Source organism: Protopterus annectens, chromosome 4.part1 (genome assembly GCF_019279795.1).
Source record: "Protopterus annectens isolate FY-2018-M chromosome 4.part1, PAN1.0, whole genome shotgun sequence".
Lineage (NCBI taxonomy): Eukaryota > Metazoa > Chordata > Ceratodontiformes > Protopteridae > Protopterus > Protopterus annectens.
The window spans coordinates 327,307,628-327,379,716 of NC_056734.1; positions in this window are offsets into that span (position 1 = coordinate 327,307,628).

Genomic DNA, 72,089 nt, shown 5'->3' on the forward strand with positions numbered 1-72,089 from the left:
ATATATATACATACACACACGCACACACACACACACACACACACACACACACACACACACACACACATGTGTGTATGTGTACATATGTGTTTGTTTTGTGTATAGCCATATATGTCTCACACACATACACACATATTTATCTAAATCTATACATTTGCATCTATATCCATATTTATATCTATTAATACCTCTCTCTCTCTCTCCGTATATATATATATATATATATATATATATATATATATAGCTATATAGATATATAGATATATAGACACACGTGTGTGTCTTTATATTGATTTTCTTTGAGATTGGTGAGTTGGTGCTGACTTTATGTAAGTCAATTTAATGATCATCAGATCAACTTACATTTTCCTGTATTAAATATATATACATGTATGTATGTGTGTGTGTGTGTGTGTGTGTGTGTGTGTGTGTGTGTGTGTGTGTGTGTGTGTGTGCTTGCTTGCATGTGTGTATGTGTGTGTGTGTGTTTGTCTTGTTTGTGTGTGTGTGTGTGTGTGTGTGTGTGTGTGTGTGTGTGTGTACACAAAAGGGGCATTGTACTCTATAATAGGTCTAATGAGTGATGAGTAGAGGGGAACAATGACCTCTTTTTGGCCTGGATGAGAAACCTTTTGTGATGAGGTGTGCCATGTAGAAGGATTTCTTGACTACTGTGGTAATGTGATCATCAAAGGAGAGACTACTGTCCACCTGTGTCCCAAGGTCTCTTATCACATTTTTGGTGTTAAGTAGACTACCGCCTATGTGGTAGTTCATGGGTATTGAGTTTTTATCAAAAGGGATGACAATGCACTTTTTGGCATTGAGCTTGAGGCTATGGCTTTGAAACCAGGCATCTGTCTCAGTGAGGCCCTTTTGTAGGATGTCCACATCATTACAAGTTTCGATTATGGCTCCTAGTTTGCAGTCATCTGCGAACTTCATTAGTCAAAGACCTTCTGTGTTAGCCTGTACTTCTGAGAAGTAGGTACCAAACAGGAGAGGACCCAGGACTGAACCCTGTGGTACTCCACCTGTCACTGGTCTGAAGTCGGATTTGGAGTCTACTACTTTCACAGTGTGGGTTCTGTCAGTGAGCCAGTTGGCAACCCATCTTGTGACATAGAGATTTATACTTAGTTTAATGAGTTTATCTATAATTCCAGCATGGGGGATGGTGTTGAAAACCTTGGCGAGATCTAGATAGGCTGTGTGAACCACCTTACCCTCATCTACGGCTTTGGTGACTGCTTCAACGAAGTCTATCAGGTTTAGGAGACATGATCTGCTTTTTACAAACCCTTACTGGGTGGGGTCCAGAGTTTGGAGATTACCAAAGTGATTATTTATAAGTTCCACGATGATACGTTCAATAGCCTTGCAGACCAGGGTCATCAGGCTAATGGGGCAGTAGTTCCTGGGGTCCATGGTGGCTCCCCCTTTGTGGAGTGGTATAATCATCGCTGTGCATCATTCAGTGGGCACAAAGCCTGAGGTGAGGCTATGATTCAACATGGTACTTAGGTGGGGTGCCAGTTCATTCTGTAGTTCATGTAGAATGCAGACTGAGATGTTGTCAGGTCCCATGGATGCTGTATTCTTGGCTTTGGAGAGTGTGGTTTTTACCTGTGCAGCCGTGATTACAGGAACGCTGTATTCTTCCGGTACAGAGATGGGCTCTTTAGGGGGTGAGAGTGGGGTAAAGTTAGCAATGAACCTATTTTCCAGGATGTTGGCAATATCAGTTGGTTCTGTATATTTAGTGCCATTGTGCTGTAACTCAGAGCTGATCTGAGTGTTGCCATTGAGATTCTTGACATAGCTATAGAATGCTTTGTGGTTGTCTTTAGAATCAGTGGTGATTTTGTTTTCGTAACTAGCTTTGGAGGATTTTATGAGGTATCTCAGCTTTTTACTGAGGCTGACCAGGGAGTTCCTCCAGTCATAGGATTTTACTCTTTTTTGCAACAGTTTCTTTCTTCTGTTATAGAGTTTGTTTATGGCAGGGGGCAAGCAGATTGGCTTCCTTGTTTTTTGAGGATAGCATCTTGGTTCTGTTAGGGATTGCACGATCCATGCACTCGTGTAAGTGCTTATAAAGTGCATTTGTGTAGGGTTTAGCAGTTGTACCTCTATTGTCCATCTGCATGGGTGTCGTGAAGTTTGCCACTTCTGTCTTAAGAAGCATGAAGTTGGCTTTGGAGAAATTTTTTCCGGTGGTTTCCCTAATGGAAGGGTGGGGGTGGGATGTGGATGTCCAGTGTGATTAGCTTGTGGTTGGATCTAAACAACGAGGAAATGACATCTGATGTGGAACACTGGTTGCCTTTGTTGGTAATGACCAGGTCTAGGATATTGCTGCCCCTGGTGGGGATGTGGATAAGTTGATCCAAGGCATTGGAATTTATGAATTCCAGAAACCGTTGAGTAAAAGAGTTGGTACATGAGTAGTTTTCCCAGTTAATGGTGGAGTAGTTGAAATCGCCCATTATTAGGTTGTTAAGTTGTACCCTAATATTTTCTAGTATATCAAGAAAGGAGGAGTGGGATTCCTGGGGCATGGTGGGAGATCTGTAGCAAGCTACAATTTGGATTGTGGTCTTGCCCAAAGTTAGTTGCACTTGGATAATCTCAGATGAATTATGCTGAGCAACTAGCCTGCAGGTGTGGATATCCTTAATGAATATGGACATGCCTCTGCCTCAGTCCAGGTTAGGTGGCCGAAAGGTGTGGCATGAATTATAGCCTGGTAATGCAGGGGTGCTCTCTGGAGCCTTGAACTCGGTCTCTGTCACTGCACAGATGTCGATGTTCTCCATTTTAAGGAGTGCCTCAAGTGATTGCATTTTGAGGTTTAGACTTCTAGCATTGAGTAACATCACCCTCAGATTTTGCTTGTACTTGCTACAGTGGTGAGTTTGTCACTTGAACCTTGCCTAAAAAATGCACTATAGGGGTGGCAAGAGCCTTAGCCAGTATCCGGAATCCCAAAGGCGACAGGTGCAGGCCATCTCTAGCAAAGCATCGTGGTCTATCGATCATGTCATCTCAGGCAGGCAGATACTGGATCCCTTTAGAATGACACCAGTAGCTTAGCCAATTGTTGAAGTCAATCATTTTGTCCTTATACTGTGGTATCATTCTGGGTGATGGCAGGATGCTACTCAGGGCTAGGGACATACCTGACTGGGCTACAAGATCAGCCAGCTCCTCCATGTCTCTTTTCAAGTAGTCCAGGGAGGTATGTCTCAGGTTATTCACACCGACGTGGACAATGACAGAGTCATATTTGTACTTGTTGTGGAGTGGCCTGAGTGCGTGTGTTATGTGGTGGATCCTGGCACCCAACAGGCAGCTGACAGTAACTTTCTCCTTGTTTAGCCTGATGAGTGGAACATCAGTGTGCCTGACTATACAGCCACCTATGACTAGAGTGTTGGGTACATTGTTATGCCTTATGGGCTGTGGTTGAGTGGCACACTGAGTTTGTGGGCTATGTGTCATTTGGACTGTGTGGGTGGAGGTTGCTTGCGTTTCTGCTTTGGATGTCCCTGTTGCTTGGGCAGATTTTTGTTGAGAGCCTCCGTGAATGTAGGTGTGTGTTTTGTGTAGCTTGCAATGGATTTCCATTTCATCTGTCACTGGTCCTTCCATATGCTTGTTATTTACTGGGGGTAGCTTTTAATACAGAAGGTGCAATACTTGAAAGAGAACAGCAATCCCCATCTGAAATGTGTTTACAGCCATTAACAGGAGCATTTAAAGAAAATCGGGTATGAAATAATTTTAGTACCTCATTCTCTTAATCTGTACAGTTTTGAAAACATTAGTACATTGTATTCTTTATCATATTTCTTTAGCTTTTAGAGCTATGTGAATAGTGTTCTAGTCTCTATTACATTTTGCTTCAGACTTTCCATAAAGAGCCATATTTGATTGAAATGTGACTGTCTCACTATTCATTACAGTTGCACTAGAAAAATGGCACTTAATATGAGAGTTATTGTCTGTTAATGATATCATTACCTATTATATTAGAAGCTGTTATGATTTCTGAAGAATACCAGGCTTTCAACGAATGACAAATCATATTGTTTGTCTGACAGAAAGATGACAAGAACTAAATTTAAATGTATCAGTGTGGTATTTATTTTATGAAATTAATATGATCTGACTATTAACTCAACACACACACACATTCAAAAGGCTTATTTATGCAAATATTGTATTGTCTTACATCCCTCATTTCTAATGGAAATGTTTTCCAGTTCTGAACTATAGCAGTTAATTAATGCCTGTCAAATGTTCGTCTGTTAACAACTTACTGACAAAACAGCCAGCTAATTTGTGGCTATATGAAGTGTGTGTGTGTGTGTGTGTGTGTGTGTGTGTGTGTGTGTGTGTGTGTGTGGATGTGTGTGCGTGTGTGTGTGTGTGTGTGTGTGTGTGTGTGTGTGTGTGTGTGTGTGTGTGTGTGTGTGTGTGTGTAGGAGGTGTGACTGCATATTTTTCACTACCTTTTAGACTATATCAGGCATTGTTTAATGTCCCTTTTAGAATAAACTAAGCACATTGCCAGTTTTCCATGAACAGCTTCTCCATTCCTGGTGCTGCATCTTGTCAGGCAGTTTAATTACTATAACTTATTTTTCATAAGTGCTTCCAGTGCCTAAGTAACATGGCAGTTGCTGTGTGACACAATTAAGTCACAGAAACTGGGGTATCATTTCCTTCAGTGCACTTCCATTTGAGTGAGTACTACTGTGGTGTACTGCTTAGAGAAAAAAGGGAATTGCATCCTTCTCACCACACTGTGTCATCAGGGTAATTACTATCTGAAAGCAATGGAATGTACAACTTAATGACAAGTTTTTATTCTGCAGCAACATTAATTAAGGAGAGGAAGGACTGATGAAGATTATACATATGGAAAATCCTTTAAAGAAAAGCACACACACACACACACACACACACACATAGTTACATACATACACTCCTGATATGTTTACTGTAAGTCTAATATCACTAATGTCCTCTGATGTGTGTGCAGGCTGAGAAGTATACAGAAGGGAAAATGTTAGTGCTTGCATGTCATTTCTAATGTGCATTCATAAGCAGAATGTTCTCTAGTATGTATCTGTTGATTTGCTTCCTGTCTAATACAAAGTACTGAAGGATTAGAAAAGTATAACATTTGTTCCGAGCAGAAAGATCTATCATTGAATTTGGGACTAATATGGAATATAATAAACAAGTAGTCAGGAGATCTTAGCTAACAAAATGAATGCTGTAGTGGTCATTTCTAATTGGTCAGTGGCTACTCTATGATTGATGCAATAATGTCGTTTTTAATGAAAAAGGGCATAAAGAATAATGATTTCTGCAGTTCAAGGAGACAATATCCTGATTTCGTAGTCTCACAGGCATGTGTTTCTCTGTGCAATAAAAAAGATTGTTATTCCTTGCTGAATTGTCTTTTGTGAAAGTTGTTTGGTACCTTAACAAGTGTAAGGAAGATCTGAATGTTAATTAAAATAGTGCATGTCTTACAAAGTTACTTAATAAGACAAAGTAACCTGATTACTTCATAAAAAAGAAAGTCTGACCTTAAACATATTTTCCTTACAAGACAAGCACATGGTTAAAAGATCTGATATATGTAACCACATCTCCATTCTACTGCTGTTAAATATGGGGTTTGCTTGCAGACCTGTTTGTCCAAGAGACACTTGTGAAACTGGAGGGGGCATTGTAGGGGGGGGTCAGTGGTTTGAGTGTTGAGTAAAGGTAGTGGAGGGGAAGCAGTTTTGGTAAGTGATTAAGTAAGGGTTAATGATTAGTTAGATGTAGGGTATGGGCAGGAAATGAGATAAGGATAGGAAGGATTTTTGTAGTCTTTATGTTGTTAGAATGTAATATAGTTAGTCTTCTTTTGGGGTGGTTTTAGTTCAGAGAAGCAATTTTAGCCATGTCCGAGCCACGAGGAATGCCACTGTAGACCTGGTAGTAGGTACCACCCTGCAGGATAACAGTTTTTTTTTCTTGCTTTGGGTTTTATGAGGTGATGCAGATCAGTTGTTTTTTTTTTTTTTTTTCACTCAGCCTAAGTGGAGAAAAGGTGGCAGGCTTAGCTCTGGGGACGTATCAGTACCAGACATGACAATAGTGCAGTTTTAGCAGTTGAACCATTTCTGGGGTGTAGACAGCATGGCATGAAGTGGGTTAGAGTTGCTGCAAGCATAATTATTGTTTAAGTGTCTAGTCCAGTATATTAGTTACTGGAGGGTCAAGATGATGAATTGGTTTCCGGTGGTTGGTTGTTCTAAGGAGGTTATTGGCTGCTATGTGTGAGTTGGGGAGGTGATGTTTCAGTGTAGCAACTTGGGGGGGGGGTGTCTTTGGTGGCCTGGGGATTCCTCTGTGTGTGGGTTGGCAGCTTTTCAGCAGGATGAGGGCAATCTTGGTTGTTGTTGTTACTAGATGGCTAGCATATCTTTCTTTCTTTGTATCCAATTTTCAAGTGGAAGTGGGCTCATTTTAGTTAAATAATATTGTGCTTGGACAGGAGATTTGTGATAGCTGTCTGGTTTTGGTAGTTCTTTGCTATAGCTGTGTGCCTGTGCATGTGTGCTGCAGGCTGTGAGTTACCATAAGAATGAATGGCTGCATAGAGAAAGATAAGTTAAAAAAAGCAAAAGGGTGATGATGGATTTGTGAAGGGGTGTACTTTGCAACTGTTGGCTGGTGTATTAGATATGCTAGTTAATTTTGTGTGGCTTCCATTGTTTCAGGGCTTGCATGGCTTGTGAACAATTTGCAATTTTCTACCTCTGAATTAGAGAGATGTATAGGTAGTGAGAGAAAGAGACAGAGAGAATGCATGCTGCCGACAAAATGTTACCATTAATAAGGAAGTGTACAGGAGGTGAAAATGTGCTACTTTTCAGTCCTATAACATTATATGGTCCTCACAGTGTGTTATGCTTGGTGCGGAGGGGGTTAGGAGGCATGGAAGGTGCAGTGATGTTTGCAGGATGTTCAATCGTTGGCATAGTAAGGAGAAATGTCTTGCATCATATCCCTCAACTGTCCAGATTTTTGCAAAATGCCCAAATTTTGCCTCAAGATTGGTCTGTTCTCGAAGGGTTGTGGTTTCTGGCAAATCACTGAAGTCACTACACAGTAGATTGCCGGAGTTTATATCCTTTACAAAAGGCATGCTGAGGTGATACTTGTTATGCTAGCAATTTTCTAAGTTTGTAAGAGCAATATTTAAAATCACTCCCTACCTTAGGCCTCTATCCCCCCATTCTTTTAGGCTCTGCCCAGATATTTTCTGCTATGAGGTTTGAGTGGTATGTTTGCCATCAGTAGCTGTACTGTGGCATGGTGTATTGGTGTTGGAGTGTGGTGCACGCCTGGTTAAGAGGATCTTAGCTGCTGGTGGCAGTGGCTCAACAGGAGGTGCATGTTTGTTGTACTCGAATTGACAGTGGGTTCTATCACCAACTCTAGGTGGGTGGATTCATGAGGGAGTTATCGAGACTCTATGAAATGGTTTAGTAAGGTTATAAAAAAAAGATAACTATATGTCAGCTGATTCTGGTTTTGCTGTGTGCTGCAAGGGGTGGGAGTGAGTTAGGTTTAGTAATGCAGATGAGTGGGTGGGGAAGTCTGTTGTGTGGCCTAGTATTTAATTTTCATAGGTAAAAGGGATGGGAAGGCAGGTAGTTAGGGCCAGAAGTAGGTAGGTAAGTGGTTAGGTAGGATGGGTGTGGGTCAAGTTAAATAATGAACTTGACATTATTATGTATAAAAAGAGTATATTGTGTTTTGGAGGAATGTTCATGATGTGCTTTGTACAGCAGATGGTTGAGATTCAATTCTTGAAGGAATTTTGGGCTGACATTGTGTCACAGGTGGAAGTTTTTCAAGGAGCAGAAGTTCTGGTGCAGTCTCAGGTGGAACCAGTGACAGTGAGGCATACAAAAAGCAACAGGAAATGCAAAGCACCACAGAAACATGCAATGTAAGGAAGAGATCAGGCAAGTTGACGATGGCCACAAACAGAAAGGCCAGCAGTGTATAAGTGGTGGTGCCTGAGACAACTACCAGTAATAGTTTAAGCATTGAGGTTATGGGTGACTGCCAAGGAGACATATCCGGGGAGGAAAGGGTGGAAGATTTAGTATGAGAGTTGGATGAATCTTAGTAGGCAAGCCTTTAAGAGTTGTTAAGGTTTGAGGAACAGGTGTAGGACCTCAGGAGACAGGTGGGAGCTATGGATAATGGGAGCTACAGATAATTGGAGTGGGGCAGCAATAGAGGGTGGGGAGGCAGCAGATGAGCAGGTGAGTCAGGAGATGCAGCAGGTTGTGCAGCATACTAGCGTGGGCTTTACAAAGCTGCCAAGGGATTGGTTAGTGACTCAGACATTTTTGACAGATGGGTTAGGGCTATTTATTACCATTTACATTATGGTAGCTGTAAAAGAAAAGATATGAAAGGGTGGTGATGTGTATTGTTTTGATTTACAGAGGCTAGCTGAGTCAGAGAATATGGAAATCAAGGATTTGGTCATTACATTGACAGCATTAGGTAGGAAAAGGCCAGATAAGCTTAGGGATTATACATGGGAGAATTGGGATCTTGGTTTTGTGTTTTATATGGGTGTTATTCTTGAGAGGGATGGGGCACAGACCTTGCCATTACCGGTTTATTTTCTTACTATTTTAGAGACAGAAAAGCTATGAGCAGGTAGCACTTGTTTATGTTATGATCAGTGCTTTTGGAAATGAAAAGTGGTGGACAAGTCTTTGCATTGGGATGTGATACATGCAGATATATGGTTGGTACCTATGCTGGATAGTGCAGGAGGGCAAGGCAGGCTGGTTAGGGAGTCAGGAATAGGTTAGGCACATGTTGGGCATTTAACACAGGTAGTTTGTGCATTGTTAGAGTGTAGATTCAGTCATACGTGTTCAGTTTGCTGGAGGATTTTTGCAGCAGTAAAATGTTGGTGTAATGAACTGGGGTGTGGGCATGCCTCACAACTGGCTCAGGACAAAAGTAAGCAACACAGTGTTGGGGAGTTCAGTTGTAGAAGATGAGGTAATTTTCATATTTGGAGAAGAGTGTTGTCATTCTGAGGGCAGCAGGGGAAGCGGGTTTTCCCATTCACCCATTAATGTACTTGGGCTGGCCTCCCAATTAGCTGATTTTTCCTGATCAAGAGTTAGCTAGAGAAATAATTGAAGGTTTTATGACTGGGTTTTTAGTGAAGTCAACTGCAGGTTTGGGAGGAGATGTATATAGGAATTAGAAATCAGTGACAGGGAGGAAAGCTTTGGTCTTGAATTTATTGGACAAAAGGGTTGAGACTGAGAGGACGTTAGATCCTTTTTAAGTGTTGCCTTATAGTAGTTATCAGATTTTTCCTTTCTGTAAGAAGCTGGGTGATTTTAGGTTGATTCATCATTTGTTGTGTCCCAAAGAGGGTTTGTTGAATTATTTGTTTGGTAGATCTGATAATTACAGTATGTATCCATGAATTATGCTATGAGGATTTTCAGGGAATTTCAGGACCCCTGGTTGGTGAAGTTAAATTTTGAAGTCATTTTTAGGCTTCTGCCAATCACAGGGGATGATTGGCCCTTGCTTGGTATGTGGTCAGATGGGAGGTATGATTTTGACAAGATGATGCTGATAGGGTATGCCATTGCTTGTGCTACATTTGAAAAATTTCAGCATGGCTTTGCAATGGCTATGGCAGAAGAGGCTCTCTACTCAGAAGATGTTCCATTATTTGGATGATTTCATATTAACTGGTGACGGTTGAGAAGGAGCAGAGGAAGACAGGTTGCTTTTTTATAGGCATGTTTATTGAATTGTGGGTACCATTGGCACAGGACAAGCTAGAATGACTGAGCAAATGCTGGAATTTTTAGGGTTGCAAGCCAACAGCAGTAGGAGTCTTTTTTGTTTAGTGAGGGTGAAGGTGTAGAAGCTGTGGGACACAATTGAGTTGAGAAGGACAAAGGATAAAGTTAGGGTAAAAGAAACAATGGGGTTGGTTGTGTTCTTGAATTTTGCATGTAGGACAATAGGCCTGGGCAGGACTTTCTGTAGGGCAGTTGCTACTCTGTTGAAAGGTAAAAGGAGAAAGCACCTTTGGGTTAGGGTGACCTGATTGGTGAAGGAGAACTTGAATATGTGGTCAGTGTTTTTAGACAGTTTCAATGGTATTTCTTTTTTGCAGGAGCACTGGATGTTGGATGTGACTTTATGGTAGTTTGCAGATGGTTTAGGGGTGCATGGGATAGGGGTTTACTTTGATGGTGAATGGTTTGAGGTAGGTTGGCCTGAAGAGTGACTGTTAGAATGGACAAAGGATGTAGTGCTCTAGGAACTTATGCTGATATTGGCTGCATCTGCGGTTTGACAGGACAGGTTATGGAATATGAGGGTGATATTTCTTTCTAGAAACAGTATTATTGTTTGGGTATTGTCTAGGAAAACAGCTAGGTTGTTTTTGGCATGTGCCTGGATGCTTTAATGAAACAGCTGACAGCCTTTCCTGATTTCAGCTTTCTAGGTTCCATTCTCACGTTAAGTAAAGGTAGTGAAGGGGAAACAGTTTTGGCAAGTGGTTAAGTAAGGGTTAGTGGTTAGTTAGGTGCAGGGAATGGACAAAATGTGAGGTAAGGGTGGGAGCAATTTTTGAAGCCTTTATAGTATTAGGTTGTAGTATGGTTCATTTTTGGTGTGGTTTTAGTGCAATTCTGCCCCTCCCCCCGCCCCGACCCCAGAAACAAACCCACATGGTTGAATCATAATATCCACAAGTTTTATAATAAAAGGAAAAGAATTTTATCAAAAGTAAGAAGAGTAATTCCCAGAATATTAGAGCCCTTGTCACTAAAATAAACAAAGAACTCAAAAGCTTAACGGAATCCATCAAAGCCAAGTTTGTGACCAAAAAGTAACTACCGAAGCCAAAGACAATCACAAGGCATTTTTTAGTTACATTTGTAATTTCCAAAGCACAACGCAACAATGTGCTGAGCAGATTGCGAACAATGTTACCTACACTGAGGGTGAAGATATAGCTAACCTACTGGCCAATAAATTTAGCTCTAACTTTACCCATCTCTGCCTTCTGTCTGTCCCTCTAGATATACCTGAAACTGGCCCACCTCCAGTTATCACACAAGACAAAGTCTTAAAAGTGCTATCAAAAGCTGAAATACTATATCATTTGGTCCTGACAATATCCCTGGATGCATCTTAAATAGCATGAAGCATAATTTAGTCACACCCCTGACAACACTGTTCTGTCTCAGCCTCCATACAGGTTTTGTACCAAGCAAATGGAGAACAGCTACAGTCATTCCATTGCATAAGCGAGGACCTTCCACAGACACAGGGAATTATAGATTCATACATCTGACCAGCCTCATATGCAAAGTCATAGTAAGACTTAACATGAACGTAATGAATTTGAACATAGGGAACCTCAAAACACTGGACCCCTCTCATTTTGGATTCAGCAAGAAGAGGTCATGCTTATGCAACCTGGTAGACTTTTTGAAAAGGTCAGCAAAGCAGTGGCGGCTGGTGACTTCAAATCAAAGGGGGGCTGCAGGAGACAGCTGAATGGGTGGGGTCAATGGGAAGGGGTGCGGCCAACTAGAAAGGGGAAGAGCTATGCTCAAAAGCACAAAAACTAACTTTAATTAAATACGCTGCCCTGGGTGCCAAACCGTCATTATGAGAGTCCGATCAAGACAAAATAAAGTGTAGAAGAATAAAATTATTTCACTGCATTGGCTGCATGACCGCTTACTTAATATCTAGATGGAAACAAAAAGGTTGTGAGGCATGAAAAATAAAATTACTTTTTAAATACATTACTGGAATGCCAGTCAAAATCAAGTATAAGAAAAACAAGCAGCACTCAACTCAAACCACTTCTCCTTGCACTGTAGTTCTAATTATAATTTATATTCAGCTTTATTAAAGTACCAAGTAACACACTGAAAGTAGAAATCTCTGTGATGCCCCCACTTGTAAAAATGTTTCTTATCCAAAAAAGACCTGCTGCCTGACAACTATCTACTTGTTTCATGGGGAAAACATGATCAAAGTAAAAAATGAAAAGCAAACAAAAAACAAGCTCAAGATACATTGCTTAAAGGGTTACTGTACAGGTTATGGACCACACATGATTGGCATTCTATTTAGTTTATAGGTAAAGCCTGCAGAGATGACTGGAAGTCTCCAACAAGTGTAATGAGCTTCTTAAAATAATGTAATCCTGTCCTTTATTACAAATACTGTCATATGCATTTCAATACCCAAGGCTTATACATTATCTAGTTAAGTATTCTCTGCATGGCAACAACAGAAAGGCTTTCAGTGTTGGTAATTCTTTAACAGTATGCTTACTAAAGCTTACTTGCATCTTATGATCTCGGACAAGCTTACCTGATGGTCATTAAAGCATTGCTACTTAAACACAGAGCAACAGGCACTTTGAGTAATAAGCATAAATCAACAGTACAAAAATATGACAAACCAGAGAGTTCTGCAAAATCAAGGACAGATGAAAAGCCACTGTAGTACTTGTGTCTACCTTGGATGGGGGGATACTCTGCACATTTACACTGCATAACTACTCATTGTCTTGCTTGGACACATCCAGAGTCACTACATGGGGGAGTGGGGTGCAACAAGTATGTCACAATTTGAAATGTCTCTGGCTGACTGTGATGGCCCTGACACATTTGTCATACCTCTCAACCTCAGAGCAAGAAATCTGGACAAAGCCATACATAGAAGTGGAACAAAGACCCAAAAATAAGGGCAATTTTTAAATATTGCTCTTATAAACTTAGAAAGATAATGGAATAGGTCTTGCATTATATGAATTTTCTGAAGGGTATGAAATCTGAAACTCAAATGTCTGTCATTATTTTCTAACTTCAGTCTGTAATGATTTGTCACTAATTTGTCAACCCCCCCCCCCACAATTTTATGAAAAATGGACCAAATGTGATGCAAAAATATAAAATAGCCACACAATACAGTTGGGAACCTATCAAAAAAGGGACACTTTAATATTAGTACTGCTAACTTGAGCAGCTGACAAAAAAGAATCTACATGTATTTCTGAAATAAAAGTAATCTGTAACTCTGATTATTACAGTTATTTCTTAATTGTAAACCCTCCATGTTTTCTTCCAAAATTGCTATTTTGCAGAGGGATTATTAGGGGGAAGAGCAACATTTTGAGCCAAAATCGGGGACAGTTGAGAGGTTTGGCTATGCCTAATTCTATAAAGCAATTTATTTGCATGTACCTCTCAACCTGTTAATGCAATAAAACTAACAAGGCCAAATATATTGGGGGAAACATATAAACAGTACTAAAAATTGCTCTTGTATAAACTGAGACAGTTGATAGAATAGCATGTCTTACTTTAGCATGCATTTTTCTTTAGGTTATGAAGTCTGAAACTCAGTGTGTCATTATTTAGTGACTTAATTCCTAAATGATTTGCCAGAAAACCACAAATTTTATGAGGAACAAACCAAAAATAAGAAGCAAAAATCTATAATTCTTTGAAAATCTGGACAGTTGGGAGGTATAGTTCAGCTGGGGCTGTCTGAGTTTGCCGCCCTTCCCCCTCACAAAATCATGGTCGAATGGAGCCTCCCCCTGCAGCCACTCCAATGATCCATTACTTGGCTAGTTCACTCCATTTACCATAAACACTAATGTGCATACTGATTTACTTCTATGATGATTTGGACTTCATTTGAAAGTTTTATTTTGCATTTTACAGCACAAAACAATACAATGCTTTACAGAAAATTAAAGGTTTTTGAGGAAGAAATGTTTTAATTTAGGATTTAAACATGAGACTGTCAGTAAATAAGGGCCACATGTTCTACCTGGTATGCTCTTATAAGATACCAACGAGCCCTTCAGGGTTGAGTAGTGTTTTGGTGAAATGGGACTTGATTGCCATGTTTAATCAAAACCTACCAAACAAAGAGAAGATCGTATAACACTGGAGAACAGAAGTTTCTCCTTTTCCCCAGTCTTCCATGATCTTGGAGTTAGTGCATTTAAAGACATTGGGTGTGGGGTGAAAAGAAGCTGATCCCTTAAAAAATGCTACTTTTTATCTTTTTTTAAATTCAAATCAATGATGTGCAATGCCAACCACTTTTTGTCAGAAGTTGTTCTGATGGAAAATTACTCAGTATTTAGCCATAGACCCCAGATACCCTGATGGTCAAACTCAGTTGACATTTTATTACCACTCCCAAGTCATTGTAAGGATGGTGCTATAGTTGCTCCTTGCATTTTATAAGTTAGTCAATATGTTTTTAACCTCCCTGTGTTTTCATGAAGATTGTTTAATCCATTACCACCTTTATGGTATAATAATAATTCCTAATATCACTCCTAAACTGTCATCTCTATGTCTCCAGACTGTGACCTTGTCCTCAGTCATCTGTTTTATTGAAAGACAGTGCTCACTTGCACTCTGTTGATTCATTTCATATACTTGAAGCATCTGTCATGTTCCTTCTTTGTCTCATTTCATTATAACATTAAACCTCTATATGGGATTTTCATGTTATATCTGTATCTGTGTGGATTTTTGAAAGTCCCCTGGTTTATTCCCACTACAAGAACATGATAGCTGATTGGCTCCACTAAATTGTTGGTTATATATATTGCATTTATCCTTGCCCTTATGGCCCTGAGAATGGCCATTTTATTTATCCAGTCAACAAATACACATGTGCATTATTTAAATTTCTTTTTGTGTGTTTTTTATGCAAGCCTCTTGCCGTTTTTGTTCCTGTCCTCAGAATTGTTTCCCTGGCCATCAACAGAAATGGGTGTAGCTTAGCAGATAACCCAGGAACAACAGTATAAATAAATGAAATAAATAAATGAAAAATATTGCCTCTGTAGCCTTTAAATAGTGAGGTCTCCAGAAATGCATTCAGTACTCTGGAATTAGCTTTACACACTGCTGATGGAGAATGGTAATTTCTTGTTTCCTGTTGCTGATGCCTCTTGTTGTGCATTGCATTATTCCATTTGCATCATTGCTGCTTGCTCACACTGCTTGCTTATCTTTAAGTCATTTGCTGTGACTACCTCCAGGTTACTTTCTGTTTTGTTGTTGATATCCAGCTCTGTATTTCTTTTCTGGAATTTTCTTTTAACATTAAATTTAAGTTACATTGTTTTAGACTATTCTTCAAATTTTGCTAAGCTTCATCTCATTTCTTTACCATCTTTTGTATGAACCATATTACAAGATGTTATATTATCATTAAAAAGGGAAAGCTTTCTATCCAGGCATTCTGCAAGGTCATTTACAGATAATGGAAATGACTAGATGCGTTACTGACTTCTGCTGTAACCCACTGATTATCACATGTACATCTCAGTGAACTCCATTTATCATGACTTTCTGTGTCCTATTGTCTAGCCAATTTCGTGCTGTCCTACCACCCCAGGACCTGCTCCACATCTGATCTGTACACTAGAGGTTCTGTACTACAGCAGCAAGTGCCTTGCATAAGTTGAAATAGGTCACATCCACTGTTTCTCAGAGATTGCAACTACTCAAGCTTTTCCACACACACACACACACACACACACACACACACACACACACACACACACACACACACACACACACACACACACCTTACCTGTAAATGGGTCCGGAAAGCACTCCATTCTCTCAGCAAACCCTCGACATAATCCACCTCCATTCTCACTGCAAAGCAAACGCGGAAAGCACTCCATTCTCTCAGCAAACCCTCGATGTAATCCACCTCCATTCTCACAGCAAAGCAAACCCGCACTCGACGTAACGCTTCCCTGCAAGAGAATTTACCTCACTCCTGACTGGTCCTGTGCTCAAATCCCTGCTTACCTCTCTCCCGATTGGTCCTGTCTGCGGCTCAAGCAGTCTGGAGCTCCTCTCTTCTGTGCGGTCGTCTACTGCATGACATCTTGGGCATCTGCGGGGCAGAAAATGCCTTCTCTGCATCTGGACTACCTGAGTGGCAGTCAGAGTTCGTAGAGATTCCTGGGCATCTGCGGGGCAGGGCAGTGTGCCAGCGCATGCGCGGCAGTTCTGGTACTCCGTGAAAATAGAAAAATATATATTTTTTTAAGTTTATATTTAATGTTTTTTATTTCTTTTATTTCTAGGTGGGAGGGCTGCAGTCCTGCAGACCAATAGCACGAGCTGACCCTGCAGCAAAGCAATAAATGAAGGCCAAACTGTACACACCACATACTTTGACCTGGCCAAAGCATTTGACACAATTCCCAACTCAGGCAAAGTAGAAAAGCTAAATAAACTGTGAATAAATCCCTAATAAACCACTCATTGGATTGCCATCTGGATCACAGATAGGACGCAGATAATCAAAATAGGGGAAGTTACCTTCCCAGAGAGACCAGTCGCTAGTTGAGTCCTTCAAGGTTCTGTGTTGGGACCTTTCCTGTTTGGCACCTACTTTTCTGAAGTAACAGACAATAACAAAGGGCTCTGGCTGACTAAGTTTGCAGATGACTGCAAGCTAGGAGCAGTCATTGAATCCCCAAATGACTTAGCCATCCTGCAGGAAGGTTTGTCTCAAATAAATAACTGGTGTCAAAATTGTGGTCTGAAACTAAATGCTAAAATGTGCATTATTGTAGCCATTGGGAAATCATCTTCCCCAGAGAACTACCACATCAGCAATAGGCCTCTAAATGTTGGTCTAGTTGTTTGGGATTTAGGAACTTATGTGGACAGTGACTTAACCTTTGACCAGCATGTGCCTATTGTTGTCAGAAAGTCCTTCTATACTGCACAGCTTATAAACAAAGGGATTGTGTCTAGATCTAGGATATCATTGCCCCCTCTACTAGGGCTGCCACCTTTTCAAATGCCCAAAGTGGGACATTTTTGGTACAAACGGCAGATTTTGCAGGCCGAAACATACTCACGGCCAGTACACAAGACAGAACTTCACTTCTTTGCCTAAATAAAAGCTTATTCTTGTAGTATTTTAGTTGCTTATTCTGTTTCTTATAACATTTAGGTGTTTCTGATATAGAATAACTGTTTCATGCAACTATACATAAAATATAGGCAATAATTTTGTCCTAAAATCTCAGGACATTTGCCATTTTTACAATTTTTTTGCAGGACACAACTGACCAAAGAGGGACTGTCCCTCTCAAAGTGGGACAGGTGGTAACCCTACCCTCTACTCAGCTTTTATTAGGCCAACCATTGAATATAATGCCCCTTTGTCATGTATATGTCCAGCATGCAACAACTGGAGACTGGAGAGCCCAGAGATACCTTACTAAAAGTAAACAACTACATGGACTGACTCAAAGCCCTGTCACTATACTCAGTACCTACAGACTGCTAAGAGGTGACCTGTGTTTGGCATACAAGACATCCTCTGACCCATTATTGATGGATTTACTGTATATCATCAAATCAGATAGCATCAGAAATACTTGGTCTAGGGACCTATACCTCTTCTGAAATATCAACAGAATGGTTTGGAGGGACAGGTATATTTAGCAGAGGATAGCACTGCTGTGGAACAGACTCCCCATCCACATAAAACAAAGTTCATCCCTGTCCATTTTCAAGCACAACTCAGTTTTATGGGCAGGAAACAAAAATTTACCCGAGGACTACCCCTGTACTAGTAATGGACACAGGCAGCTCCAAAATGCTTTATCCCATACATGGGTCCCCTCAAAACATCTATGGTATGATCCCAGTCATTTTCATTAGGAGTAATATATGATTAACGACCATGGGATGGTAAGACCAGTCTATAACCAAATGGGAAAGGTTATATTGAGCACAACAATGGAAACAGGCTAGGATTAAAATGGTCTGTAAGGGCAGCTAGCGTAGTACTTACCTATAACCTCTGTAAAACAGGCATAGCCATTAGTATACCTGAACTCAATGACTGGATCTTTAAAAAGGTTGGCCTTGACTCCCAGTACCAAAACCTGTAAAACTCTCATTTCATTCTATATTCTGTATCAAATTCCATATTATTTTTACTTTTTATTTATGATTTATTCTACAGAGATATACCATAAAAACATCATAGGTCTGACCATTGTAGCAATTATCTTCACTGCAATGAGATTTTTGCTTACTGATGTGTGATAACAAATTGAGTAATACAGTTCATCTTGAAATGTTAATATTATTATGACTGTTAGAAAAATACAGAACAATGCAGGGATGCTGAAAGCTACTCATATGTCACTGAAGACTGGATTCAAACATGCAAGCTTAATGACCAATGTTTAGGAAAATATTTGGGCTGCATGAATTTTTTCTAAGGTTGGTAAGATTGCATGAATTTCCTTCCTGAGCAATGGCTTTGCATAAGCAACCCTTCAGTAATGATTTTAATTTCATGCTTGTTGGTCTCTGGTTTGATTAGAAAAGGAAAAAGTGACAGAGAATATTAATGTTATGCTTTCTGGAATTAGATAGGTTAGGGAAAATAGAGGAGGCATATGCCCGAATAGCTTTGCTCAAGTTATACTGAAATTCCAGTAGCCACATACTTTCTATATTGTCTAACAAGATATCTAACAACAGTTCCACTTCATATCATCGAATTACCATTTCATCGAATTGCAAATCATTGAGACCAAATCGTCGAAAACTCATTTCATCGAAAACTCATTTCATCGAATCTCAAATCATTGAAAACTATGAAACAACTACAAATAACATCCCAGACACTTTGTACTATGTTTATGCAGGGGGGCAAGCCATCCTGCACCCCCATGTGGGGGGCTCCGCCCCCCCACACCCCCGTAATTAAATATATCAACTCCAAGGTCGCACTACAGTGGGGAAAAAAGGTAATTTCGTAACCCCACTGTAGTGCGACCTTGGAGTTGGTATATTTAATTACGGGGGGTGTGGGGGGTGCAGGGGGGCTTGCCCCCCTGCATAAACGTAGTAAAAACATTGTGGAATGTTATTTGTAGTTGCTTCATAGTTTTCAATGATTTGAGATTCCATGAAATGAGTTTTCGATGAAATGAGTTTTCGACAATTTGGTCTCGATGATTTGCAATTCGATGAAATGGTAATTCGATGATATGAAGTGGAACCCTAACACCTGCATGACTACTTTTTTTAAAGGAGGGTGAAGTCCGTGGCCAACAGCATAACAGTGATGCCTCAGTGAGCAAACAAATTTGCAAGGTAGTTAGATACTACAGAGGAGTAGAAAAAAATGTTTATCCACTGCTGAGCAAGACAGAAGTCATTTAAAGTGTATACAGAATATTAAAGTAAGAAAAAATAGGAATGATGACATCCCCGTACTTCAGTTTGTATGCTGAATGCTTTTGTGTTTGCACCATTATTGAGAATGTCAGCATGCATTTTATAATTTGAAACTTCAAGACCTTTATGAATATAATATGCAACCAATTCTCACAAGACTATTACTGATGAATGTGAACTCTTTGTGAATCAAATAAAACCAGCAAGTGAGATCTGATGCTGTTGTCTCAAATAGTTGTGTTAATGAAGACCATAACTGTTATGTTATGAGATGGTTTGAATCCTCACTCAGATTCTGGGTTCCACTAAAAATCACCAAATTACATCTAGACAAAAACTATAGCCAAATGAACTCAAATTGTTGTTATTGTTTGGATACAAAGCAATAAAAAGCTGTCTTGCCAGAGGAAAAAGCCTCCATACCCTTCTATGTGGTGGACTTCACTCCCTTAGAGTTAGTGTATATAGACTATTGCCAAGGCCACACAACTAAGTAGAAAAGTAAAATCTATGAAAATGTTTGAATTATTGCAATATTTTCTATTCAAAATCACAAATAATGAGCTACAACTCTTCCACCTGTGATCAATGAGCCGCAATCTGACCCACTTTACACCTTACCTCTAGTGGGGAAAGTAAAATTCTGGAAGGACTTCATAGATGAAAAAGAGATTGTTAAGAAGAACACAGATGAGGGTTTTACTTACAGTGTGGAGTGAAGCAAAGCCTCAGGAATTTCCTCACACTGAGTTATCTCCCTTCTTGGAATGAAATATTATCATTATTCAAATTATTATGAGTCGGTCAATGCTCCAGAGCTGTGGAATGAGTTTGTGGCTTTTCACTGCCAGGTTCTGATCAGCTTTAAAGATTTCAGTCAGCAAACCATCTTGTCTAAAAGTTTGTTGTACTTGTAGTCATTTATGGAGCATTTTATTTCTTCACTGACTGGTCGGTTAGCAAGAAAATATTATTTTACAAAGTGTTAAGATACATATTTAACTGTGAATTCAGCCACAGAGGACTGTGTATTCAGCATTACTTCAGAGATTTTTTTCATCTAAATATATGGCTGCCTTCTTGTGTGTGAGTTTTAGGTGATTTTAAGGTCAGAAGGATCTAGAACCATGAGAGCTTGGATCAATCTCAAGGCATAAATATGCATGTAGACACCAGCTGCCTCATGATGAGCTTGTACTAGTAATGAGGCAAACCTTGCATTTTTGATCACTAACAAGCCATTTTAGTATTATATCTGCTTACTCTCCGCAGCAAATGGAGAAGAAAAGAGATCCTAAACTGAGACTGTTTCACTTGTTCCTCACAAGATGACCATATGCAGCAGGATTACTGTCGATGCAAATGAAACAAGAAGCAGATGATATTTTTTGTAGCATTTAATATTTGCTTACTGATAGAAAGTTAGTAGAAAAATACCAGAATGAAGAGCTGCAATCATCAACAGAGGACATAAAAAACACAGTAGTGACATTGATGCCCTAAGAAACACAAATTGCCAGATGAAATTGAACAATGATTGCGGAAGTTTCATAGTTTCCTGGAAATGGAAGCTGGTTGAAAACATTAAGTATACAGAGAACTCTGCCATCAAAAATAAACTCATCCAGCGGCTTACAGAACTACAGGCATGATGGGCGTGAAAACACAAACAACTAAATTTTAATAGTGAACAAATTAGTACAGCATGACCTGGGCATGATGAATGTTATCTTCAGAGTAACAAAAAATATACATCTTCCAAGCATTGCCATCTATCACTGCTAGAGCTTGCAACTGAAAACATGGCTGCATTACAAAGAGTTGATGGCTAGAGAGAAAATCACCTTATTGCATTATAGCATGCCCTAGCCCACATAGCTGCATTTGTCATGCACTGGTTGCAGATTAATAATGCCATGGATATTGTATGGGATGCATTTAAGGCCCTTACTACTAGTGGTTGTCCTAATCTGTATGCCTTAATTTTTGGGCATAGGACTGCATTCATTGCTGTTATGGGATGTCTACATTACTTGTTTGTGTGGCTGATTTTGTAGCTCACTGAATTCACTTTAATACTGTTATTACATGCTCTCCATTGATAGAAGAAGAGCACACTACTACCATTAGTACAAGAATGTGGTATAATATGGTTGTGCATCTGATGACCTGATTTATGTTGTTGAACAACACTGATTTCAGAGCTAAAACACAACTATGCAGCAGTATAAAACTATCCATATAAAATGTCTGACACATAAATGTACATAGCTCTGTAGATGAACTGTACTCCACTTACTGTAGTATATGGACATGCACAGTGTAGGCTCTGTGACTGATGTTGTAGTGATTTACATTCAAACTCAAAGAATAAAAATGAGGGCCTAGGTGCACTTCCAGCTGGCTCATCACAACAGTGTAGCTATCCAAGAAAAATAAAACACTCAAGACCAGAATGGAACCTCCAGAACAATGTGCCTTTAATTAAACTATCTCAAACAGTAAGTGCTTGCATCTATAAACATATTGCATCATGCTGTGAGGCAATACAGAACAGTATAAAACTGAATAGCTAAAGGAATGCATAGGCTATGAGAGCCAATAAAATACATGCATTAACTATTATATCTTAGAAGAGCAAATACCATAAAAAGCAAATCTTCAAACTTTTAGATAACAGAGCAGGTTTAAAATGCATCACTTCATTTATGACTAGAAGCAAATCAATAGAATTTTCTCTTCTAGCATCCCAAACCTCAGCTGTGAAAACAGAAAAAGGAATGTTGAAATTTCTGGCAAACTTTGACATGCCTGCATAAAACACTGCTCAAATTTTGTGACTAAACTAGATGAATATGGTCCGTAATTCTTTATTGTATTCTTCCTGAGGATCTGTCTAACTCAATGGCTGAACAATTGCAGCAACAGCCAACATAAAATCATATTTTTAATAAAATAATCAAAGCTGGACATTCTGAATGACCTTCCTTTGGTATAAAAATTTTTTGTCACATAGAACGCTGACTACAAGAGCCACATCTGTACATAACCTGCTTCACATACCTAGCTCTACCTGAATTATCTGTACTCTATAATTTCCTCTTGAAATCCCTTTCCCTCAGTTATTGCTACAATGTAAACTGGCTACATACAATATGCCAATTATTATTCAAAATATTCTTAACAGTTGTAGAATCAATGGTAAATGGAAACCCTCTGTCTCCAGATGGAACTCTTTCCCTATTTGGGGCAACTCTCTCACAAAGCTGATATTTGGTAGCAGTATTATATGAGACCTTAGATAAGTGGGCTGTCATCACTCGAATCTGGTGTCCTTTAACAACAAGCTTTATGCAATGAATACTTGTTTATTTGGCAAATGCACTCTTAACCCCTGTTAATCTACAAATTCTAATATCTGACTTATGACAATGTTGTATTTAAGCCAGGGAGGATGCATATTACTGTTGTCAAGATAACTATTACTTAACACTTCTGGTGTCATGAGAATGATGGCTTTCACTCCCACACTTACAACTCCCCATGAGATCCCTTGCCTCCAAGGTAAAAAAAAAGGCTTAACCACACGTCACAAGGCATACTCTTCTTGAAGAGTCAGAGGGCCTACCTTGTGAAGGGTCACATCTAAGAACACCCAGCAAGGAACATGGGGGGAATTGGAGGCTGGTCAAGTTCAATGACTGTGGAGACAGATGGAGGCTGTGTGAGAGTGGGGAGAGAATAAAATAATCAGACTGAGACCATGCTTGCATTTTTTTGTAAAAGTCTACATACATTTTGACAAGATATTCAGAATTTTACAGAGACTTTGAGTCTAATAATTACAAGTTATCACATTTTGTGGGTGTTTATTTCCCTGTTGTTAAGTATGTGGAGAAAATATAAATACTCTTAATATGGTGTTTTTGACAGTATTCAGGAAAACCATAATGAAAGATCTTAAGAAATTAGAACCTCTCAGTTTTCAAGAATTCTTTTAACTCATTACTGTTTTTCATGAAAAAGAGATCTTCATAATAAAAATACATACCAAAAGATGATAAAATTAGCTAAAAATTTAACTAGAAAATTTGTCCAGAATGAGACCACTCATTAATAAATACAATTGTCTTATCCTGAGGAAGATTTTAATATTATCGTAGGTCTTAATTTATGACTCTGTTAATGAAACACATAGTAAGGTTTCATCCATCCATTGTTATAAGGCATATCTGGCTAAAAACAACAACAGATTGAACAGAATTACATGAATACATTTTATTAAAAACTAATACATTCATGACTGATATCATTTTTATGTATACAACTTTTTTATTGTGCTTTCTGTCTTTTTAGCTTTACCTTTTTTCCACTAAGTAGTTTTTTTCTTTTTTTATATTTATATAGCGATTATTGATTATCATTTAGAAGCACAGAGTTAACACAGATATTAAACTTGTTAATACATTATATTTTTTATTCAAGCTACTATCATGACTACAGAGTCTGGTTGTCAAATAGATGAGGTTTGAATCACATCACTGCCAACCAATGTGACACTAAATATGTGAGGGGAAAGGGACTATGGTCCCTGTATCTACTCCACTTCCAACATGCATATCTGATGGCCACCAGAATAATTGTGTCTCAAGTCAAGTCATTGGCACCAAAAAGACTAAAATAGAAAATGTGCACACAAATTTGATTGATTAAATAATTCAACAAATCTAACTTGGCCTCAAGAGAATACAGGAAATATGCACTGCTGCCCTGGGTGTTGGTTTCCAATATCTATACACAAACTAGGATTCCACACTTACAACTTGCTAAGTCTTTGGATTTCTAGCCCAGGCCTCTTTTTCACCATTGTCTCTGTAAACGTCAGTGTCCTCCAGTGCCTCTTACCCATGGTAACTACCTTCCAAACAAATTACTTTCACGCAAAATTCCTAGGTATGACTGACAGAACTATCTGATTCTTCATAGCCTTTGTCCTAGAAAGAGGGATCTGTCACCACCCTAGATTGGATTAGGGACCTACCAGCTGCCAATTTGCTTTTGATCAATAGCCGAATAATAATGGACACAAATGGCAATGTGAAGAAAAGTTTGGACAATAAGAGAGGGAGACTAGTAGTTTTTTCAATCTACAGTGCTAAACAATATCCTCTTTTCAGATGACAAGTGAAAAAGGTCTTAAAGTGAAATAAAACTTTGCTTAGAAAATAAAGAAGTCAGATAATGTTATTACAAGTTAATTGTGCATGTATATAAGGTTACAGTTCATTAGATCAAATGCTTAACAGAACAAACATTCTATTGTCTTGGTTTTGACAGCTGACAGCTGCTGTATGTGCACGATCATCGTACAGTGGAACACGGCAGCTTGGCCTTTCCTTGCTGTTGTGCAAGCTTGTAGCAAGTAGATATTATTAGCAGGAGATGTGGAGGGTGCAGGGAGTCTTGATGCCTGCCTAAAATATTGCTTTCTTTTATGCTTTTGTGATTTGATCTAAAAAGATAATTTTTTTTGTTTACTCTTATGAGTATTTGCTTTTTTGTTAGGTAATCATATATAAGTATGCCTATTGGTTTTGCCGTTCTGCATCACCTTACCCATGTGTGCTAACTCTAACCCTGCTCTTAACTTAAGCCTACATATTACCTTAAGAAACCCTTTCCCTAACATTATCACTACACAGCACACACAGACACTGTAGTGCATAACACTAAAAGTATTCCCTTATCTAGCCCTTACTCAAATCTTAACCATCAAACATCTGCATGCATGCTTCCCCAACCCCCCCTTACTGCTGCTAATTTAACAAGCAACGTTCAACATTCAAATGTTTGATCACCTCAGCACTCGACAAGGAGGGCTGACAATAAAATAACACAAAAAAGCACTTTGTTGTCAAAGGCAGCAGTCAAAAAAAGTCATCTCCTACCATATATGTATGCAATTTTTCATATGTGGCCAAATGATTTCTCTTGTCTGGAGCAATCAGGCGGGACTGAATGCAAAGTTAGAAAGTTGATAAATCAGATATAGAGATTCTTTTATACATCTGAAATAAGTTTTAATTTCCTATAGAAAGAAAAGATTTACTTGAGAAAATTACAGAGTTTGAGATAGACTGCTAGGACCAAGTTTCAGTGTTGTACGTAAAGATGTTTGTTTCTTATGTAGAGCTTGAAAAAAGATGCTTACATTTTTTCCACTGGTTTCAGTCTTGATTTGTATTGGGATAGATCAACTTCAGGTACTTGCATATTCACAGGAGTGTAAAGTACACAGAAGGATGGAGGAAGTGCAATCTGAGACCAATCAAAGTCCGTGGTATTACAGACCATGCACAGGAATGACACTATGGATAAGTGTTCGTTTTCCAGAAACATGTGATGCTCACTTGTGTGACTGTCACATTTTCTAATCACTTCTCATAGTTTAAAAGAAGTTTCTCTTCACTTTCTGTACTTAGGTAGAGGAACTAAAAAAATCAGCTTAACTATTTTCAGTGTCCTCACACAAATTGAACTTAAAAAGATTGTTGAAAATACTGACATATATTAATTCCTACCACATGGTGGAGATATAGCACAAATATTGGGTCATTGCATAAAGCTTTCAGATTAGTGGGACACAATGTACTTCAGCATATTCCATTTGTGTCACTATCTGGAATTATGCTTTTGTATTCATCTTACTTTAAATTCCATCAGACATTTATGTCAGATACAGAAATATCCACAACTTTTGAATGAGAGACAAAAGCTATTTAAAAGTTAAACAATGTAAAAAACACAATGTTCAATTAATAAAACATACTTTGTGATTGGGACTCCTGCATTTCATTAAAGTGGTTTTCACTGTTATATGTTTCATAAAAAAATGTACCAAACTGTCTCTTATCAAATTTAATGCTAAAAATAGTACTGCCTCACAACTAAGCAACCCTTTTATATAAATAATTCTTTCCTTACTTAAGGGCAAATCACCACCTCCACTAATTATCCCTACAACTACACAATACCATGCGAACAACTTCACCTTTCACCCATAACAGACCTCTATAATTAAGAAATATCTTCATAAACTAAAACCATCTACTTTAGCCAAAGATAATATGCCAGATGAATTTAATTGACTTGGTGTTGATACACTAGCTTACCCAGTTTCTATCTTGATCAACATCTCTATCAGAGAAAATTGTGTCCTCTCTGAAAAAAACAAAAAAACAAAACATTCATTATCCTGCTACACAAAGGAGGAAACTGTAAAGATTTCTGTAACTATAGGCCTACAGCTATCCTACCCCTCTATCTAAAATTCTCAAAAGGTGCATTCACTGTCAGCTTATTAGACATCTGACTGATAACAATTTCCTCTACAAATCTCAGCATGGTTTTCGCCTATACCACAGTACAACAACAACAGACTTCCTTAACTTTACCAATACAACTTACACAGAAATGCAGACAAGCTAGTGTCATCCTCTTTCCTCAATCTCTCTAAAGAATTTGATGTTGTCTTTCATTAAAAACTTCAATCACAACTTTTTTTCTTGGCATCAAACACTTCTCTCTTTCCTGGTTTCACAGTTAATTTCCAGTAAGAAACAGACTGTTAAATAGGAACAAGACCTCTTTCCCTTTCTGCCAGTATGAACTAGAGTTAATGAAAATCCCATATTAATCCCCATACTTTTTAACATTTTTATAAATGATTTCCACACAGCAGCCAAACAGGTAAGTATAGTACAGTGTGCAGATGCTTCCATTACTATTTGGTCTGTTTCAACCCTGTCTACACCATAAAAAATAACTCAAGACTCCTTTGCATCCATACCTCTCAATTGTCCAGATTTTCATAGCATGTCCAGATTTTTGCCTCATAGTTTGGGTCTGTTCCTCAAAAAAATATGATTTTTAGGTAAATTATTGAGGATAGAAGTTACTAAATAATGAGAAACAATTGAGATACAGACTTCACACCCTTCAGAAAGTCCATGCTGATGAAAAGGCTGCTTAAGTTAAAAAGAGTGATATTTAAAAATTGTTCCTATTTTAGGGTGTTTGTCCTCCCATTATTTTAGGCTTTGCCCAGATTTCTTATGCTAAGAAGTTGTGAAGTATGTTTACCTCTCTGAAATTATGGCTACCTAAGACTTACTTCCTGCTAAACTCAAAGAAAACAAAATGAATGCTTTTCTTATTCAAACAGCTCTTAGTGCTAAAACAAAATGTTCACATCTCTCTACTGATATCATCACAATTGTAATAGTATCACACACTAAATTATTTGGTGTTACCCTAGATGAGAACCTTATATTTGACCAACACAAGTTTTTAAGAAACCCTACCAGATACTTGGTAGTCTCAACTGAGAGTATCCCTATCCTACAGATTTTACCAGAAGAAATATTGCCTTTTCTGACTTTTTCCCCACAGTCCTTTATGCATCTCCAGTTCTCACTTACAAACTATTTGTAAGTTGAAACTTGATGTATGCTATAATAGCCAAATTTGCTGCCAATCTTCTGTATAAAACACACAACTGTATAGCTCTTAAACAAATAATGTTGTATCTTTTGGCTTTTCCCGGTTAGGGGTCGCCACAGCGGAACTCCGGTCCGCTAATGATTGACAGTAGATTTTTACGTACCTAGTTGCCAGCTCTGACGCACACCCTTCAACGAAGGTACGCCCATCCACGCATGTCTCCACACAGAAGATGCTTTAGCTGAGAATCGAACAGGACAACGTCTTTCTGTGTGGCGACAACGCTACCACAGCACCATCACCGCAGTTCAGCTCTTAAATAAATAATATGGATCAAAATATCATACTATTTGACCTACACACAACTCCTTACAACCCATAGTGTCATCCACCAACAAGAACGCTATCTGTCCTTACACAAAATCTTACAGTACAACACACTAACTAGGAATCTACACTCTAGAATGCAATCAGTTATGATTACTATCACATTTAATGATTTTGCAGATGATTTTCTGTACTGAAATTATGCCTCAAGTTTTGGAATTCCATGCCACTTCAACTAAAACAAACAGATAAACTAATTACTTTTAAATTACAACTTAAACATTATATAAGCAGCTCCTGGATTTCTTCTTGCTCTATGCCAGGCTAATTTGACATCCTTCACTTCTCCACATTCCCAAATTATTATAATATAGAAAATGTAAGTGTAGCTACCTAGCTCAGCAATAACACATACCTCTAACAATGTCTATAGGTTCATCTTCTTTTTCTACCTTTATATCTAATGTTATACATTTTGTGGTCTCCATACTAGTCATATACTATAGCAAACTTGGAATATTTTTCTATAACAAACAGAATATAACAGAATTGCAAACATTTTTCTGCAAAAAAAAAATAAAATAAATAACTGCTATAACTGAATGTAAATATCTGCTACTGATGAACTCTATTTGATTTATATATTTAAATCTTCAAATCTGTTCACTTTTTGTGGAGCTTTTTTCCCTGGACATCCACAGAAAAAGGGTAGTTCTTACCCAGCTGGACTGTCCCAGTAAAAATACCAGTAAATAAATAAATAAATAAATAAATAAATAAATAAAGGAGAAAATAGCAAAGTAAGTCAGCATGAATGGGGTGTTTATACCACTCCCCTTACACTGACAGTGAATGTCAATGAAGATGGATTTGCTGAGATTGGGGTCACAGTGAGGTACAGGAATTTGTCCTTTTTCACCACTGTTGTGATAGTATTTTTATAGTTGTGGGAGTGTGAGAGGTACAAAAATATTTGTGTGCGTTTGTTTTTTCAACATTGCATGTTCAATGGAATACTTGTTATATTTGTTTTCCTTTAGTTTTTTATCATCAAATATTCGGTTGCTTATTAAATAAACAAAGTTTCAAAATGTCAAACGCCCCTTTATCGACACCTAAATGTCGAAACACCCAAATCCCGAACAAATGGAACAGAGATTTTTTTCCCTAGGGAAAAAAAATCGCTGGTCCACAAAAGAAAAACAAAACAAAAAACACAAAAGAAAGTGGGGGGAGTGGGTTGTGCCCCCCACACCCCCCCTACTTAAATATACCAACTCTGAGATTGCACCACAGTGGAGGAAACAGCAATGTCTCGAAAATGGCCAAGTGATTTTTTTTCCCTAGAAAAAAAATCGCTGTTCCGTGTCTTCCGGATTTGGCCTTTTCGACAATCAGCTGTCGATAAAGCGGCTTTCAACATTTCGGACATTCACTCAACTAATAGGGAACCAAATATTCAGTGGCTTGTGTCTGATGTATCGAATCTCAATTTAACATAACATCAGTGATTTATTATAGACCCTTTTTATTTTTCTTTGTAGCTGCAAACCTCAAGAGTATGCTAATCAGATTTCTTAACTAGCTATGACCTCATTCTCTCTCTCTCTCTTGTCACTGTTTCCTTACCAAGGCATTCCATGCAGAACACAGATCTTATTAAATAAATTACCCTTGGCTGTTAACTAGCAGTTAGTTATGGTTTATGATAACACCTCTCTACTTTGTGATAGTAGGGAAGTAGAAATACTATGAGGACAAGCTTAGTAACATAGATTGATGAAGCACTGATTCTGAATCAGGAAATCTGGGTTTGAACACTAGACCCAGTTAGTGGGGGGATTGAGTATCTTATACCAGCTCTCCTTGCATGAGGGCACAGGGGATTGGTTCATTCCTATCCAATATTCACAGTTCCTGCATAAAGAAAATGTGTATAGCCTGACTGATATTCTAAAAGGGTGCAATTATCTTGCAATGAAAATGGAATAGTTAATTCCTCGCCTTCATCTAAACCCAGGTGGCTACAGGCTCAAGATTGTGGCATCACTCAGTCCATCCAGGTGGGAGACTTGTAATTCAAGGAGGAGACACAGTTAACAGTTGCCTGTTACATGAACCAAAAATTTTAACAACAATAGTAATAATAATAATAATAATAATAATAATATTAATGGAATGGGAGAACGAACACTTATTTGGTTGTCAATATTTCCAATATGTCTCATATTATACAAGATATTTGGATGATATGTTTTTGTTATGGAACGGACCCATTGACATGATTGATCAATTCATTTATTATATCAACAATTCCAGTGCTTTTTTGAGATTTACACACAAGGTCAATGAGTATGGTATAGCTTACTTGGACACCTACATTAGTCACTCGGAACTTGGATTTGTATCACAAATTTATAGGAAGGACACCTTTTCCAATGATTATTTGGAATTTACCAGTGACCACCCTAGACATGTTTTAAAAAATGTATTTAAAGGGCAATGTATAAGGGCAGCCCGTATGTCCTCTACGACAGACATTACGAAGAAAGAACTTGAATATATTAAGTCCATGTTTCTTAGCAGAGGATATCCCAATACATTACTGACAGATGTGATAGACTATGTTAGTAGAGAATGGGGCAAGAAATATCCCCCATTATTGGGAAGAGAATTTACTCAAGTGAATAATAGTTCATCGGGGCTTGATGGGACAAGAAACAACAGGCTATGTGTTTTGGTATATTCACCTCATACACATTATATTAAAAACATCATTAGAGGTCACTGGAATTTGTTAATGGTGGATGAGGAGGTGAAAACCATTCTAGTTTTGTAAATAAAACAGGCATGAACATTAAGAGACAGTTGGAGGTTATGACCAAGACCAATATAAGGACAAAAAAAAAAATCAAACTTTACTAGAAAGTGTGGATCATGCAAACAATGTCATGCTATTAGTGAAGTAGAAGGATGTAAGCTAGATGATGTGAATAGGACTTAGATTAGATTTAGAGCTGGGAATTGCAATAGTAAGAACATTGTCTATTTGGCTAAATGTACGGCTTGCGCTGCTTTTTATATAGGAAAAACCGAGAGACAGTTTAAGCGACGCATATATGATCATTTTTATTGTATCAAGGTCAAAGATAATAACAACGCTTTATATTGGCATATTAAAGAAAGTGGTGATACACATCAGTTCAAGTTTGCTATTATTGATCAAGTGGATATTTCTCCTTGTGAGGGTAATTGGAAAGCTCTATTAGGGATGAAAGAAAGTAAATGGCAGATGTTGACTGACGCCACTAGAAAACCCGGTATTAATGACGACATCACTATCAAGCCATTTTTGACATTAGCTTAATGGCATTAGTATAAAATGTTTCAATATATCATTTATCATGTATTATGTATTCTTGCAACATCTAGATATTTACATTTTATGCTAGATTTTTTGCTACATTTTATTGCTATGATGGTTTTACCTCATTAGTAGTTTTTCTGTATATTTTTTTGTATATCATTCTGCATATCAATTATATTAATTATATAGATTATATGTATTAAATACATGATTTCTTTGGTATGCAGGTTTAGGATTTTACATGGTTTTAAGGAATTTATCTACTAGATGTTTTATTTCATCACTGTAGTATCAGAGATTGTAGTCTTTTTATGCGTTATTTATATTCAGAATTTATCGCACTTTAACTATTGCGTTGTTTCAAGATATTCCGCATGTTTTTTTACATGCAGACTGTGTTGGTTTTATTTACGCAGAGAAATGTTGTTGTTGTATGGGAAGTGCAAAGCATCAAGTTAAGCACTGTCTTTTTAAATTTCAAATGGCATTGGTTTGTATTTTTTGGTGCCAAAAAGTTTATATTATGGAGTTTTAAACTTGTGTTTTATTGTTCTGATGAAGTCTGCTCTGTCAGATGAAAGCCCTTAACCTTGATTTTATGTACTACTATTGAGTAGTTTATAAATAATAAAACAGTGATTTACTGCCTGTTCGAGTCGAGTTGTACCTGTGTTGCTCTTTACATTACTGAGACATTTTGTCTTCGGGACAGTGCTTACAGTATTGCTTTGGTGTTTTTGTTCGTTTTCAACCTGGTGTGCAGTATCCTCAAGATAGGAGAACATGTATCACAGACTGTGCACTGTGGCCGGGCTAGCCACTTGATGGTGTAAAATATGGCTCTAGGTGATTTGGTCATGTTGACTAATGTCCCCAAAAAGGGCATGGGTAGTTATTGAGGTTGAGGACCCAGCCTACTCTGACATATGCCAGGGACCTTTGCTAATGGTGGGAGGGGTTTATGTGCCCCTATTGGCCAGCGTCACCCACTATAAAGCCCAGCAGCCCTGGGTCAATAAGATCCTGGCCAGCCGGTGTCTAGTTGCCCAACCTGGAGATAGATTTGTTGAGCGAAAACTGAACATAAAACCAACCAACCTGCCAAACGTGAACTAAGATTTGCTACACTTAATGTAGGTTCACTGACAGGATGCAGCTTAAAAGTGGATGACATGATGATATGGAGGAGGCTGGGTATCCTATGTATCCAAGAGACAAGATGTAAGGGCAGTGCAGCAAAGTCACTTGGCTTGGGATCCAGAGTCTACTACTCAGGAGGGGGACATGCTAGCAATGGTGTAGGAATTGTGGTGAGAGAGAGGCTTCAGAAGGCAGTGAGGGGATATCATCTGAATTAATGACAGACTCATGACAACCCAACTCCAGTGTAATGATAGGGTAGTATTCATAATCTCAGCATATGCCTCTCAGCAGGGCTGTGATACTGAGGAAAAGAGTGCATTCAGACTGACGTTGCAGGACCTACTAGCTAAAGCAGGACAACATGAATTTGTGTTGATAATAGGTGACTTGAATACATGTATTGGGACATACAGAACAGGATATGAGGACTGCCTGGGTCCACATTGGTGGGGCAACAGGAATAAAGAAGGAGACACCATTATAGACTTCTGTCTGGCGAATGGCTTGATATTAACTAATACATGGTTCAGAAAGAGAGACAGTCAGAAGATCACATATAACAGTAGCCAACATGCAACTCAGGTAGACTTCCTCCTAGTTAGGAAAAAACACTGGGGTAGAATCCAGGATTACAAAGTCAGCCCCAGTGAAACAGTCGGTCCACAGCATAAACTACTAGTTGCCACAATCAGCTGCAAGCAGTGGTCAGAGAAGACTCTAAGGTCAACAGAGACCAGACTGAAGACCTGGAAGTTGACTGGAGAGAAAGTACAACAGTTCAAGGAATTATTCAGGGCTCTAGCACCCCAAGAAGAGGAGGAAATAGGTGGAGCTGAACAAAAATGGCAGTGCCTAAAAACAGCATGTGCTAGGACTACAGAAAAGATATGTGGCCAAGCCAGGTATGGAAATAAGGTACATAAGGAAAGCTGGTTGTGGAATGCAGAAGTCCAGGAAGTCATCAAAAGAAAGAAGTGCAGGGAGTGGAATATAGAAAAGACTGACCAGGCTAGGAAGGCCTACTGGCTGGCTAAAAAGAAGCTAAGAAAGAAGTTGCAATAGCAAAGAATAGGGCATCAGAGGAACTCTACCAACTTCTGGAAAGTGACTCGGTAAGCGGCACAAAGAAACTATATCAGGTTGCAAGGCAAAGACAGAAAGATAAAGAAGATAGTCAGACACCCTTCATAAGGGATTCCAGCAATGACCTGCTTAACAATCCACAGGACATCAAAGGTAGATGGAAGGAGTATTTCCAGCAACGTCTGAATGAAGAAAACCCCACAGAAGCTGTTCTGCCCCAGAAGCAGCCTACAATGAGGGAAGTAGAGGAGCCCTAGAAAAAGTAAAAACAGCACTAAGGAAAATGAAGTCAGGTAAAGCAGCAGGCTGAGATGAGGTTACAGCGGATATGATAAAGATGTTGGGTGAGATAGGGGAGAAATGGCTCCTGAGGGTATTAATAGCAGCATGGAGAGAAAGGCATGACTCAGATGACTGGAGAATAAGCATACTAATGCCAGTGTACAAAAACAAAGGGGACATCCACAACTGTAGGCAGTACAGAGGCATCAAACTGCTGTCACATTGCATGAAAGTTCTGGAGAGGGTGATTGATAAACAGATATGCAGAGTAGTAGAATGTAAGATGGGAGATGAGCAGTTTGGATTCAGATCAGGATGCAGCACAATTGACCCAATGTTTGCAGTGAGACAGATACTTGAGAAGAAGCTAGAGATGAGTAGAGAGTCCAAATGTGCATTCCTAGACTTGGAAAAAGTATATGACAAAATCCCAAGAAACTGATCTGGGCAGTACTGTGGTGGTTTGAAGTCCCAGAAACATTGGTAGAGTTAGTGCAGGCTATGTACAAGGACCCAATGACTCAAGTACGAACAGTGTTCAGTCTCATAGAAGGGTTCCCAGTGGGAGTTGGTGTACACCAGGGTTCAGTTCTGAGTCCACTGCTGTTCATACTGGAGATGGACTACGTTAGCAAACAGGTCGGTGGGAACATATCAACAAAAGTTGCTGTATTCAGATGATGTGGCATTACAGGCAGACTCTGAGCTAGAACATCAGCAAAGGATAGGAGAATGGAATGAAAAACTGAAGGCACATGGGATACTAAGCACAGATAAGACAGTGGTAATGGCAACAAATTGGGGAAATCAGTAGAAGCTGAAAATAGAGATAGAAGGGAAGATAGTGGAAGAGGTAAACAGATTCAAACATCTGGGAGAGGTGGTTAAGGAGAAGGGAAGTCTGAATGAAGAGGTGAAAGATAGAATCAGAGGGGCTGCAGAAGAATGCCAAAGAAGCTGAAAACTATGGTGTACAAGATAGTGGTGTGACTAGTACTACTGTATGGTACAGAAACCTGGGCAGTAAAGGCAGAATAGTTGAAGAAGCTAGAGGTGATGGAAATGAAGTGCCTGAGAAGGGTGGTAGGATGCACACTGTGGGACAGACGAAGAAATGAGGACAAAAGAGAAGAAGCCAAAGTAGCTCTAAGTGCATAAATGATCAAAAAGAACAGATTGCAGTGGTTTGGACACGTGCAGAAAAGCAGAAGACAATGTGGTGAGGAAGATTTGGGACAGACATGAAGAAAGTAAGAGTAAGCAAGGATGTCCAGCAAAAAGGAGGCTGATGATGATGATGATGATAAATTGGTGTACACAGTTGCATGATCATGTATTTAAAAGGTTTCATCGTGTTTCCTTATTTAGGTTCCGATAAAGTACAATAGTGATGTTAGTGGACAAAGCACTTGACCTTGATTTTATAATTAACAAATAATTTAAATGCTGCTTTTTTGTATTTATTCAGCAGTTTTATTATTAAACAAATAATTTAAATGCTACTTTGTAGTATTTATTCAGCAACACATTGTTGATTTTTCTTTTGTAACTTTGTACTGCATTCTTGGGTATTTATAATTAAAAACTATATTCCCTAGAAAAATCTTTAATTATTGTATAAATCTGTGAACAAAAGGATACCGTAGTAACAGATACATGTGTTTACTTTAACTGATCAAATACTTAAGTAGTGATACTCATCCAAAATGCCCTGTTGACATACATATTGCAGACAGGAGGTGCAGAACCTTGCAGAGCAACCCTCTTCAAACTAAATGCGCTACTTCTCTGAACAATATTCATCACTTAATGATACTGGTCATCTCACTGTTAAAAGCTTTACTAATAACAGTTAGAATTACTTGGCTCATCTATGTTGTGTCTTTTCAAATTCCAGATAATTCAATTAAGTCGTCATAAATTCATCTAATACTGCAGATGACTCTCTATATATTCAGATAATGTAACTAATGTATGGAACCACATCTCACTACCACTGAAAGCCATTCAGAATGTAAAATCAGTTAAAGCCTAACTGAATTATTTTCAGTTTGCGTTACCGTCAAATCATTCTCTTTAGTTAGAATGCTATGGCCCAGAGTCTTCATCATATCCCAGCCAGATACATAGTTTTGTGACACTGCTCACCACCCCACCCCTATACTTTTAATATAAACCTTGACAGCCATGTATAATTGGCTGTGAACCTGCTTAATACCCCCCCCCCCCTGTCTGCAATATTCTGACATTTTCTGGCTTACCAGTTTCTTCTCTCACTTCCATTCTTTTGAATTTTAATCACTAATCACAATTATTTAGTTATTTATTTGTCTTTGTTGACTGGGAAAATTCTGACTGGATAAAACCCATTTTCAGTGGAGGCCTGGGAAGAAAAGCTCCAGATTTAAGTTACTCATGATGTACATTTATAATTGCAGGGTAAAACATCTGTACTTGAGCTTAATTACATGATTTTAAAATATATTTCTTACATGAACATAGCATTTTAACAGAAAAAAATGAGTACATTTAACATAAATTGGCTAATGACTGAATAGAAAAATAAAATACAATATTAGTTAATACATTTATAGCATGATGGCTGCAGGAAAAAAAATCAAACTGAGTATTTTTGAGGTTAGTAACAATTTACAGATAGACAAGTAGTAATGAAGCTTAAAAATTGATGATAACAGATACATGAAAGGAGAAATTATGGGAATAAGCAGTAGGATAAATGGACAGAGCAGGAAATGTAGTTAGTGGTGAGGTGTGAGAAAAAGTGGAAGGGCAAGAGTTTAGGAAGTATATACAGTGTGAGGAGGAACAATAAGGTACAAAAGGGTGAAAAGCAAAGTGGCAAAGAGTTGAAGAAATGTAATCTGAGTAAAGCAAGCCAGGTGAGCAGGAACATCTATTACCTAATTGACAAATTCACAAGTATACCTCTTCAAATACTCAGTGTTCATTATCTACCAAATGAGTAAGTGTCTTTTATACTGTAATAGTTACATTTATTTCATATGAATGCAATGTAATTATCAAAAATATGCATAATTGTTAATTTATATTGCTTAATGTCTGTTCACTTATATCACTGTCTGCTTAAAGTGTTTGTAATATGTTGGAGCTTTACTCCCTGGACATCCGCTGAAAAGGGTTGTTTTGATTAATCCCAGCTAGACATACCTGGTAAACAAAACAGAAAAATAAGAATAAAATAAAAAATCTCTTAGCTCACACAAGTGTTTTAAAAAGTAAATGACAAGCAATCTTATGTCAATATGGTATTTCAAAGAAAAAAAAAACATTTGCTGGATTTAGACCAGCAAAATGATGCTTTAACTGTGTAAATACTGTCTAAAACATTGCTATAGCATTTTTTCAGGATAGTAGACCTTAGTCATCATCAGTAAAATTAAAGAGTTTGTGAATCAGCCAGCATTTTAATGAGCTCTTTAACATGAATGGAACATCAATATTGGTAGCATCTCATTGGATACTGGCCTCAGTATTGGTAGCATCTCATTGGATACTGGCCTTTTAGTAGATAGATAATTTGGGAAAGTTGGATAAGTGTAGAAAGGTGTACAGCACTTTGCTATTGCAGATGTTTGACTTATCAGATTTTGTTGGCCTGGCATAATAGTTGCAAATAATCTTAATAAATCTACAGGGTCAAAGCTTTGCAGTCTTCTTCTTCCGGCTTTTTCCTGGTTAGGGGTTGCCACAGCGGAACTCCGGTCCGCTAATGATTGGCAGTAGATTTTTACGGTGCCGAGTTGCCAGCCCAATGCCCAACCTTCAACGAAGGCACGCCCATTCATGCATGTCTTTCGAACGCCACTCGACCGTGGGGAGGACATGCAGACTCCACACAGAAGGCGTTTCAGCTGAGAATTGAACGGGAGAACCTCTTGCTGTGAGGCGACAACGCTACTGCTGCACCACCGCTGCCTTTGCAGTACTGCTGTTAATTAAGTCTCCCAATAAATGGTCATATCAGAGACCCCCTTGTGATTCCATGGTTTGATGTCTCTCCATTACTAAATCAAATGTTCCATTGGGCTCTACTGAAATATTTAACAAGTAGACTTACCTCCTTTTATACTTTATATATCTTCAGTTCTTGGGATCGAGATATTTAGATACCTTGCTTGATGGAACAATGCATGGCTAAATATAGTAGTAATCAACTCCCACATTTATTCATTTATGAGCAAACCTTGACACAGCAAGAGCTGATTGCTATTCCTTATTTCTCCTTTACCTGGAAAAGCTTTTTATATTAGCTGATTTCAGTATTATAATGCAAATGTTATATATTTTATGCCAAAATATTTGGATAAAGAAATGTACAGTTGCTGTACAAGATGCATTTCACCAACTGTACTGAAGCTAATTTGTGAAGCAGTAAATTGACAATTGTTTACAACAATAATTTTGTACACTGTTTGCTACACACACAGATTAACAGTTGCAGAATCTGAAGCCAGACAGAGGTAAAATGATTAAGTATCACAAAGGTCTGGGAGCTGGCTGTCCAGTCAAATCACAGCCAGTGCTAACTGGGCTTGAGCATAGAATGATGTAAGCAGTGGTTTCAGGTGTAGGTAAAGTCACGCGTAGCCTTAGCAAGCAACAGCGACATGAATTGCTCACTTTACTCACTTCTCAGCATAGTCTAGTAGTACTTAGTAGTAGATAGGCAGCACTAGATTTACAATTGTCAGCAGGTGGCTGCAATGTCCATAATGTGAGCATTAGAGGTTTTCTTAGTAAAAGGAACTTCGACACATTTAATAGAGCATATCCAAAAAGCAAGGCCCTATTCATTTTTAAAACATTTTTTACACTACATTCCTTTCTCCTCTTATAGTCAGACATTCCTTCCATGTATTCACTGATTTGCCGTCATCTGGGCAGTCTAATTTATTCAGCTTGGGAATAAAGCACTGCCATTATTGCAATCTGTATGCAAAATTCCCCAGAGATGGGACTTTAAGATATATACTTTTGAAAAGCAAAGTGAAGAGAGGAGCGTGGAGGGGTAAATCCTTGTAAAAATGTGATAATGATCTCCGTAAAATTAGTGAACGGCTAAGAAGGCTGTTATGATGTCTAGGATGTCTGCAATGGCTGGTAACCACTATTAGGGATGAACAAGGAATGAACAACTGCTTTTGTTAGCAAAGCACATTTTTAATTAACAATTTTCTGTATCAGCTGTTGGGCCCCATAGCTAAACGCATTCCTGCAGGAATATTAACTATCCTTAATGGAAAAATGGCTAAGATAAATTAATTTTTGCACTGACTCCTTTAAATGAAACTTCAAATGTGAACACAGTGAGCTTGACATTGTTATATAAATGTGCTTTCAAAGTTTTTTAGCAGGAGTCTACAAGGCTGCCCTAGGGAAAAGAGTCTGCAAGGAAAAACAGGTGAAAGCATTCTAAAAGAACATGTTTTTTCCCAGAAGATGGCAGTGTTAGCAACTACATTGGTTCTGCAGATTTTTTTTAAATGTGTGGATAGGCTGTATCTTTATTAGACTTTCTATGAAATATAAGAAGTGACAAAATAAAACATTGCCAGCTGAGTTAGCAGGAGTTGTTGCAGTGTTGAAGTAAACTATCATCCTGTCAGTCCTTTATTATTTTTTATCTGAATTAGCCAAGGACATATTAGGCATTTTTGTGTTTGGTTTATCCAGGCCATGTTACTGTTTTATTGTTAGCAATTGAACATGTACATAAAGCATAGTTTCCTTATCCCCATGCAAATATTACGGTAGGAAATACATAAGAATGCAAGTTATACCTACTATCTCACTGTTCTTTGGCTAAAAGTACACAACATCTGCATGATGTTGCATAAAGGATACCTGAGGATGTAAATCTGCTGACAGTATGTGAACTGGAACTTTATGTTTGCAGCAACAAGCTAAAAAAACAAATCATAATGACAAGTGTATCCTCCCTTCCTTGTCATCAGCATGAAAAAACAGATGCAATTACTAATGTTGTCAACTGGTTGCTCTGACAGGACCAGCTGATAAAATGCAAAAGCTGTCAGTGTAAAACACCATGAAACGAGGATACTAATAGTATGCATCTGACTTAAGGGCATTCCTTTTAGCTAGATGCTACGACTGAAAAAATATTAACTGGGGAAATTCTACATAGTTGGCAAATCTAAAACTAAAAAAAATGGCATTCCTTTCAGAAGCTTGAAAGCTCTATGAATCATAGAATAGTCCCTTTAATGAGAAATGCTATGGAAGATACTAATAACAAGTCTGTGATAAGCTGCCCTACATTAAATTAAATGAGATGAAAGGCCTCTCAGTATGTTTACAGAATAAAATGTTTAATTACTGTGACATTAGTATTATATCCTTCCATCCATCCATTCATTTTCTGATATGCAGTTACATCCTTTAAAGCATCAGAAAATGATGGAGCCTATCCTAGCAGCCAATGGAAACAGAACATTGACACTCATTCTGGACAGGAATCTAATCTATCACAGCATGCCCTGTCTCTCTCTCTCTCTGTCTCACACACACACACACACACACACACACACACACACACACACACACACACACACACACACACACACAATTTTCAGAATGATAACACACACACACACACAATTTTCAGAATGATAAATCATCTATTACATGTCTTTATCTTAAACAGAAACTTAGAAATGTATTCTGACTTAAACTTCCAAAACAGAATGAGTACCTGAACCCCATGCCTGCCATAATGCTGTGCAGTTGTACTCAGCTTGTAACAATCGATAGTTAATAAAAGACTGAAAAAATCAGGACAAAGAAATATGATTATTCGTATTCTTTGCTAGCAACTACTGATACAAGGCAGTTTTAAAATCATTTCATCTTCAGATAACTATTCTTGAGAATAGTCATCTCTGAAACATGTTATGCATTATGGCACCTTTAAAATCATAGGCATGCTACCGTCAGCAAGTTGAACTGCCAAGACAAGACTCTGCCATGAAAAAGAAGAACTCTGAATAAGAAAACCTTGTTTGTAGGAGTCTCACACAATAATAACCTCTTAGATCTATCCGTGTCTTAATTTCCAGTTAGAGTTTTCTGTAGAGGTGGGCTTTATTTACCATAGAAAATCAGAAGGAAGGAGGTAGAGAGGTAAAGTCCAAATATGGAGATATATGTAATCCATGTAGTGTATCTGACAGTATCACAGCACATGTACAAGGCCACCATCAAGGATTAACTCACCTTTGTGAAAGAAAAGTTACAATGGATCGAAACCATCTGAATTTACTTCCTAAAAATAAATCGTAATTTTTACTTGAAATGTAATCAATAAGAAACTCTCTGCAGCCATAAAATTTCCCTGTACTGTTCAAGCTGCATCCTTTCCATATAAACGTAGAATGTGGAAGGGCTAGTCTGCTTGAAGCATGCCATGACTGGAAAACACTAAAATCTACATAAGAAATCAACAGAGCTTTCAAAGTCTAAGAAAGGGGAGGGTGGCCTAATGGTTAAGGTGTTTGCCTTACAAACACAAGGTGCAAGGTTTGAGTCTCACAAGGGATAATTGGCTAGGCTTAAAAAGGCTCGCAAGGGTAGTTAGCTTAATATAAACCTATAGCATAGCATGTTGGTTTTCACCAGTTAGAACAAACAAATACAGAATTAATACTAAGGAAAAAATTACAGGGACAGTAAGATACTTGGCCATATACACCTTTAAATAAACAAACTTAGAAATTCTTGTCACTCACTTAATACTGTTTACCTCCCAAGCTAAGTAGATCCTCACATGAATAGATCAGTGTAAAGTGGTGTCTCACTCATTCATCCAGAGTAGCCTTAAAGTTAGTCACACCAGACCCTTGTTTGAGGCAGCTTATTCTATAGGCTGGAAATATGCTGTGTTAGGAACCTATCACCCCATTATTCTTGTTTTGGTGTCCATTTAGGTCTTTAGTGTGGGTGTTGGTAGAGGCACTGGCTTTGCAAAGAAATAAGAGGTCAAATAGGATTGGGACTTTCACTGCTTAAAAAGCTTCACACAGGCCACCTTGGGGCAGACAATAGTCTCATGAGTAAAAGGAAAGTTATGCTAATCTTTTGAGACAATTAAAGGATCTGAGACCTTTAATTTTCTTGGTTAGAAATCTCTGAGGCCTTTTCAGATGAGTTTTCTGCTTGGATTCATATATACAAAAGGGGGTATTGTAACTGAAGACTGCAGGCCTTGGATAAATTACCTGGTTCATGAATATATTCTCTTGACAATTAACAGGTCCAGAGAGAAGGATTTACTGACTGTGGTAGAAGCATACAGGTGACCAGAAAGTTATATAAATAGTGGTATGAAAAAATGCCTGTGACCCACAAATGTATGTTCTTTAAATGTAGTAAAGATTATGCATACTGCCTAATTTAGCAATAACAGGTATTTTGATTAGGTTGTTGGGCATAATATACAAGAGGACTGAAACAAGACTAGTCAGAGAATACTTGCCCTTTGTGAAAGGGATTGGATGTCCACAGCAGGTGGGTATGAGAGAGAGAAAAAAAAACAAAAAAAAAACAACTGAAGTGGAAACAAAGAAACTAGAGAGAAGATATAAAGGTAATGGCTGTCTTAACTCTTAACTTTTTATTTCCGACATCTTCTTTAGATGAATGATTAACCAAGAACCCATCTGCCTGAGTTAGTGGTAGCTTAGATGGAGTTAAAAGATCCCACTGTACCTATCGAAAAAAGTAGGGGACATTTCCTGATATCCTGGGAAAATTTCCTCTAATAGTATAAATACCACACAAGAAGCTACTAGCCTAGTGGGTCTAACCTAGTTATAAAATAATAAATAAATAAATAAATAAATGAAAATGTGGAACACTACCTCTCACGTGGAACAAATGAGCAAAATGCAAAACACTTTTTAATTACTTTTACTAGGAGGCTTTTTGGTTATTAAATGTTTAGTACTATTCTGTATTATTTATTATCTGTACTTCATGGTAAATACCTGAGAATATACAGGCTGAAACTCTGTCTCAGTTCTGAAAACTATTAAATTTTGATGTTCTCCAAAAAGCATAATGAAAATGTTCCAATGACAGTGGTTAACGTTTCTTAAACTCACTACAACAAAATAATACCTTTTGTTGTAACTTCATAACAAGGGTCACTTGGCCCATTTGTGACCGATTGCGGCCGCTAATGGTTCTAAAATTTATCCCTTGGCAAAGTTCTTAGATTTAAAATTTAAAAAAGTATGGGTAAATCAAAAAGGAATCTTGAAAGACTCATGGGATTTTTTACATAGTGTTAAGGATGAATTATACAAGGAAGATCTGATTTTTGTGACTGTGGATATACAAGATTTATTCACGGTAATACCCCACAAAATTGGACTTGAATGGATAGCGGAAGCATTAGCATCAAGGGGGCAGCTTGACAATGAGGAGTTACAAGCATATATCAATTTGATGGATATGGTATTGGCTAATAATTTCTTATATTCTGAGGGGGAATTCTTTAAACAGACACGAGGAGTAGCAATGCTGTGCCCCTACATAGGCAAACATTGTCTTGTCTGTATGGGAAGAAAATTACTTGTTTCATTCCATTTATGCCACATTTTGGAATTATTATAGGCATTACCAGGATGATATTTGTAGCTTCTGGACAGGGTCAGAGGCAGAATTTATGGAGTTTTTAGAATATATTAATAACACCACAGAATTCCTTAAGTTTACGTATTGTATCACCAAGGACAAAATTAACTACTTGGACGCTACTATTCACAAAGTGAATGAGGAGAAGAAATTTAGGTCTACTATATATAGGAAGGAAACATTTTCCAATTTTTATTTATATTTTACAAGTTCATACCCCTTTAGGCAGAAAAGAAATATCTTAAAAGGGCAATTTATTCAAGGGTCCAGAATGATCTCCACAGAACAAGATTTTTTGTAGAAAGTTAGAAACTGAAGGAGATGTTTCACGAAAGGAAATACCCTTTGGAATTGATAGAGGAGGTTATGGCTGAAGTGAACAATGGGAGGGATGGAAAATTTGGTCCAATTTTGGGTATAGAATGTGAGTCAAAAGAAATTCTGCAGGATCAACAGGTGGGACTGAGTGAAGAAAATGGGAGAGGCACCTATGTTATAAATTTTTGTAGTGACACATATATTATTACAGATATTGTGAATAAAAACTGGGATAGATTTGCTCTGTATTCAGATTTAGAGGTTCTTTTTACGGAACCTTTGAGGTTTACATACAGAAAAGGGAGAAACCTTAAGGATTCATTGGAAAATAGACTTGGACAAAAAGGGAAAAGGAGAAATGGTACCTTTAAGTGTGGGGCCCATTCCCAATGCCCCTATATGGTAAATAGTGAATCAATATTTATTACAGGTAGGGACAGGACAATTGAGGGTAGTGCTTATTCTAACTGCAATAGTGTAGGGGTGAGATATATTGCTACAGGTAAGGAATATGGGGCATTTTATATAGGGAAAACAATAAGAAAGCTGAAGAGAAGGGTTTACGAACATTTGAATGAAATTAAAAATAAAGACTTTAAAATGCTTTATACAAACAGAGTTTAACCTGTTCTTCAGCAAAGTATTTTTTTTTTTGTATTGGAAGAGGTGGGACAAGACCCTAGGGGGTGACCTTGGAAAACCAAAATAGAATATAGAGAGCTTTTTTGGCAATTGGTTTGAGAGGCAAATAAATTCCCAGGGTTAAATGAAAATATTTCTTTAGCCCCAGTGTTGAACTTAAGGGCAGCCAAGCTTTAATCCCCATTTTTATTTTAACATTTTAACATTTTGATATTATATTTTAGATATAGGGTTTTAAATAGTTTAAGTGAGGTATACATTTCTGTGTAAAGGATTTATGTTTAAGCAAATGTTTAGCCACTAGATGGCAGTAATGTTTATATATATATATATATATATATATATATATATATATATATATATATATATATATATAAAATAGTCTTTCAGCTTTTCCCGGTTAGGGGTCGCCGCAGCAGAACAGAACTCCGGTCCACTGATGATTCGCAGTGGATTTTTACTGAGCCGAGTTGCCAGTCCGACACCCAACCTTCAAAGAAGGCACACCCATTCACGCACGCACCTACCTGCATGTCTTTAGGCGTCACGCGACCGTGGGGAGGACATGTAGACTCCACACAGAAGGTGCTCCAGCAGAGAATCAAACAAGAGAACCTCTTGCTGTGAGGCGACAACGCTAACCGCTGCACCACCGCGGCTATATATTCAGTACTCTACTAGTCCATAATTTTATTATTGTATGTGAAAGATTTTTCATTTTAAGGAACTGTTGATCTTAAGAGTATTTGAGCATTTAATCTAAGATTTTTTTTAAAAGTTATTAGTAGGTATTAGATTGTCATGCTTTTAAGGAAATGTGTATTTTTTATATTTATTTTCAATTTTGTAGCAAATTGAAAAACTGAAGCTTATTAATTAATAAAGATGTTTTTAATGATAGTGGAAGGATATAAAAAGGAAGGCACTTAGGGGTGACTTGTTATCTGATGAAGTCCTGTTTTCTTGGACGAAAACGCAATGAAACTGTTAAGCGTAATGAGCCGCCACCTATTGGTATATTTTTTGAATTACCAACCTCTTTGGTGCTTTTGTGGCTTTTGTTCACAACAAGGGTCATTCTTATCCTTCTGTATGATAATATCAATATAATATGTATGTTTACTATGGGAGTCAGTTTTATTGCTATGATTACTCCATTGCCTTACTTGTTTGTTTTTTAATTGTTTTGTATTATTTGTTTTGTAATATGCAATATCTATCTACTTCTTGTTCTTATCATATTATATAATTGTCTCATCTTTATATTGCATATGTGTGTGTGCATCTCTCTCTCTCTCTATATATATATATATATATGTATGTATGTATATATATATATATATATATATATATATATATATATATATATATATAAAATATATGTATGTATAGCTTCTGCCTTGGTCCAGGATGTAGTTGAAAAGGATTTATAGACCTGTCCACTCTTTACATTAAAAGACTTAAATAAATAAACTGAATTAATTAATAAAGGCATTGCCAACAATGAATGTATGCCATGCCCCATTCAGTATGGAAAGTGTACTGTATGGTATTCTTAAGACTCAAAATGAGAAACTTTCCTCATACTGAGGTACAGTTGAAAAGTATGCTGGCTATACTTTTTAATTTAATCACATGGCTTTTATTTTGTTTGAAAAATTCTGCCTTATTTGAACCTGTATATAATAATCTGTACTATTTTTTATAAAGACTAGTCATCTCAGCAGTTTTAATTTTCCATATTGGTAGGTTACAGTAAGCATTTTGGCACCAGTTATTAATACAAATGAGCTGAGACCTACTACTGCCAACAAGAGTGCAGTCCCCCCCCCAAAAAAAAGGAGACATAGATGGACCAATTTGTTGTGCTCTAGGAACTGGGAATTTTTTTTCTTTTTGAGTGCACCTGTGTGTGAATCCATATACTAAGCTAAGTATGTTAAAGTGACCCTTAAGACTCTGGCATAAAGACTGTCATGCCATGAAATCATGTATAAATATGAGCTGTTTAGACTTGCAGTAAAACCTATGTCAATTTTGTTAACAAAGAAGCAACTGTGGTACACAAAGCCTGTTTTAAATATTGAAAGAACTTGTAACATAACTTGATTTTGTACTAGTCATAGTAACACTTAAACCTGTGGAAAATATAACATCTGAAAAGCATGCAGCTGTTGTTATGCCTCTATAATGTGGTAAATTATCTTCTAGAAAGGTTGAGACTGCATTTGATTAATGTGCTGTTGCCAGGATAATAAAGTGTAATGTGTTAATTGATGACAGAGAACTGAAAGGACTGTTAGGCCCAGGCAGTATGGTGACACTTATACATGTAAAAAGAAAACTAACAATATAGTAGAACTAGTACACATTCATGGTGATAAGAAATGGTATCCTACTCAGACAGAAATGTAAACTGGGTTTGATATGGTAGTACATCTCACTGCCACCATGTCCAGTTTAAAACATAACCTGATAATAGGGAAAGATCTCCCCACCTTAAAAGAGTTATGGAGGCACTTGGGACAAAATGTTTTTAACAAGCAATTTGATCAATACTGGGAGGGGAACCAGCAGGTAAATAAGGATACAGATGTGTCTCTGCCTAACTTAGTAAAATGATGTGGACAACTGCCAGACACATTTGTAAGAGTGTATGAGTCCAGCAAAGACAAATGTATATTCTAAGAAAGCCATAAAGGTACAAAGATTTTGCACCTTGTACTATACCAGTTAAAGAGTGGTCTACTTCAGTAGACTGAAATTACACCGAAACTTACTTTACCCAGACAACATCACCAAAGTTTCAATAAACCGAAGCTTCACATTAACAATTTTTTTTACTGGAAATGGAGGCACTTAGCCAACATGGGGAAATCTGCCCTTTTCCCCACTGTAGTGTGATCCCAGAGTTGGTATATTTAGTTGGGGGTGTGAGGGGTGCAGCTCCCCACCTGAGTGGGTTTGACATACAGCGGTGTGTTTTTACATTGAATGTTGGCTAAGTGCCTCCATTCCGGTAAAAAATGTTGTAATGTGAAGCTTTGGTTTATTCAAACTTTGCTGATGGGGGGGCAGTGTCTAGATGGCCAACTGAGAGCAGTGAATTTTCAGAGCTCCATAAACTAGTATACTAATATAGGAAAAATTTATTATTTTCAAGTTTAAAATGTCAGAAATCTATAGATAATCTACTAAACTACATAAATATTAATTCTGGTGGTGATATACAAAAGTTTTCCTGTCAAGTAACTTGGAGATATATTGAGTCACTGAATATGATCAACTCAAGGAATTCTCATCCAGATGCTGCTTTGAAAAAAGAATTGTGGTTGATGACATCTGTCTTACAGGAACTATCTTTGGAGATGGATGGCTTTAAAAATGACTTAAAAACCTCAAATTAAATTCTCAAAAACAGACTGATACTCTTAAGGAACTATTACAACAACACCATACAAAAATAACAAACATAGAGACTTAATAAAAAGAAAAAAAAGAAAAAAAGAAAAAGAAAACCACAAGTGATAATGGAGCACTATATCACACAAAATGAACTTTAATCCACTGATTCAGCACTTTCAACCCAAGAATTAGGCCTTCATCAGAACCCTGATGAGAATACATGGCTGCTTAACAAAATAGATGACTTAGAAAACAGGGAAAGGAGAAACAACATAAGGATCTTTGGTCTGCCTGAAAACACTGAAGGAGAAGACATTATTTCATTCTTAACAACCTGGATTCCAGAATTTTTAGACTTGAAAGAGGGACTTTCATTTGGGACTGAAAGGGGGCATAGAGTACTGCTTCTAACTCAACAAATACTCCACTTAGATCCATAGTTATACAATTTCTTTCATTTCTGGACAAGGAACTAATATTAAAATCTGCTTGGAGAAAATCACCTTTAAAATGCAATCAAAGCCTGATAAGGTTTGACAATGATTATTCTTCCAGAATACTAGAACAAAGGAAAAAAAGTCTGGCTAATAATAAAACTGTTGAAACAAAACAACATTAAAGCACAGCTGGCCTTTCCAGCCAAGATATAAATACTTTTTCCAATGAGCTGAGAACCTTTAATGACTTAGAAGAAGCTACTATATTCATCAAAAACAACAACATAGTGTCTATCCCAGAAGAAATGGAATGGATGGCCCCTACTCTTAAAAGAATAAAATAAACAAATCCTTGGACTGATGCTAGAAAGAAGAAACAAAAAACTGATTCCAAGATAGCTGTCCCCAAAAAATAATGCTTACAACTACATTTTTCAAAGTATCAACTGATAGGGTACATCACTTGTCATCTGTTTTTTAAAAAAGAAAAAAAAAAGGTTTCTTAAACAACTGAGAAACAGTAATGATTTAGTCAGAATGGTCAAAGAGTCCAGTAATTCTTCACAAACAAAGGTAGATCAGGATGGGTTATTATTAACATTATATATAAGCCAAACAAAGCAACATATAATACAAACATAGAAGTTTCTATTCTCCTACTTGAACTCAATGAATACTTATTTTGTTAATTTTTCATTGATTTTACTTATAATAATTTAAGTAATTAATTAACTAATTCAGCAAGGTACCATTCATCAGAGTTCAGACTCAAATGTAACAAATTAACATCATATACAATAGCAGTAACAGTACAGTGTTTTGGGAAAAAATGCTGTCATGGAGACTAATGCCTTCTTCAATTAAAGTATGATTTAGAAATGTCATGTATATCCTGGTTAAATAATAGTAGCAAGCTCTTAGTACAAATATCATTATTATTCTGTCTAAATATAGTTAATATCAGTTATGGCAAGTATCACAGCTATGAGTGCTGTTTGATCAATCCTGATATGGTGTGCATGGATGCAACTATGTCTGGCAGCTAGTAAAAATGTCATTATTTTTCTGTCTAAACAGTTAATATCAGTTATGGCAGGTATCATAGCATTGAGTGCTGTTTCATTAAGCTTGACATGGTGTGTGTGGATGCAGCTGTGTCTGGTAGCTGTTGTATGTTGCTGTTTTCATCTCCGGGAAGCTGTGGGTTGCGGCTTGTGATTGAGGTTTACTGATGCTTGTGTATTAGGAAGAGACATTTGGTGTTTTAGCCTGGATCCAGGGGAAGGGGGTCGATAAAACTGTGATTTGGGATATTTTAGCAGAGAATAGTTTGTTTATACATCTGCTGAGTGAGAAGTGGGAAGGCTGGAAGAATGTGTTATCTGCTGTTGTGGCGGCTTGTTGGGAGGTTTTTTTTTTTTTTTTTATCTTTTTGATCTCCGTTCTTTTCCTGGCTGCTGCCTTGCTGAAAGGGAGAGAATTTAGGCTTGAAGATGCAGTGAAGTGAAGCATCACAAGCCTCTGGTATGCAGTGCACAGACACACTAACAGAAACAGACACTCCCAGGTTGCTATGGTAATGGAGACAGAGTGACGATAATGCTTAACGGCTCTGAGGAGTCTCTGAGATGATTCTTGGCAATATTTTTTGTTTAAAAAAAGGGGCTGTTTTAAACCACATGTACACATATTGATGGTCTCCCAACACTTCGTTTAGCACATTAAGTTGATTCTTGATTAAAAAGTAAATCGATAATAAGTGCAATTTTATATTTAAATTGTATTTTGGTCCAAATACATTAAGGACTTACATAAGAGTGGAAGTCTGAGTTATTCTGAAAGACTAAGAGCACTTGGTCTTGTCCAAGTGGTCTGGGAGGTGAGCTTGCTTGTATGTGTTGGGCATATGAGGATAGCTGATTCTAGGGATGTTTGGGGCTGCTGGGAAGTGCTAGAGAGTCATCAGATTTCCTTTGTGGAAATATCTGTGGGAATGAAAGGTGTGTTGAATGGATCACTGGCAGAGTGGCCACTGCATGGAACAGGCTAATAAAATGGAACAGGACAAATATTGGTTTGGATATTTTAAGAACAGCCTGGAAACACACCACATGAACTAGTGAATGGTATTCTGGCAAAACTGGATGGGCATTGTTGCCCATACTTGAAGTACTGATATGTGTGTATGCAAGGATGGAAATATACTTATAACAAATAAGAAACTAGAAGGGTCTCATAATTTAAAGTCCAACCAGAAGGGTCTCATAATTTAAAGTCCAAGTAGAAGGGTCTCATAATTTAAAGTCTATGGACTGTATAAACATGCTTGGAATGAGCTAATAATAAGAATAAGCATTACAGCTTGTGGTCTCTCAAATAACTAAGCAACAGACAAAAAAAATGCACAATAGTTATGTAATGTATGATTTTAGTAAATCTAGACATAAAATATATAATTGTCATATAAGATGAAGCAGTTTGCTGAATTTAGATATTAAAGACAGGATTTAATAACATGGGCTCGTGTATAATAACACTACTGTTTTAACTTGTCATAAATGGCATACGCTATATTAAACATCAAGAGGAAGCATGATGATTTTATCATGTAAGTAAATGTGCATAACAAGTCATATAATTGCTTTAATTTGAATTGTGGTTTTGTAACCCATCTTGACCATATATAATACTTAAGTGGTTACCAGGGTAACTAATGTTTATACATGACATCAAACTGACAAAGTTGTTCAAGAGAAACAATAGAAGCCTGAACTTGAAATGTCACAGAATGTAACAATCATATTCTGAACAAATAGTATTAAATTGATAACAGACACTCAGTTTAATAACACGGGCTTGTGCGTAATAACACTACTGTTTTAACTTGTCATAAATGACGCACACTATATTGAACATCAAGGGGAAGCATGATGATTTTCTCATATAAGTAAATGTGCATAACAAGTCATATCATTGCTTTAACTTGAATTGTGGTTTTGTAACCCATCTTGACCATACATAATACTTAAGCTGTTACCAAGGTAACTAATGTTTTATACATGACATCAAACCAAAATAATATTAAATTGACAATAATCACTTAGCTTAATATTTGCTGATTATACAAAATAGTAGTTGCCATTTAAATCTAAAAAACATTCAGTATATGCCATACAATGGCAGTTTATGAATATGGAAAGGGAACTTGTAATCATTAATCACAATTTGTTTTTAACCTATAATTTCACTCATTTTATAAGAAGGAATGACAGATATGAAAATCCTTATGTGTAGGAAATGGGGGAAGAGGGATGCACTGATAATTAAAATGCAATAACTTTCATCAATATTCACATAAAACAAACTTGATGCTTTAAGTAAGTTAGCAAAAAACAAAGTATTACTTAAATGCTGTTAAACAAAGAAATATAACTTCTGATATATCCAGTAAAATACATTGTATTATAAACATTAGTTATAAATATTATTACCATCTATTTACATTAAGTAATACGTTTTGAAAGACTTCATCAATAAGGGTGAATATGTTAAATAACTGTGTGCTATAATCTTTTACTGAGGTTTTATATATGATACATCCTACTTTACTATGATTGAATTGCTTGTCATTTATCTTTATTATAAATATTAATTGCTTATACAATAAGTAGACATTTATATTGTATTAGAATTCTATCTAATTTACAATAGTACTATATCTGTTCACAGGTTCATAGATAAGTACTAGGCTATCTGCCCAAGGGCATCTATAAGCCTAGCCAGAATGTGTTAGCTTTCACCGTTGCCTTAGATTAGTTCTCTGTGCCTCGGTCCAGTAGAGCCATTAGTTCCCTGTGCCTATGTCCAGCAGAGCCACTGCAGTGATCCCCGGAGTAAATTTTCTGTTTCCCATCCACTCGTTAAGGTTTCTCTTGAAGAGTGTTAGTGAGGGGCTCTGCCTAATGTAGATTGGAATCTTGTTCCAAAGCATGGGGAGTCTCTGGGACAGGAATTTATCCCTCCAGCACGTCCTGTTTACTGTTGTGGTGAGGTTTAGATCCCTAGAGTGTGTGGCTCTTGGGGATTTTTTTTTTTTTTTTGGGTGGAGCATCTCCATCACTTCTGAGTTGGACATGACATTGTATGTCAGGCAGAGATCACCTCTGAGTAAGCGGTATGAAACTGAGTACAGCTGGGGTTTCTTCAGTCAGGCTGCATAGGGCATTTGTTTGAAGCCAGTAATCCTCTTGGTGAGGTACTTTTGTGGTCTTTTCAGCTGTTGCAGGTGTCTTGTATGGTACATCCCAAATGGGGCATTGTAGTCTATGGTGAGTCTGATGAGTGATGAGTAGAAGGGCACAATAACCTCTTTTGTTCTAGATGCAAACCCTTTTGTGATTAGATGAGCCACATAGAAGGATTTTCTAACCACCTTGGCAATATGATTTCAAGGAGAGATTACTATCTACTTGGGTCCCTAGATCCCTTATTACATTTTCTGTATTTAGGGGACTACCACGTATGTGGTAGTTCATGGGTACTTTGTTTTTTCCAAAGGGGATGACTATGCACTTTTTGGCATTTAGCCTGAGGCCATGATTTTGACACCAAGTATCCATCTCAGTGAGACCCTTCTGGAGGATGTATGTATCAGCTGGAGAGTCAATTATGACCCCCAGTTTGCAGTCATCTGCAAACTTGGTCAGCCATAGTTCTCCTGTGCTTGTCTGTACCTCTGAGAAGTATATAACGAACAGGAGGGGTCCCAGGACTGTCTTGGGGGGACGCCACTTGTAACTGGTTTAGAGTCGGACCTAGAGCCTGCAACTCTCACTGTGTGGATCCTATCAGTGAGCCAATTGGCAACCCATCTCATGACGTAGGGGTTTATGTTCAGGCTGGTGAGCTTGTCTATAATACCAGAATGGGAAATGGTGTTGAAAGCCTTTGCGAGGTCTAGGTAGGCTGTGTGGACCTCCTTTCCCTCATCTAATGCCTTGGTAACTGTCTCAAAGAAGTCCACCAGGTTTAGGAGGCATGATCTGCCCTTAACAAACTCAAACTGGGTAGGGTCCAATGTTTGAAGGTTCCCAATGTCTCTGTTAATGAATTCCATGATGATGCACTCCATAGCCTTGCAGATAGTCAGGCTTATAGGGCGATAATTCCCAGGGTCCGTTGTGGCTCCACCTTTGTGGAGCAGGATAACTGTTGCTGTGCTCCACTCTATGGGTATGTACCCTGTAGAGAGGCTGAGTTTGAACAGTGTGTTTAGATGAGGGGTTAGTTTATTTTGGAGCTCGTGTAAGACACAGCCTGGGACACCGTCTGGTCCCATTGAAGCTGTATTTTTGGCTTTGGATAAGGCTGTTTTAACCTGTGTGTCAGTGATTGCCGTGGTTCTACATTCTTCTGTTATGGTTATGGGCCCTTTAAGGGGTGAGAGGGGGGTGAAGTTTGCACTAAACCTCTCTGCCAGAATGTTGGCAATATCAGTCGGTTCAGTGTATTTTGTGCCATTCTGCACTAACTCAGAGCAGATCTGAGAGTTTCCACTTAGGTTCTTGACATAATTAAAGAATGCTTTGTGGTTATCTTTGGAGTCCTTGGCAATTTTTCTTTTGAAGCTAGCCTTGGATGATTTTATGAGGGATCGTAGTTTCTTGCTGATACTGATCAGGGATGTCTTTCTTTCTTGGGATTTTACTCTTTTCTGTACTACTTTCCTCCTTCTATTGTATAGCTTGTTTATGGCAGGGGTCCACCAGACTGGTTTCCTTTTCTTGGAAGAGTAAGTCTTGGTTTTGCTTTGGATAGCACAATCCAAGCATTCTTGCAGATGCTCATAGAGTGCCTTTGTAAGGGATTCAGCAGCTTGGACAGCATTGTCCTTTAGTATGGGGGCTGTAAACCTTTTCACCTCGGTCTTAAGTAATGTGAAGTTTGCTTTTGAAAAGTTTTTCATGGTGGTTTCCTTGACTGGGGGTGGGGGCTGAATGTGGATATCCAGAGTGATTAGTCTATGGTCTGATCTAACCAGCGAAGGTTTGACCTCCGGTGTAGAACACCAGTCACCCATGTCGGTGATGATCAGGTCCAATATATTGTCATCTCTGGTGGGGATGTTGACCAGTTGATCCGGAGCATTCGAGTTTATAAATTCTAGAAGCATTGGACAAGGGAGTTAGTACTTGAGTAGTTCTCCCAGTTAATGTTTGGGTAATTGAAATCACCCAATATTAGGGCATTTGGTAGGACCTTCATATTTTCCAGTGTCTCCAGAAATGCGGAATGGGGGTCCTGGGTCATGGTGGGTGATCTGTAGCAAGCTATAATTTGAATTGCAATTTTGCCCATTGTTAGTTGCACATGGATGATCTCTGAGGCATTGTGCTGTGCCACTAACCTGGAGGTGTGGGTATCCTTGATGAATATAGATACACCAGCAAGTACAAATATGACTCAGTCATTGTCCATGCTGGTGTGAATGACCTGAGACGTACCTCCCTGGACTACATGAAAAGAGACATAGAGGAGCTCTCTGAGCATGTAGCCCAGGCCGGTATGACCCTGACCTTGAGTAGCATCTTACCCTCACCAAGAATGATGCCACAATATGAAGACAAGATGATCAATTTCAACAATTGGCTTAAGTGTTGGTGTCATTCAAAGGAGATCCAATGCCTGTCAGCCTGGGACGACATGCTCGACAAGCCACGATGCTTCGCTAGGGACTGCTTGCACCTGTCACCCCTGGGCTTTCAGATATTGGCAAAGGCTCTTGCTACCTCCATAGTGCCTTTTTTAGGCAAGGCTCAAAAGACAAACCCACCTCCATAGGTATCACAAGGGATAAGAAACTAAGAGTAATGCTACTCAACGCCAGAAGTCTAAACCTCAAGATGCACTTTTCGAAACTCTCCTTAGCATGGAGAACATCGATATCTGTGCAGTAACAGAAATCTGGTTCAAGGCTCCCGAGAGCACCCCAGCACTACCAGGTTATACCTCATACCATGCTTTTCTGCCCCAAAACTTGGACCAAACCACAAAAGGAGGGGGAGTATCAATATTCGTCAAAGATACCCACACCTCCAGGTTGGTGGCACAGCACGAAGCATCAGAGACTATCCATGTGCAACTAACTGTGGGTAAAACTGCCTTCCAGTTTATAGCCTGCTACAGACCACCCTCCCAAACACAGGAACCCCACTTGGCCTTCCTGAGAATACTGGAAAATATGAAGGTCTCTCCAAACACCATTATATTGGGTGACTTCAACTACCCAAACATAGACTGGGAGCATTACTCTAGCTCCAACACCCTAGCCCAAAGGTTCCTAGAATTTATAAACTCAAATGCTATGGAACAACTTGTTACCACTCCCACAAGAGGGGAAAACATACTGGAACTGATCATCACCAACATGGGGACACTATGCTCCAGACCAGAAGTGTATCCCTCACTGGTAAGATCAGACCATAAACTAATCTCACTGGATATTCACATCCCGACCCCACCCCCTGCCCAGAAAACCACAGTGAAAAACTTCTCTAAAGCAATTTCACACGCCTCAAAACTGATGCGAAATCCTTCAAAGCCCCAGGCCTGTGGAAAATACGGCCCAGACTGCAGAATCCTTTATAAACGCATTCTATGAACACCTTCAGGAATGCATGGATCATGCAATCCCAAATAAAACCAAGACCCAATCCTCCAAAGGCAGACGTCCTGTCTGGTGGACCCCAGCCATAAACAAACTATACAATAGAAGGAGGAAGCTACTACATGATAGAGCAAAATCCCAAAAAGGGAAGGCATCTCTGATCAGTATTAGCAAAAAACTACGGGCACTCATAAAATCGTCTAAGGCCAGCTTTGAGAGAAAAATTGCACAGGACACTAAGGATAATCACAAGGCTTTCTTTAGTTATGTTAGGAACCTGGGTGGGAATTCCCAGATATGCTCAGAATTAGTCCAAAATGACAAAAATACACCGAGCCTACAGAAATTGCCAACATCCTAGTTGACAGATTCAGTGCAAACTTCTACCCCCCTCCCCACCAAAAGGGCAAATATCTATCCCAACAGAGTGCTGCCCCCCTGACATCTCAGATGCTCAGGTAAGAGCCGCCTCTCCAAAGCAAAAACACAGCATCAATGGGACCAGATGGTGTCCCGGGCTGCATCCTACATGAACTCCAAGAACAGCTAAACCCAAACATAAAACTACTGTTCAATCTTAGCTTTACTACAGGATATGTACCCAAAGAGTGGCGTACAGCAGCAGTGGTCCCTCTCCACAAAGGTGGTGCCGCAACGGATCCTGGAAACTATCGCCCATAAGCCTGACTAGCTTGGTCTGCAAAGCTATGGAAAGGATCATCATGGACCTCATAAATAAAGATATTAGGGACCTACAGACACTGGATCCTACCCAGTTTGGCTTTGTTAAGGGCAGATCCTGCCTCTTAACCCTGGTCGATTTCTTTGAAACAGTCACCAAGGCCATTGACGAGGGGAAGGTGGTCCACACAGCCTACCTGGACCTCGCAAAAGCCTTTGATACAATACCCCACTCGGGCATTATAGATAAGCTCACCAGCTTAAATATAAACCCCTATGTCACTAGATGGATTGCAAACTGGCTCAAGGACAAAACCCACATGGTTAGAATTGCTGGAGCCATGTCAGACTCCAAACCAGTTACAAGTGGCGTCCCACAAGGCTCAGTCCTGGGACCACTCTTGTTCGGTATATATTTCTCGGTGGTACAGGCCAACACGGAAGGACTGTGGCTGACCAAGTTCGCAGATGACTGCAAACTGGGCACCAGCCGACACAAGCATCCTCCAAAAGGGCCTCATAGAAACAGACAACTGGTGCCAGAGCCATGGCCTCAAGCTAAACGCCAAAAAGTGTATAGTCATCCCCTTTGGCAAAAACAAAGTGCCCACAAATTACCACATAGGTGGTAATCCATTAAGTACAGAAGAAGTCATTAGGGACCTGGGGACCCAAGTTGATAGCAATCTCTCATTTGACAACCACGTGGCCAAAGTGGTTAGAAAAACATTTTATATAGCCCACCTAATCATGAAGGGATTCACATCTAGATCAGTGGTGGTCATCGTACCTATTTACTCATCCCTCATCAGGCCCATAATTGAGTACAATGCCCCTTTTGGGATGTACCTTACCAGACACCTGCAGCAACTGGAAAGACCCCAAAAGTACCTCACCATGAGGATCAAAGGGCTCAAACAGATGCCATATGCTGCCCGGTTAAAGAAACTCCAGCTCTACTCAGTGGCATACCGCCTGCTCAGAGGCGATCTGTGCCTGACGATAAAGCCATGTCCAACCCGGATATAATGGACATGCTGCACCTCAGAAAATCCAAATCCCATCGAGCTACGCGCTCGAGAGACTTGAACCTCAGCACTGAAATAAATAGGACATGCTGGAGGGACAGATTCATAACCCAGAGGCTCCCTTCACTCTGGAATAAAATCCCAGTCCAGGTTAGGCAGAGTCCCACATTGACTCTCTTCAAGAGTAATCTTGATGAGTGGATGGGAGATCATAGGTTTACCCCGGCTATCACTTCTGTGTCACTGTTAGACAGAGGCACAGTATACTAACCTCAAAAAAAGGCATAGCAAAATTAATTTCAAATGGGTGGTGAAAGCCAAACACACTCTGGCTAGGCTTATAAATGCCCTAGGGCAGATAGCCTAGTAACAACCTATGAACCTATGAACACCCCCACCTTTTGTGTTTCGGTCCGGGTTCTGTGGCAGAAAAGTATGGTATGAGTTATAGCCTGGTAGTGCTGGATTGCTCTCTGGAGCCTTAAACCAGGTTTGTTACTGCACAGATATCGATGTTCTCCATACTGAGGAGTGCTTCAAGTGCATGCATTTTGAGGTTTAGACTTCTGGCGTTGAGTAGCATTACCCTCGGTTTTTGGTTACTTGTGCTATTTATGGTGGTGGGTTTGTCTTTTGAGCCTTGCCTAAAAAAGGCACTATGGGGGCAGCAAAAGCCTTGGCCAGTATTCGAAAGCCTAAGGGTGACAGGTGCAAGCCATCTCTTCTGAAGCAACGTGGCTTATCGAGCATGTCATTCCAGGTGGACAGATACTGGATCCCCTTTGAATGACAACAGAAACTTAGACAATTGTTGAAATTGATCATTTTTTCTTTATACTGTGGCATTATTCTTGGTGAGGGCAGGATGCTACTCAGGGTCAGGGTCATACCAGCCTGGGCAATGTGATCAGAGAGCTCTTCCATGTCTCTTTTCATGTAGTCCAGGGAGGTACATCTCAAGTCATTCACACCAACATGGACAATGACAGAGTCATATTTGTACTTGTTCTGGAGTGAACTGAGTGATTGTGTTATGTGGCAGATCCTGGCACCTGGCAGGCAGCTAACTGTAAACTTCTCCTTGTCCAGCCTAGTTAGTGGGACATCAGTGTGCCTGACTATAGAGTTGCCTATTACTAGTGTGTTGGGTATGTTATTTTGCCTTAAGGGCTTTGATTGCGTGGCACACTGATTATGTGAAGTATGTGTTTCATGGTTTGTGATGGGGTGTGGAGGATGCTTGGGTGTCTGCTTTGGAAGTCTCTGTTGCTTTTGAAGATTTTTATTTAGAGCCTCCAAGTATGTTTTCGTGTATTTATGTGTGTTATTTGCTGGTGTTGGTTTAGTAGGTCTATGTGAGACTGGTGGTATCTTGCAAGTATTTTCCTTCTCCTCTTGACTGTTAGATCCAGTCTTAGGTTGAGAGAGCTTTGCCTCCTGTTTGGCTGTATAATTGCATCTCTCGCATATGTTAGTGTTTAGTGGTAGGAGGAGAGGGTTGTCTGTATACATGAGGCAGTTGTAACATTGCCTCAAAATGCCCAGATTCACCAGTTGGACTGGAGCGTACACATGAAACTGCTCTTTGGACATGCCTGAATAGGTAAAGTGAGCTGTTTTACTGATTAGCTGGTAGGGACAAATAGAGAGCCTTGTCCTTCTGGACAGTATAGGGGGTCTAGTTCTAGGGTTAATTAGTGCTTGCTATGAGTTTTGAGCAAGTGCTGGGCTGTGAAATGAATGGTTGAGTGCTTAAGTTGAAAGTTTGTCTAGCTCCAACAGAAAACTTGAAGAGCAGACTTTGTGGAGCCGGGAATAGTTTAACCCTAGCTAACCGGCACTGCCCGGCATGCAAAACCATGCAAAAGTGGTTTTTAGAACAGAGAAATGAAAGAGATAGAAATTAGCCCAAAATGGCCAATAAACTACTAACTTCTGGGCTACAGCAAACAAGGTGCAAGAATTTCAGAAAGAAACAGATCAAATAAGCAGGCACAATAAGCTTTTAACCAGAAATTCCCAGCTCATAAGGGCAGAATCTAGCCTCTCCTCCCACGAGAGTGCAGACTACAAACCTTCTTAATGTAAAATAACTGGCCTGAAGCCCAAGTGCTTAAACCAGAACTAATACACTTTTAGAATAACAGTTAACGGTTGAGTGAGAAAATGAGATGGGCCCAGGAGGAGTGTTCAAACACAAATTTACAAGAGGGGCGGTCAATTCCAAAGCCACCAAGATTAATACCACAACAAGAACAGGGAGGGTGGGTGAGGAAAACTAACTGCAGACAGGGAGAGAACAGAGAGAGAGAGCTAACAATTTTCAGTAAACAAATAAATAAGCAGATAAATGCAGTACTATTTTTAACACAATATTCAATGAAACAAACAGAAAAAATAAAATTCAGTTCTATCTTATAACACTGCAAGTTTGCACTTATCTCAGCTTGTAATACAGTTGATGTAAGGTATGCAAAAGCTAACCAAACAGCTCCAGTATGCAACTATTCAGCAGAAATGTCAAAATAATATAAATATTGCTTATTCCTATTACAAATATTCTCCATATTATAATTCAATTTATGGTGCTCAGATGTTCTGGATTGTCAAGGTATGAGTGATAATCTGATGGATTTAGGTTTATCCATCAGATTAGGAATGATTTTCATTCCATGGCTAGTGCAGATCTTAGTTTTGTTAACATTTATTAATTTAAATTTGTTATTTCACAAAAACATTTTTAGTATGCCTGACCAAAACATTACTTTACTGGTAAACACTCAAAGTATAAAACTGATAATTTCCTTTAAAAGCTCAAACATATACTTAGGTTCATAGGTTCATAGGTAGGTGCTAGGCTATTGGCCCTAGGGCCTATACAAGCCTAGCCATAACAATTCCCTGGCTATTGCTTCCCACAAATATTTACTTTCCTGGAACCCTGTCTAGCAGGGCTACTGATGTGATCCCTGGAATGAATTTCCTATCTCCCATCCAATCGTCAAGGTTCCTCTTGAAGAGGGTCATTGAGGCGCTCTGCTTGACATGTATGGGCAGCCTATTCCAGAGTATGGGGAGTCTCTGGGTCAGGAACCTATTCCTCCAGCATTTTCTATTCATCGTGATGACAAGGTTAAGATTCCTGGAGTGTGTGGCTCAGAGGGATTGGGATTTCTTTCACTGTAGCATGTCCAAGAACTCTGGGTTTGACATGGCCTTGTATGTTAGGCAGAGATTGCCTCTGAGTAGGCGATATGCGACAGAGTATAGCTGGAGTTTCTTTAGATGGTCAGCATAAGGCATCTGCTTTAAGCCTGCGATTCTTTTTGTGAGGTATTTCTGCAGCCTTTCTAGTTGTTGCAGATGGCTTGTGAGGTACATACCAAATGAGGCATTGTATTTTATAAAGGGTCTAATGAGGGATGAGTACAGAGGGACAATGACCTCCCTTTTTCTGGATGAAAAGCCCTTTGTGTTGAGGTGTGCCACGTAGAAGGATTTTCTAACTGTTGTGGCTATGTGGTTATCAAAGGTGAGACCACTGTCCACCTGTGTCCCTAGGTTTCTTATCACACTTTCAGTGTTTAGTGTACTGCCACCTATGTGGTAGTTCACAGGTACATGTTTTTTCCCAAAGGGGACAACTATATATTTTTTGGCATTTAGCTTGCACCCATGGCTCTGGCACCAGGCATCTATTTCAGTAAGGCCCTTTTGTAGTATATCCACATAATTTGGGGATTCAATAATGGCTCCCAGTTTGCAGTCATCTGCAAACTTTGTAAGACAGAATCCCTTAGTGTTGGCCTGTACTTCAGAGAAGTAGATGCCAAACAAGAGTGGTCCCAGGACAGAACCCTGCAGTAGACCACTTGTCACTTGTTTGGAGATGGATTTGGAGTCAGCTACTTTTACAGTGTGTGTTCTGTCGGTAAGCTTGTTTGCAACCCATTGAGTGATGTAGGGATTAATGCCCAGCTTAGTAAGTTTATCTATGATTTCAGAGTGGGGGATAGTGTCAAAAGCCTTGGTGAGGTCCAGGTAGGCTGTGTGAACCACCTTACCCTCGTCCATGGCTCTGGAGACTGATTTGAAGAAGTCAGTCAGGTTCAGAAGGCAAGATCAGCACTTCACAAACCCAAACTAGGTGTGGTCCAGTGTTTGAAGGTTGCCAATGTCTTTGTTTACAAGTTGCATGATAATAGATTCCATGGCCTTGCAGATCAGGCTCATCAGAGTGATGGGATGGTTCACTTTGAATCCCCCCTTGTGGAGTGGGATGACTGTAGCTGTGTGCAACTCTGTGGGCACGAAGCCTGAGGTGAGGCTATGATTAAACATGACACATTGGTGAGGTGCCAGTTCATTTTGTAGTCCATGCAGTAGACAGCCCAGGATGTTGTCTGGTCCCATGGATGCTGTATTCTTGGCTTTGGAGAGTGCAGTTTTTACCAGAGTGGCCATGATTACTGGAATTTGGCATTCACTTGTTATTGAGATGGGCCCTTTAGGGGGTGAGAGGAGGGTAAAGTTGGCACTGAATCTATCTGCCAGGATATTGGCAATATCCTTGGGATCAGTATATCTAGTGCCATTCTGCTGTAGCTCAGAGCAGATCTGAGTATTGCCATTTAGATTCTTGACATAGCTATAGAATGCCTTGTGGTTGTCTTTGAATCTTTGGCAATTTTGTTTTCGTAACTAGATTTGGAAGATTTTATGAGGGATCTCAGCTTTCTACTGAGGCTGGTGAGGGAGGCTTTTGAATCATGGGTTCTTCCTCTTTTCTGCAATAGTTTCTTCCTTCTGTTGTACAGCTTGTTTATGGCAGGGGACCACCAGATTGGCTTTCTTTTTTTAGATGACAGTGTCTTGGTTCTATTTGGGATGGCTCAATCCATGCACAAGTTAATGTGCTCGTACAGCACCTTAGTGTAAGATTCAGCAGTTGAACTTCCAGTTCCTATCTGCATGGGTGTCATGAAGTTGGTTACTTCTGACTTGAGAAGCATGAAGTTGGCTTTGGAGAAGTTTTTTATGAAGGTTTCCTTAAAGGGGGGTGGGGTGGGATGTGGATGTCAAGGGCGATTAGCTTATGGTTTGATCTGACCAACAAGGGGGTGACCACTGGTGTGGAGCATCGATCTCCCGTGTTGGTAATGACCAGGTCTAGAATATTGGTATCCCTGGTGGGACTATGAATTAGCTGCTCTAGGGCATTGGAATTTATGAATTCCAAGAACCAATTGAGCAAAGGTGTTGATACAGAAGTAGTTTTCCCAGTCAATGGCAGGGTAGTTGAAATCACCCAGTATTAGGGTATTTGGTTGTATCTTAATATTTTCCAGTATGTTTAGAAAGGTGTAATGAGAATCTTGGAGCATGGTGGGGAATCTGTAACAAGCTACAATTTGTATTGCAGTCTTACCTAGTGTTAGTTGGACCTGGAGAATTTCAGATGCATTGTGTTGGGCAACTAGCCTGGAGGTGTGAATATCCTTGGTGAATATGGACACTCCTCCACCTTTAGTGTTTTGGTCCTGGTTTGGTGGCCGAAAAGTGTGGTATAAGTTGTAGCCTGGTATTGTAGGGGTGCTCTCTGGAGCTTTGAACCAGCTCTCAGTTACTATGCAGATATAGATGTTCTCCATTTTTAGGAGAGCCTCGAGAGAGTGCATCTTGAGGTTTAGACTTCTAGCATTGAACAGCATTACCTTCAGATTTTGCTTGCTTATACCCATTATGGTGGTAGTTTTGTCCTTTGAACCTTGCCTAAAAAAGGCACTATAGGGGTGGCAAGAGCCTTAGCCAGTAACCTGAATCCCAGGAGTGACAGGTGCAAACCATCTCTTGCAAAGCATCATGGTTTGTCGATCATGTCGTCCCAGGCAGACAGATACTAGATCCCTTTTGAATGACACTAGAAGCTTAGCCAATTATTGAAGTCAATCATTTTGTCCTTCTACTGTGGTATCATTTTGTGTGATAGCAGGATGCTACTTAGGGCTAGGGTCATACATGCCTGGTCTACATGATCCAAGAAGTCTTCCATGTCTCTTTTCATGTAGTCCAGGGAGGTACATCTCAAGTCATTCACTCCAACATAGACAATGACAGAGTCATATTTGTACCTGTTGTGGAGTGACTTGAGTGCATGCATTATGTGGCAGATCCTGGCACCCGACAGGCAACTAACTGTAATTTTCTCCTTGTTCAGCCTGATGTGTGGGATATGAGTGTGCCTAACTATAGAGTCACCTATGGCTAAAGTGTTGGGTACACTGTTTTGCCTTAAGGGCTGTTGTTGGGTGGCACATTGGTGTTGTGAGCTATGTGATGCTTTGGTTGTATTTGGGGGTAGTGTTTGTTTACATTTCAGCTTCAGAGGTCCTTGTTGCTTCGGCAGGTTAATGTTAAGAGCCTCCACATATGTGGGGTTTTTGTTGCTATGTGTGGGTTTTGGTGGTGTGAATTTTGAAGGACTATGTGCTGTTTGAGGTGTTTTGTGGGTGTTAACCTTCTCCTCTTGACTGTCTAGCACAATCTTGGCTGAAGAGAGCTTTGCTTTTGCTTTGGCTATGTAAGTGCATCTCTCGTAGGTTGTAGTGTTTGGTGGTAGGAGGAGAGGATTGTCTGTGTACATGAGGCAATTGCTGCATTGCCCCAGTATGCCCAGATTTACCAGGTGGACAGGAGAAATCACCGGAAGCTGACTCTTGGACATGCCTGGTTAGGTGCTTTCTTTGTGTAGTACAAAAGCTGTTTTCCCTTATTTTTTGGCAAGGTACTTGCAATTGTAGGCTGTCTAGTGCCTACGACTATTTTCTCCTTATTACTAAGGAGAGGTAAGTGCTTATAACAAATTAAGCCTTCCTAGTGCTTTTTAGTGAGTTTTAGAGCAAGTGCTAGTCACAGGTATGCAGATTTTAGTGCTACTGCTGATAAACTAGCTAGGGAAAATTCAAATATCAGACTTTCTGGCAGTGGGAATAGTTTAACCTTAGCCCCCCTGTGCCGCACGGTGCGCAAATGCATGCAAATGCACATACTTATGCCAGAAAGTTGAAAGGGATAGAAATCAGCCCAAAATGGCCAATAAAATAGCAATTTTCAGAGCTGGAAACCACAATTCTAGTGTTAGATAGGCACTACAATGCATCCACTAAAGTCCTGAAACCAGCAAAGCCAGGAAACTGGACTATTCTATTTAGAAAAGTCAGGAAATTAGCTAACAAGATAGAATTTTATTTTGCTTAAATCAGACTAAACAATGCAGTTATTCAGTAAATAAGCACAGAAAGGCTAATACACTTGTCTGTATAGCCCAGCACAGTAAACTCAACTACAACTTAGCAAAATTAGAAATTTGAAAATTTAAACTTTTTAAATAAAGTAAGGCAAGTGCACAACTGGAAAATGAGTTACAGGCAGAAATACATTGAAATAAGTAGCTAGTCTACTTTTTAAGCTTTCTGAGAAATGCAGGTAATTAAAATGACCAAAATCACCAAAAATTTGAAAATTCAGCAAAAAGTACTTGCAGTTAGCACAAAAAGTCTCTCTTTCTTGTTTCTGGTGCTGTAGTAGTCTACAGGAAGCCCAAACAAGATCTGCTGAATTAAAACAGCATATACTTTAGAGTTATCAGAGGAAAATGTTTAATAGTCTCAATACAACAAAAAAATTGTCTAAATAACCAAAGGTGGATTTAGCTTTATTATCTTTAAATACCAATGGCTTAAACAATCCTAGCAAGAGATCAAATCTACTGAAATATTTAAAATTGAACAAAGCACAAATTGTCTTTCTTCAAGAAACTCATTTCAAAACAAATGACAATTACAAATGGAATCCTAAGGAATATATGATATTGGCGCAATCCACTTATCAGAAAAAAACAAAAGAGGTAACAGTTTTATGGAAAACAAATGTGATTAACCCAGAAATCATAAGTATGAAGATAAAAAGGCCTTATGGCATTAGTAATAGTTAAATATAATAACAGAATATGGACCCTAGCCAATCTATACTGGTTCCCAGGCATTGGAACAGAAACTGTTAAAAAACACTTGGATTTAATTTCCAATAATTATAAAGGCAACTTAATATTAGGAGGAGATTTTAACTGTATATTTGATATTTCTGAAACTACAAATAAAAGACCACTGCGTACATCTGCTGTATCAAAAGCTTTAAACAAGTGGGTAGAATCATTTCATCTTGTAAGACACTTTCAAATTTAAAGAAGATAAATCTGTTGTTTTCCTATCAAAATTACAGATTTGGTACCCAAACTAGAATAGATAAAATATTTGCTGCCCATGACTTACACTCTAAAATCATTAATTTCTCAATCACTCCCTGCCCCTTTTTAGACCACAATTCATTGATACTAAAACTTCAAAATGGGTACAAATCATTAATCTTAACTCCAGAATTCCAGCATACATAACTAAAATGAAAGAGTTCAAACCCTGGTTATTATCTGAACTATAGTTTTTCTTAGATATTAATTTCACCACTGAGATAAATAAAATAATGATATGGGACCCATTAATAGCTTACATATATGGTAAAAATCTAACTTGATATAAAAAAAAATCAGAGAATGGGATTCTGAATTATTAGATCTACAATCCAAACTTTTGTCAGTAAAAGCTGAAAAAATCAAAATCATTTGGAGATGAAATAGAAAGTAGAAGCATTAAACAATAAATACAATGACATTCGAACACATAAAACTAGATTAGCTTTAGAAAAACTAAAAATTAATACCGTGACCACTTCTCCCAAATATCTACATAATTTATCCACAAGAATCAAAATACAATCAAAAGCTAATAACATTAAAAGTATCTTCCATGAAAAGAAAGGGAAAAATGTCTCGGATATAGGTGACATTATTGATAACTATAGAAATCACTATATGGAACATTTCCAAAAAGAAAATATACATATTGATCAATTAAATCTAGATGAAAAATGTTCTAATATTAAAAAAAAAAATACCAGAAAAATTAAAACTAGATCTGCAAGCACCCATATCCTACTAAGAAATTACAGATACAATAAAAGAGGGTAAAAATAATAAAGCTCCAGGTATAGATGGCATAATTATGAAAATATATAAACTTTTTCCTTCAAAGATACTGTCCCTCTTCTATAAAACTCTATTAGAAATTCAGTCACAAGCTTTAATACCACCCTCTTGGAGATATTCCTTAATCGCACCAATCCTAAAGGAAAACAAATCCCCACACCTCTGTACCTCATATAGACCTATATCATTATTAAATAATGGAGATAAGATATTTATGACAATATTAACTAACAGAATGAAAATACCACTATACAAAACAATAAATAATGATCAAACTGGATTTATATATCATAGACACACACATGACAATATTAAAAGGATAATTTTTCTTATAGATTATGTTAATAAAAAAAATAAAGAAACACTCATAATTGGCTTAGATATAGAGAAAGCCTTTGATTCCCTAAATTTGGACTATTTATTCAAAATCCTAATGGTATTTGAATTTCCTGCATCCTTTGTTCATCTCCTAAAAAATATATATACAAATAATTTAGCGTATGTCAAGTTAGGTCCTTTTACCTCTGAATCTATACATATAACAAAAGGCACTAAACAAGGATGTCCCATGTCACTGATTCTATTTGCTCTGGCTATTGAAATATTGGTAGATTCAATTCATAACAATATAAAAATCAAAGGAATAGATGTTTATGAACAATCCTTATGAACAAACAATGGGTGGCGCAGTGCGGCAGCGGTTAACATTGTCACCTCACAGCAAGAAGTTCTCTGGTTTGATTCTTGGCTGGGGTGCCATTTGTGTGGAGTTTGCATGTGTCCCTGCATTCGTGTGGGTTTCCTCTGGGTACTCTGGTTTCCTCCCACATTCTAAAGGCATGCAATTGGAGCATTTCTCCCAGGCCTCCACTGAAAATAGGCTCTGTGGAGCTTAGTCGAACTTTCCTTGTCAATAAATGTTGAATAAATAAATAAATAAATAAAATAAAATACAATTCTAAAGTAATGCTATGTGCTGATGACATATTACTAACATTATCTAATAAAAAAGAGACATTAGAAGAATTACATATATTAATTGACAAATTTCACATGACTTCAGGACTCCATTTCAATAAATCAAAATCAATTTTTTTTATTTTTAAATAAAAAAAGAACTTCAGACTAAGGGGGATCATATCATAGGGAAACAAGAATCTACCTTAAAATATCTAGAAATTGAGTTATGCAAGGATAATAATTAATTAGTCTCAAAAAACTACAATAATATCATCAATACAATTAAAATCTCTGTGGAAAAATGGAACAAAATAATATTAAAATTTGAAGATAGACTACAGTTAATAAAAATTATTTTACTGCCCAAGATCCTATATATAGCCTTGGCGATACAACTATTACCAGAAAGGAATATACTTAAAGAAATAAATTCAAGCCTAATAACATTTTTATGATTTCCCAAAAGAAACAGAAAATCTTTAATACATCATATCAGACCATGGAAACAGGGAGAATTAAACTTTCCTGATATAGAAACATATATAAAAGCATCAATATATAAAACAATCTCAGATTGGATAAGTCCAAATTACTCTGCAAATTGGAAAGAATTACTAACTGTAATATCAATAAATGAATTTGATTTACAAAAAAAAAAAATTCAAATAACAGGTAAAAACAATTTGCCATGGCACATATGTATTAGTATGCGATATAACATAACTAAACCCACTAAAACTTGTATGATTAATTATTACATTGACTCATTTAGGAAAAGTATTAATGCAAATATAGTCACAAAGAACTTTCCACATAAAGTATATACAGAAATTATTAATTCTTGGGAACAGAAAGGATTTGTTTGTTGGGTCAATGTATCTAAAAGTTTTAGATATGCAAGTAATAAAAACAACATACAAAATTCTACAACAGGACTGGCTAACTTTACAGAGTATTCTGTCATATTTGCAAGATTTAAGTAGAATAATTAACAATTCTTCATTTAAAGAGATACCTAAATTTACAAAATACATATATGAAATCATATATAATGACTTTGACATGGGAAACAGTATTTCAAAATTTTACAAAATATTGATAAACTATAAAACAACACTCAAAACCTCATATTGGAAATATATAACAAAAGGACACTCAATACAGTTAACTGAAGATATTAAAACAAATATCTTATTATCAATAAAATATACACCCTTTACACAATACTGGAAAGTTTTTAATTGGAAATGCTTGCACAGAGCATTCTTAACCCCAGCTAGAATCAGTAAAATTAGTTCTTCCATAAAAGGAATATGTTAGAGATGTGAGCAAGTACACAATACAGACTAGAATCATATTTTATTTGATTGTGTTAAAATTAAGTCATTTTGGAATGGTATTAATAACTTTCTACTAGCTTTATTTAATGAATCATTTTATTTAACTAAAGCTCTTGTATTATTGAATGTGAACAAAGGACCTCATTTGAATAGGTCAAACATGTATCAAGCATGGACTATACTTGCAATTTCAAGGAAGTGTATAACAAGAAGATGGACTGCAAATACAATACCAACTTTGGAAGACTTCTACAGCTTACTGAAGACCACGGCATTATTGGAAATTAAAATTAAGAATTTATCCAAAGCCATTTATCAACAACCCTTGGGGAAAAGTCTTATCATTGATGGACACTATACAATAATTGATCAGACACTCTAATAATGGATTGGACATACTTATATAGTAACTGCATACATTACGATCTGTTATAGTGTCAGGCTAATGTAAATAGTGTACATAGTTATTTAAGATGTTATGTATAAATACTATGGAATTTATTCAAATGTGTTTGAAAATTAAAAAAAAAAATTGAGAAAAAATGCTGGTGATGTTGTCTCAGTAAAGTAAGTTTCGGTTAATTGTAATTTTGGTCTACTGAAGAAGGCCCATTAAAGAGACATGCCAGAACACACCTCCAACAGAACCAGTACAGGGAAGGGACTTAAACACTACAACATTTTGGCCTGAAAATAGTGTAAAGTAGGAGACTGAAGTGACTAGTGGAAATGAAGAGAAGCAAAAGTCACTGAGTTCTAAGGAAATTAATTTTGGAAGTATGGGGAATAGATATGAATTCTAAACTTTCTTTCAATCTAATACAGAAAGACCAAGAAATGGATGGATTCTGAGAAGCAGGTTGGTGTTGAGAAGGAATATAACAATAAGAAGGATTCCAACAGGCTAAATAAAATTTTACCACATCTGCCAGTGTAAGACAAAAAAAAAAAACTAAAATAATGGAAGGTTCCATGCAACAGGTATCTGCAAGTAAAGAAACAAAAGTGAAACTGAAGATAAATGGTTTATAGAGGGAGAAATACCTAGAAAAGAGAAGAGAAACAAAATGCAAGGGGGTGCATATACACTCTTGTAGAAGAAGAAAACTAGAAAAAGGCAAGAAAACAAAGAAGGTGGTACATAATGAAGGAAGAGGCAAAATAACCTTTAATAAAACCTTAATAGTATGCACACTATGCCAAAATACAGGAATGTTAAGGAAAAGGAAAAAGATTCTATGCAGCCAGTTTAAACAGGACAAGAATAATAGCAAAGCAGATAAAGCATCTGACATATTAGAATACCGGTGTGTTTTGCTACTGGAAGAGTTGGACACTGAGACCCCAATGCCAGTACTTGCAGGTGAGAAGGTGGTACTTTCTACATCATGACAGACTCCCTTGATGTAGGTCCAGAGGTTACTGACCTTCAGGCAAGCCAGTTAAAAACAAGCAATGGGAAGATGACACTTTGAGCAGTGTGGGGCAAAATATGGCTAGTGTTGTAAGGATTGAGGCTGAACAAGATGCTCTCACTTCTTTACTCTATTTTGAGTTACAAAATGGCTTGTTATAAAGAGTATGTAAGGACAGAGAGGAAGCAGTAGCACAACTACTAGTGCCCAAAGCTTTCATAAACCTAGTGATGAGATTAGCATATAGTCATGTGATAGAATTACATCTAATATGAGCAAAACTAAAGCACACATCCCTGCAAGGTTTTATTCGGCAAGAATAATAAAGAAAGAAGTTAAGAAATTCTGTACTTAATGTCCTGAAAGTCAAATGACAGCTTCACATCCAAGCTTTAAAAATAATTTTGATTCCAATGCTTATAATAGAGGTACCATTTATTCAAGCATATTGCAGTGAACATTGGTTATTGGTAAAATCCAGTAATGAATTTCAATATAGTTTGGCCATTTGGGGCTATGCAACTAAATACCCAGAAACTATCCTACTACATAAAGTTAATGCTAAGTCTATAGGCAAAGCATTGATCTTGCTGTTTTGTATATTAGGGATGCTGAAGAAAATACTCACTAATCAGAGTGCTCCCTTTGTATCCAAAATAAGACACCAACTGTCCCAGTTCATTAAAGTCAAGGAAAAAAACCTCTGTGTAGCATCCCCATTTAAATGGACTGGTAGGGTATTTTAATCATGTGCTAATGTTCATGCTAAGAAATGATATTGAAAAAGATGACAAAACTGGGAACAGATGTTAGCCTACCTCTTATTTACCATTAGAGAAGTGTCACAAGCCTAATCTGGGTTCAGCCATTTTGAGTTATTGTATGGCTGGTGCCCTCAAAGACTATTGGATATTGCCCCATAAACTAAGGAAAAAAAGAAAACCCCTTTAAGAAGTGCCATAGAACACTATACCAGCTTGTAGGATAGAAGAAACGTAGTAATATGAATGGTACAGGAATGCTTAGAAGGAACTCAAGCTTCATAACAAGGGATATGTATCAGAAATGCAAGAAACATGGAATATAAGGCTAGAGACCAGGAGTTAATTTTGGTTTCTTCAGCAGAAAACACATTTTTGGTTAAGTGCCAGGATTAGTCTTGAAGTAACTGAAAAAATAAACTAGGTAAACTACCAAGTTAAATGGACAGGAAAGAGAAGACAAGAGCAGATATACCATATCAACATTATGAAATCATAGAAGGAAGAACAACCTTTGGTAATTTATTTTGTAGCTGAGATTAGTCGGT